This window comes from Psammomys obesus, unplaced genomic scaffold, assembly GCF_907164565.1.
Source record: "Psammomys obesus unplaced genomic scaffold, mPsaObe1.curated_primary_1811, whole genome shotgun sequence".
Lineage (NCBI taxonomy): Eukaryota > Metazoa > Chordata > Mammalia > Rodentia > Muridae > Psammomys > Psammomys obesus.
The window spans coordinates 16,726,588-16,786,047 of record NW_026585580.1 but is presented as its reverse complement, the minus strand read 5'-3'; the positions used below and the strand labels follow the sequence as shown (position 1 = coordinate 16,786,047).

Genomic DNA, 59,460 nt, shown 5'->3' with positions numbered 1-59,460 from the left:
GTGTGTGTGTGTGTCTGTGTGTCTGTGTGTGAGACAGAATCTCGCACTGGCCTGCCCTTTAAGCGAGGCTGGCCGGTTGGTGAGTCACGGAGCGCCCTGCCTCTGTGCCCCCACCTGGCTTCCTCAGCCAGCTCCTGTACGTGCACTCATGTACCCGTGGCTGCAGGCGGGCACTTTACGGAGGCATTTCCACAGCCCTGATTTCTCCTCCGATGCTTAGTCACTGTCGCTAGTCTTCCTCTGACATCCACAGGTCTCCTTCCAGCGTGGCTGGGTTTCACTTACAGACCATTAGAAGCAGGCACTGCCCATGATCCCGTCAGCAGTGGCTGTGGATATGGCTAGAAAAACCATTCACACCCAATAATCCCCAGAATACAGCCTTCCAGGGAACCCTCTCTGCGAAACAAATCCTTAAGCAGTCCAGGGTGCAAACTGCTCAAAAGGCAGCATGCTATACAAGTAATCATCTATGGGAGCCAGGGAAATGTGTCCTTCAGGTGGCAGAGTCTGTCTCTGCTTAGACTTCACTTTTTCATCCTGGAATAGTAAGTTTTCCAGTCCAGGTGTATCTAATAGTCTGTGCCATTCCTGGAGTGAGGTGGGGGCTGATCACCCTCCAAATGGCCAACATTCAGGGGGACACTGACAGAAACCAGGCTCCTTCACGGTCCCGTGTCTTCAGAAGACAGGAGCTGTGGGCTCAGAGCTCCGTCCCAGAGGGACTAGAGTACCAGGCTCTGTGGTCGGAGGGCAGAGTGGAGACGGCGGGAAGGCTGAACTCTAAGCACATCTTCACAGTCTGTCTGTTGGTTTCCCTTCTTGTCTGGAGTACTGTGGTGGATCTCAGGCACCGCGGCCCGGCTTCTGAGCTTCTTTCAGAACAAATATCACTTTTCTTCACGTTAGACTTGCCAGTCTCCTGCTCTGTGTCAGCTGAAAAGGAAAAACTAAAGATTGTGGGGTGTCGTCTACATTCTCAAGTTTACCAGAAGCCCTGGCTTCTATAAATCTAAGGAAAGATTTAATACCTTCATTTAGGTGGGGCTTCTCTTTAGAAAATAGAGTGCCTGGAAAAGACAGGCTGTGAAAGGACTCAGAGAGGAAGCAACGTGTGGAAGGATAAACAGTTATCCCCGCAAAGACAGCGCGCAAGGAGCCATCCTGGTGCAGCGTTTCTCCCTGAAAGAGGCATCTTCCCGGTGCGAGTGAACGTAGTCAGTGAGTCAGGAAGTAACGAACGTCGACCCTCAAGCCAAAGACCTGACTGCAAGAGGACGACGCTGGGTCTCCTTGGATGACGAAGAGCCACAGCCACTGTTCCAGGAGTGTTGAGAGAAAGGAGCCCCAGGCCCCTGGGAAGAAAGCGATAAAGAACGACTCTCTCCGGACAGTGGCCCTCTGGAAGATCCTTGCAGGCCCACCCGAGACTATTCTAGAATGTGCTGGAACCCACAGGAGCGCCAGCATCAGTGCTGGGCTGTGGTGTTCAGAGCGTGGCCTGCAGCATGAGAATTGTTACAGAGCAAAAGTAGCTGACGAAAACACGAAATACTTTCTTCAAGACCACGGTGGCTACAAGGACCACTGAACAGGGTCTTGCGCCTGAAAACAGAGACAAGGATGGAGGAGCAGTCAGTGAATGGAAATCACTGAGGGGGCATGAGACGTCAGGATGGTCCTGGATACGTCAGCCCCACACGATTGTCCTGAAGGTAGACCAGGTGACCAGATCTCTCCCGGGGAACGGGGAAGGCTGCTGAACCGTGGGGCGTGACAGAGGTCCAGAGGTGGTGAGGCCTTCCCAAGTTACCTGAGATCCCTCCACGTGCATGGCAGTCCTAGAAGAGGCGTCTGGGGTAAGTGTGCCCAGGCAGAGGTCTCGTCAGTTTGGCTGCTCCCGTTTAGTCAGCGAGGTGAGCAGCGACCTCCTGGGCCACAGTTGAACAAGATGGACAGCGCCACCAGCTCTGTGCTACAGTGACCGAGGTTTGCAGATGACAGAGACTTCCCAGGGTCACCTCACTGATGGCGCAGGCTGACCTTCCCAGCATCCTCTCTTCACCGATGGGATTAATTCTAAACTCAGTGAGTGTGCAGTTCTTGCACAGATCCCAGAATTTCACTTCTTCACGTGTTGCCTGGGAACCCAGAGCAGCAGCTTAATTCCATAGGACTAAGATAAGGGTTAAAGAAGCCAATTGCTGAAAAATGCTTTAAAAACTCCTAGAACAACGTCCAGCCAACCGTAGTCATTATTATTTCGCCCATCAGCGTCATGCTCTGAGCACCTGCCCTTAACTCTCCCCCACCCCGAAGATCCTGGAAGTTCATTATGATGGGGTTGACTTACGTTTAATTGGCGGAAACAATAGAGATGATATTAAAAACTTAATTGAACATCGTACTACAGCAGCACAAGCAGATGAGCGGCAGATAATCCAAGGTAATGCGCATTAGAGATTAATTAAAGCCGCTCTGCTTCTGCACGCCTGCTGAATTAGCTGTAATGGCTTAAACGAGCCAACACCGGAAAGCTACACGCCTCTAATTTTCATTGCACTCATTATTCCGAACTGCAGTCATCACCAACAAAAAGCACACGCACACACACACACACACACTCACACACCGAGTGCCATCTGCTGAGTCAACGCCCCGTGCACTGCTCACGTGTCAGCCTCGCCTCGTTCTCGGAACACTTCAGAACTGCCCCACACCGAGGACAATAGCCCAAGTCAGCATTCTGGATGGACACACCAGAATGGACACACCAGTCTAGGGTCCCGAGGCAACATGCCAGAGGTCCACGACGCCTGGGCATGTGGAAGGAAGAAGTCCGAGGCAGCACCAAACACAGAGGATCTTTTTAAAAGACAAGCTGTGCTTTTCACCTTCATTGTGTGTGAGAGAGAGGCAGAGACAGAGAGAGAACCGTATGGATGCTGATGGTTGTTGGATTGTTATATTTATTTTCCTGCGTGTGTGGGGGAGTGAGCATGCGCAGACAACTTGTGGGAGTTGGCTCCCTCCTTCCAGCATGTCGATCTCTGGGATCAAACTCATCAGGCTTGATAGCAACCGTCTTTACTAGCTGAGCCATCTCACTAGCCCAGTGACAGGTTTTGCGGTGTGTGTGTTTGGGGGGCCGGTATTGGCAGTTGGGGAGAGATTTGTTGTGAGCCTCGCATTTCTAACATTTCTCGTGTGTACATCGTTACAAATATTCACTTCTAGGGATTTGTTGATGAAATGAGACCAGTGGTGAGCTACCTGTGTCCACTCTCAAGTCATGCTCAAAGCTTTGTAAATCTTCCAAGTGCTCTGGGCTGAGGGAAACATGCCCCCCTATTCCCTGTCCCCGGCTGTAGGCAGGTCAGCTGGAGAGAGTACACAGCCACCTTGGAGTCCATGAACCTCTGCAATCCTCTCCTGACAGTCTAGTGCCCGTTCAGCCAGCGGGGGCAGCAGTTTTCCAGGCCCCTCCCCCAATCTATGTCTGTTTGACAAAGGGCAGAGGGGCCTTATGGAACAGTGTCCGCTCCAGGGTGTTTCTCTAAAACTTCAGATCCTTACTCCTCCCTGAAGGCGCTTGGCATGAGCCATCTCTCTTGCCTCATCTCTAGACTGTTCCTCCCACGGAACCTCCAACAGATCTCCAGGATTCCCCTGAGAAATTAGGACCCCCCCAGCAGGAGCAAAGTAAACACACTTTCTGTCAGGTCCGAGTAGGCGGCTTCTGCAAACAGGACTAGTGTAGCAGTGTCCTTTTATCTTTTCCTTTCAAACACTCTCCCTTTGCAGCTCATCCAGGTACTGCTAAAAGACAAGGCCACCGAAAGCGCGGTCAAACTCAGCCTTCCTGTGGGACAAGAGGCCCTCATAACCCTAAGCAACGGACAGAGATTTGTGATTCACATATCAGATGTGCCCCAAAGCTCGGAAAATACTTACTGCGGGAAAAGCAACGCGAATACGCAAGGTGGTTTGTTGGAATAAGGTCTGAGGAAACAGGCTTGAATTCTTAAAATATGTATTAAATCCTAAAACTTTTGTATTGATCTGAGATTTTATGTATATAATAGATGAAGCATTTTATGTTCGTACGTATTTTGAGTAATTGGTTTTAATCAAACTATAAACATTTTGAAAAATAATTCTTTTTGCCTCTTGCTTTTCTTTTGGATCTTTTTGGACAATTCTTCTTGGGGAGAGAATAGAAGACCAATTGAAGACATCTCATTAGGAGTAAGAAATGGTTAGGCTTCCAGGGAAAGATACAGTTTGAAGAATACAAACTTCAGTTTCTCTTCTCCTTGCTTCTGACCCCATCAAAGCAAAGCTTGTAGAAAACCCCATCATCCTTGAAGAGCAGGAGGAAGCTCACTGAGTTCCCTGTTACCCTCACTCCCTGGTGTGGCTAAATGCCCGATTCATTGTCCCAGTTTCAAGCATGGGGTAGAATTAGAAATTCAAAACTGTCCATGCCATAAGAGGTGCTGATGTTCCTCTAACGAAGCACAGTCGTGAACACTATTGAAACTTTGGGTACCATTGCTGTATAGATATGTTTTCTGCAGCTGATTATGAGGTTTAAAATGAATTTAGAATTCATGATTAACGTAATTTCTGGTGTAAATTAAATGGCTTGGGGAACGTTATTGGTCTCTTATTACGTGTGATGAACTAAATTTCATTTAGTTCCACATATGAAATGAATTAGATTTACCTACAAAGTGAATTTAATTCCCGATACGCATAGAAGTTTTAAAAAGAAGGAACTGGGTCACACTAGAATTTCCCATCGCCAGGGCTGGAGAGATGGCTCAGCAGTTAAGAGTGCTTGCAGCTTCTTCAGAGGGCCCCAGGTCTGTTCCCAGCACCCACGTCAGGTGGCAGCTCAAGTTCTGGGGGAGCCGATGCTTCCGTGTTCACTTTGCGCACAAGCCCGCGTTCGCGCAGTTTCCATCCTAATGGCTTTGAAGGTAATCATAGGTCTGACGCGTTGCAGTTACACCACCCCATTCTCACGCTCTCGAGGCTGAGACTCCTAGACACTAACTCAAACGCTGACACTCTCCGCCATCCCGAGGCTCGTCCTGTCTCCTTTGCTCACAAGTAAACAGATTGGTGGCCGAGTCATGGGGGAAAGCTGCAACAGGGCTGGTGGGCCAGCAGGTAAAGGCGCTTCAATCCCTGGGACCCGCATGGTGGGAGGAGACAAATGACTCCCGCAGGGGCTCCTCCGACCATCCCACACACACACAATTAACTAATCAAATGCACGATGAAAAGTGTAACGAATAATAATCAGAGAAACAGAGGCATCGGGGCTGTGGCCAGCGATGTAGCACTTGGTTGGAGTGTACGAGATCTTGGGCCCTGCCTCCAGTTTGGGAAATTAATTGATCAATTACTAGGATGAATCGCCCCAAGGTGCCCGGAAGGATTCCAAGAGAACGAAAGCTGGGTTTGAAGCACCGCGAGGGCGCGCATGCACCGCAGCGTGGACAGAAGGACCCCGCCCCAGGGAGTGGCGAGCTTTAGCCCCCAGCGCCCCTTTCTGCTGAGCCAAGCCAGGGCAGGAGGTAGGGAGTAATTACATTAAGCTACCTCTGCTGGCCGCTGTCACTGTGGAGAAGGATGGGTTGGTGATTCTTTCTCCCCACGGGACGCTTGTGGACTTGCTTGGTCACAAAGGGGAACAAGAAACCTCTCCACCATTGCTCAAGTTTGGAGTTTACCCAAGGCCAGGGGTGATTTACAGAGGCCCTGCAGCTCGTTTCCTGCTGTCATGCTCCGCCGCTCCGCCTTCGCTTGAGTCCCCGCGGTCCACGGCGGCGTGGGTGCGCTTGAGCCTCTGCTGTGGCTCGCGGACTTGCTGCGGCCCTGGCTGGGGTGAGTGGACCGCCCTCTGGGGAGCGTCTAGAAAGTTCTCCTTGCGGAGGGAGCTCGGGGGAAAGCCGAGGAGAAAAGGCACAAGCATGGCGCCTTTGTTTTATTCTTGTGCACTGGCCCAAGCGGGTCACGTTGCTGAGCTCAGAGCAGGGAGGAGCGGCACTAGCAGACTGGGCACCAGAGGGGGAGGGGGCAGCCTCTGGAGCTGCTACGGTCACTCCACCTCACACCTATAACGTCTAGACAACTTTTCACAATTGCCTGGTTAGGCCATTTGCTCCTGGAGGATAACAGACAAGACCCTGGCCTTCTCAGACACCGCGCTCAGCCGGGGCATTGCCAAACATTTCTGGTGCAGCGAAAGCACAGGCCCCTCAGGAGTGTGCGCCAGCAGCAGCGCCTTCTGGAACAACAACTAGAGGCGGGAAGAATGATCAGACCCTCACGGACAGGAACCTTCCCACGGTACCCACAGTTTGTCAGTGTGGAGCTTACACAAAGAAAAGCGTCTCACATCTCTCGCTGGGGAAATAATAGCTACACCCACAGACGTCTCGGAACATAAATTTTCCCTCCTGATGATAAGTTAGAAACCCACTAACATTCTGGCAGCAGGCAGATTTCCCGGAAAGGGATATTTGATTTAAATTTTATAGCAATATGTTCCAAATTTAAGTGTTTGTCATAGATTCATTCTTTTCCCAGGTATAAACAATCAGGCAAGCCTCCGGCCCCCTGAAGCTTATGTACCAGGCAGGGAAACTGACACTGACCCAATGAATAGATTAAAGCAGCCTATCTTACCCGGGAGCAAGTGTTACAGTTAGAATGGCACACAGGGTGCCAGCAATGGCAGGCGGCTTCCTTTTCGGGGTGTAATTTAAATCAGATGTGAGGAGGGTAAAAGGAAGGAAAGACTGGGCTCTAGAAGGACGGAAGGGTGTAAGGAAGTCGGCAGCCATGACTTTGAAGTGTGTAGGCATGAGGTTACTGTGTAAATCAAATGCTAACTTCTGAACCCCCGCATCTGGTTACAATCCTCGTTCTGAGCATCTCCTGTCCCAACGGTGTGTAAACTCTGTTCCCCAATTGGCCCCTGATATGCCAATAAAGCAGATTACAGCCAATCGCTAAGCAGGGGGAGAGAATAGGGCTGGACTTCCTGCCCTCCAGGGAGGAGGAGTTAGAGAGAGGAAGTAGGGGACTGAGCCAAGGGCAGAGGTCCAGGAGATGTGAGGAAGATTCAACTGAGCAGGAAAAGCCGTAAAGCGTAAGTATCTCTGGGGTTTTTGGGCAAAAAGAGCCAGACTGACCTAGAGGGTTCAGAATAGAATAATTACTGCTCAGTCGCTGTGCTCTGAAGCTTGCTGAACAAATACAATAGAGTCTCAATTATTTGGATTATAGCAGGGTTGAGAGAGAAACTGAGTCAGACACAATTTTATAAAAATTACCTTAACAAAAATGATTTCTGGATTGCAAATCAGTATTGATTTCTAAGGGAGAAGTTATGCAGTGGTAGAGCACTTGTCCTGTACGCGGAAGAGCCTGCATCTGGGGCTCAAGTAGGGGAATTCATCAAAGCAGCTGAAGGTGGGGCCGCTGCTTCCTTCAATCCAGGCAACCCTGAGTTTCAGTTTTGATGACCCCAGGAAAAACGGGCAACTGTCCAAAGGTCAGAACCAACGTGGGTGTAGAGTGTACAGCCTGCCCACCTCAGGTCCTCAGAGACAAGCAAAGCTACTGTACGCTGTCCTGAGAAGTCTTGACCAAAAGGCCTGCAACAGCGCAGGTTTTAAACAAAGTTTTGAGACATAACATATGCTCAACAAAATTCTTTGGCTAAACACGTATAATCAATGTACATGTGAAATAGGTTCGTTACCATCATGATATAATTTTAAGGCATTTTCATATCCCTCAAAAGAAACTCAAATGCACGGGCCATTATTTCTTCTTCCTGTTTCCAGCCTCCAGCCGCCACTGACAAATGCACAATAGTCACAGACAGGTGTGATCCACCGCGTGGATCTACCGCTCTCTGCGTATCCCTACATCACATGACGATCATTTCAGTAGCTTCTCATTTGAGCTGTGACGAGCAGCATGTCTATGAACAACCGTGGGACAGTCCTATCTTCATACACACTTAGCAGTGGAACTTACGGCCTCTTCGGTAACATCTGTGTCTAACTTTTAGAGCAACTGCTAAGCTGACTTCCTAGAGCTGTCGCCATTTGAAGAGCCGTCAGCATCCAGGAGGAATCAGTTCATCCGCAGGTTCCTCGAAGGCAAGCCCTGCTGTTTGACAGCAGCCTAGGAAAGGAAAGTTCTAGCTTGCCTCTACTGAGAAGGCTGAGCACCTTCTCCTGTACTTGGTGGCCATTTGCTTATCTCCTTGGGAAGATGGCTGCTTAAGTTCTTCTCCTATTTAGAACTGGGTTCTTTGGTGTTTTTTTTTTTTTAGAAGATTTATTTATTATTTATACAGCATTCTGCCTGCAGGTGTGCCTACAATAGAAGGCACTAGATCTCACTATAGATGGTTGGGAGCCACTGTGTGGTTGCTGGGAATTGAACTCAAGGACCTTTGGAAGAACAGCCAGTGCTCTTAACCTCTGAACTATCTCTCCAGCCATAGAATTGGGTTCTTTATTTCCTTGTTGTTGAGTTATAAATGACCTTTGCATATTATGGATGTAAGTCTGATATCAGATATGTAATATGCAATTATAACAGTGAATGTTTTAATATTCCTATGTAACAGAATTTCTATCTAATCGAAACTCATAGCAGAAACAATGTTCTCTAAAAAGCCTATAGCTACGAAGAGAAAAAAAGCAGAATGTTTAAAGATGAAATCATAGTACCAAGCAAACAAAATTCAACGGAGCAGTTCAGCATCAGGCGTGATCAAGAAGTGGGAATAGTAAGCAAACCTGAGGACAAGGGGAAAGAGTGGGGTGCTCCCTGCATACCATGGAGGCACCAACACACGCTCCGGGAGGACCCCAGAAAGAGAAGAAGAGGTGCATGCACAGCTTACTTAGATGATAGCTGTGGCCTCCCCAGATCTGTGGACGGAAATGAGCATCGTGCTTTAAGGTGCCCCCTGGACTCCGACCCTGTGAACCTGGAGAAGCCCTCTCCAGAATGCGTCACTGCTCAACTGTCAAAAGAAAAAAAAAATTGGAAGGACCAAAGGAATTGAATTAATTCAAAATGCCTCATCATATACTGGGGAAATTTGTGTAGAACAGCAGCATTCTCAGGAAGCACCACAGGCCAGAAGGGAGAGGGACTCTGTGCAGAATAATAAGGGAGAAAACCGAAAAGGGAGATACCATATCTGGGAAACCGCCTTACAAAAATGAAGGGGGAAGAAGATTTTCCCAGATGAACGAGGCCAAAAACCAAAAGTGTTGTCTTTTATAAGAGTTGTCGTGGTCGTGGTGTCACTTCACAGCCGTAGAATAGTGACTGGGGCACTAAGGTGAACAGAACACACAGACAACTACGAACTTTGTCACTATCACATCTGACCACAAGAAATGCTCCGGTGCCGTCTTTGAGAGACGGCTGCAGGAGATGAGACCAAAGTGCCGGCCTTGTCAGCCAGGTATGGGGGTGTCAGCAGGGATGGCCCCCGTGGGCTCGCTGGACGCTCAGCCGTCAGGGAGAGGCTTGGCTTGTCAGGGCTAGGAGGTGTGGTCCTGTTGGAGGAAGTGTGTCACTCGGCGTGGGCTTTGGGCTTTCAAAACATCAAGCCAGGCCCAGTCTTTGTCTCCCAACCTCTCTCTCTCCCAACCTCATTCTCCCATCCTCTCTCCTACCCCCCACCTCTCTTTCTCTCTCTCCCAACCTCTCTCTTTCCCATCCTGCCTCTTCCATCCTTTCTCTCCCATATTCCCTCTCCCTTCCTCCCCCCCCTTCCCTCTCTCTTCCTGTTGTCTTGGATCCAGAGGTAGAACTCCCAGCTACTCTGCAGCACCACGTCTGCCTATGTGATGCCATACTCCCTGCCGTAACAATAATAGAGTAAACCTCTGAAACTCTAAGCCAGCCCTAAGTAAATGTTTTCTTGTGTAAGAGTTGCCACGTTCATGGTGTCTCTTCACAGCAATAGAACAGCGACAGACACTAAGGTGAACACACAGACAACTGCAAATACTCCGAGACTGGTATAGTGCAAAAGCCACGCTCTTGGGGAAACGGCTCAGTTAAGAACACTTGCAGGAAACCTGGGTTTGTCCCAGCACCCACGGCAAGCACCTGCCAAGTTCCTGTAACTGTGTGGCCGAGGGATCTGACACCCTTGTCTGGCCTCTCCAGACCTGGGCACACGTGGTGCATGCGAACCTCCAAAGACAGAAGTAAGATAACAACAAAACTTTTCATAAAGAAGTTAAAAGACAACAAATCAGCACAACTGGAAGAGCATATTACCGTCCACACAATACAAAAGATAGAGTGTGCGACACTGATGACGTAAGGTCAGAGGACGCAAAAGTATGAGATGTGTGTGAGCAATCAAAGCAAAAAGTTATCATGAGTCTGAAGTGGGCTGACCTACAAAGAAAATGGAAAAATAATGACTGTCAGGACTGAGAGCAAAGAAACTCGGTGAAATACAAAAGGCAGCAAGAGATGGTAAGAGGGACAGAAGCTCCGAGACAGGAAGCAGCCAAATGGCGACCACAGGGCCTTCCCCACTGCTAACGCTTTAAATATTAATTGGCTTAATTACACTGCCCAGTGGAAGACACGGAGTGAGTGAAATACTGAAGGGGGAGGCCTGATGAGACTGTTCACACAGGCACGCTTAGACTTCAGAACGTGCACAGACCTGTAGAAAAATGGAGAAGGATACCCTCGGCAAATGGTGACCCAGGGGACACACTATGACCTGTTTGGGGACAAAATAGACCCTTTTGTTCCAGGCTGCTTTTGGCCCGTGTTCTATCACAGCAACAGAAAGCAAACTAGCACACCCCTCGAGTTGCTTTTGGTCAGAGCGTTTTATCACATTAACAGGAGGCAGACTAGGTCAGAATACATCTGAAATACATAAGGGACCCCTACAATTCAACAACAATAAAAATAAAGCCTGATTTTTTAAACGAGCAGAGAACCTAAACGACCTTTTCTACAGAGAAGACATATAGGTGGCCAGAGCACACATGAAAAGGAGCTAGCATCAGTAAGCACCAGAGAGGAATAAACAAAAATTGGCAGTGATGCATCAAGTCACACCTGCCGGGATGGCCATTACCTAAAAGTGGACAGGAACAAACCCAGAAAATAACCCGCGCTGGAGATAACAGGACCCAGAGGACCAAGCGTGCTGTGTGACTGTGTCTCCTAGGACGATGCTTTGCCCACGATGCCACAACTACCTGTCCATCTAAGCGGGACCCGGAGAAGCACGTCAACGAAGAAGCGCATCAGTTAACATGGATGTGTGAGCGTGGGCTGGGGATCCCACAGGGCCCCCCCATAGACAGAGCGCTGCGGTCAACTGAAGACTGCTGGACGAGAGAGAACATGTCCTCAGGGAGGAGCCCCTAACAGTTACACGAAAGCAACTGGTGAGCCCTGAGGTCACAGACACACAGCAACACTAAACGGTTGCACCTCTGTGTTTACATAAGTACCAAGAGTAAAGACAGTGAGGCCATGAACGGGGAGGGAGTGAGGGAAAGCCGGGGGAGGGAATAGAGGGAGGAAAGGAAGGAGGTAAATGATGTAAATATATGTTAATTAATTATTTAATGTAAAAGGGGAGGAAGAAATCAAACAGAGCTATGTTGAGAGATCCTGTGTCAAAGAAAAAAACTTCAAAACAAAATCACTATAAGACCCACTGGTCATCGGGCTAAAGCAAAGAAATTAACGAGTAACTATCATTGTAACTGCCTTTGCTTCTCTACTAATGACAATAATCTAAACAGATAAGAATGCAGAAATATAGGAACTCATCCTCTGATAGTGTAATTGCTGTGTAAGCTAGTTTGACATCATCTATCAAAGTTATTCACACTCCTGCTCAGAGCTTTACCAACTAGATAGGCCTCTAACAGGCCCACAGAGACAAACGCGCTGTGTCCAGCTTCCCATGACTAACCCAATTGGCCTGGACCTCACAGGCATGCGAGAAACCTGAGGGGAATTCTCTTTTTGAGTGACAGGCCGGGAGATCCCTGGAGGCCAATGACACAGTCTACTGCCACATACTGGATACCTGCCGGCTCCCAGCTGATGTTCTCCTCAAATCTGCATTGAGTCTGGGTCTATTTGGGGCAAGAAAATAAAGAGCCAGAGAACACAAAGGGGGTAATAAGAAAGATAACAGGGAAATGTCCACCAAGCAGGACTCCTGGAAGGTTCTATAGTTGAACTCACTCTTCAGTCACAGCTTAGGCAGAGCAGCGGCACAGCCTGCACAACTGGCGGATGGGGCCTGCGGTGAAAAGCCAAGTAGGAGCTGAGGCCACCTGTGCAGGTCCTCTTCCCAGACTAGTGCATTAGATCAATCCCTTTTCCCTTTCCCTCCGATAAGCACTCCCCCAACACTAGACATCCAAAACCTGGCAAGGGAGAGGTCACAGTCCCCAATTTGCAGATGAGACAAAGGCAGAAGTGTGAGCAGGATCTGGATTATTTTTAATCCGGAAGGCATATTTTGGGGAGGAGAAGTTGTTGGTTTTTATGTTTCATCTTGAGATGGTATCTCGTGTAGGCTAGGCTGCTTGCAAAGTTGCAAACTAGCTAAGGGTGACCTTGAACTTGTGACTCTCCCGCCTGCATCTCCCAAGTGCTGTGATAACAGGTGTGTGCTCTCATGTCTGCCTGCAGAGGCTGGTGTTGCAATGGCTAACCATCCATCCTCTTAAGAAGACAGAACGCATGTTCCTCAGAACGGGCGAGGGTGGGGGGAAAGGGAGTGAGAGGGTGTGGGAGAGCCAGGTTAGGGAGAGAGCGGCGGGAAACAAGATGTCTCCCCACATTGAAACATCAATGTTTCAAAGCAGACAGAGAGCAGGGTGGGAAAAGAAACAGAGCAGCCAGGGGCAGCCAGGGAAAGAAAAGAAGCCCCTCCCCCATGCAGAAGGGAGAGGCCGGCTGCTTCAATCTGGTAGGATGCTCTGGCAAGCAGGCATCCAGGCAGGATGGGGCGCGGGAGGTATCAGAGCGCGGCTGGGTACACTAGGGACATGACGGAGGAAAAACTCAAATCCTGCAGCAAGGTATATTTCATGGGACCAGTTAGCGCGGGACTCCTGCAGTGTAGGAATGCAAGCTATAGAAAATGTTTTCTGGTGGGACAAAGTCTGGGTGTCATTAAGACGAGGTAAGAAATCATAATTAATTTCAAGTCAATTTGCCATCTATTAAACCCCTTACCGGAACAAGGTGCTTTTGCAGTGCGCCCTTAGCCTGTGTTGCTGACGGCAGGCCACCAAGGACTGGCGGGGTCGCACAGCTGTCCAGCGGAGGAGTGCGGCGAGCCTGAGTTGTGACCGCCCACCCTCCGTCCTGCAGAGACTGTGCCAACGCTGTGGCACAGATTCTGCGTTCGGCGGCGGCGGCAGTGTGCGCAGCCGGGGGAGCCTGGTCCTGCAGACCTCACTCCTCACGGGGGAGTGGGGCGATAAGGGCACCGCCCGGCCCCCACGCGGGAGCTGCTCGCGAACCGCCACCCGGGAGAAGGGGCTCAGGCGCGCGCTCGGCCGCCGGGGGGCGCCCCTGGCTGGCTCCCCGCCCCAGGGCGCGCGGCCTGCGGGAAGATGCCGCTGTCCGGCGGGGAGCGGGGCACCCGCCTGTCGTGGCTGCTGTGCTGCAGCGCCCTGCTAGCCCCGGCCGCCGGCTACGTGATCGTGAGCTCCGTGTCCTGGGCGGTCACCAGCGAGGTGGACGAGGAGCTGGACAGCGCGTCCACCGAGGAGGCGCTGCCCGCGCTGCTGGAGGACTCGGGCAGCATCTGGCAGCAGAGCTTCCCGGCCTCGGCGCACAAGGAGGACACGCACCTGCGGCCTCGGGGCTCCGGCCGCGCCAGGCCCGCCCCGGCCCCGCGCGGCATGTTCTCCTACCGGCGGGAGGGCGGCCCGGCCGCGCCATCCCCCGGCCCCGGGGCGCGCGCCGCCACCGCCCGCTCCCTGGCGCACGCCAGCTCCTGGGGCTGCCTGGCCACCGCGTCCACCCACGAAAAGGTAGGCCGGGGGCGGGGGCGGCGCGCGCCTCGCCCTGGCCGGGCAGTTCCCGGGCTCTCCCGGGGCACAGGACTCGGGTTTCACACGCGCGAAGACTGTGGGTGCCTTGTCAATAACGGAGTGTGCGCGAGTCGGTTCACCCGGCCAAGCGCTTGCGAGCGGGGAGGGAGGCGAACGGTCTTGTGGTCAGAGGCCGGATCCCTGTCTTAAGATGGCCAAAGAGATGCTCAGATAACTGGCGACAAACCGGAGACCCGCAAAGCGCGCAGGTCGCCTTTGACCTAGCAGACCAGCCGCGTCCAGCCCCTGCGGTCTCCAGCAGTGTCCTGCAGGCCGCCTCCGGCACCGCCTCCCACACCGAGTGGGCGTGGGAGAGAAGCACCGTCCGTGCACTGGCAGGAATTTACGCTTAAAAAGAAAATGGGACTCGGGCTTTCAGAAAGCCGACTTAGGCAAAGGGAACCTGCCTGAGGGAGCTGTCTAAGCTGCAGGTCCCCTCTTTCGGGCCACAGGGCTGCATTCGCGTGTTAACTGCTTCCTCCCAGCATGGCGTGTAGTGGTCCTGAGGCTTCGTGTTCCAGAAGAATAGCCTCTAGAAAGCTTCTAGTCCTGACAGACAGACGTGATCTGAGATCCCGTTTATTTTGTGCACGGAAGGGCTAGCGGCTTTAGGTCATCTGTCGGCACGGTGTGAGAGTCTGGTTCTCGCGTCAGCGCTGGTCTCACTAACCCAGCGTGGCCAAAGCACCCTGCTTTCCCATCTATAAAACTAAGCAATTCACTAGGCAGAGCCTAAGCCAGGTCTGTGTTCCCAGCGCTCAAATCATTTTTACGCTTCTGACATATACCTTAATCAAACACGAGGCTTAAATATGACGTTAATCTTGACTTAAAACAAATCATTTCAGACAATTAAAAATCTACTGCCTGAAGCTAGGGAAATGGCTCAGTAGCAGAATGCTTGAGGATCTGAGTTATTCAACCTTCAGAACCCATGTTTAAAAAACCACCAACAACACAATGGTGCCAAGTGTGGTGGCACTAATTTGTAATCACAGTGACGAGAAGGTTGAGCCAGGCGGCTCTTTGGGGCTTGCTGGCAAGCTAGCCTAGCCTGCTTGGGGGTTCCAGGCCAGCGAGAGACCCTGCCTAAAAGTCATAACAGTAATGGACCCTGAGGAATGACCCCAGGAAGCCAGGACAATGATCTCTGGGCTCCACAGATACACACTGTGCGCGCGGGCACCACATGCTCAGGGACACCAGTCAGGCTTGGTGGCCCACTCCTGTAGCCCCAGCAGTAACCCAGCTAAGGCAAGAGAGTTGTGAATTCAAAGCCAGGTCTGGCTGTGTATGCAGGTCCTGCCTCACCAACACAAACAAGCAAACAAGAGAAAGCATCCGCTGTCCTCGGATTGGAGACGCCCTGACCTTCGGGGGCTCTTCTGTTAGCGTCCCTCGGCCTTCCCCTGCCAACGTTGATTAGTAAAATCAGAAAACGTTTCCGTGTGAGGCTGGGCGTTTCACGACCGCCTGAAAATAGAATCTGCGGGTGATGTAATATGACCATTTGGAGAACTTGTTAATCTTTTATATTTCTAAATGACTAGCGCCCTTCCTTTCAGAGTCTTGCCCACTGTGTCCGGGGCGCAGAAAGCAATGGCGGCCTCACCGACAGGACAGTTCTTTGGAAGGGACAAGGCAGGTGTGGTGGAGTTGGGGAAAGCCAAGACTTCAGTGCTTTTGCTTAAAATCACATAAAGACGTCACGGGATGAACACAGGGAGAGATGGGCATGCCATGCTTCTCTGACTCCCATTTACGCTAGCAGGTGCCTCACATGTCATCTTCCCATAATGCGTTCACTGTGTCACTGAAAAGTTACTGATCACAGTGTAACATACAGCTAATAATAAAATGTTGCTCCAACTGAAACAATATAAAATACTCTTGTCCTCCAAAGAGGACCAGGCAGCTTATTAAAATGAGCTAAACTCTATCCCTAAAGTTTAGAAAGAACGAAGAGTAAGACAGAGGCCTCAGGTATTTGAGAGGAGCCTGTGGGGGCCAGCACTGTCTTCTTCCTCACGCCCTTGCGGTCCTTCCCAGCATTATCCAGGATATTCCTTTATCCTCCAGACAGGATGCTCTTACCTGCATCCCCCCACAGAAGTTCGGAAGCCATCACTGGGTGACCTGCTTAGACTGGGACCACGTAGCTCAGTGTGCTTCCTGTCCAATCCACGGTGGCACAGGGTGGGCCAAGCCCTCATGCTGAACACTGTTTGCCCCAGCACCTGTTCCCCAGAGTTCTGTTACTGAAAACCCTTTCGCTGTTCATTTGCTAGATCCCAGGACTGCCGTTTGGGAGCTGCCTGGCCATCAGCGACGGCCCCTTACAAAACAGCACAGGGACGCCTTTCTTCTACGTGACAGCCAAGGACCCTGCAGTGGCTGACTTGGTGAAGAACCCCATAGCCTCGCTGCTGCTGCCGGAGCCTGAAGGAGAGTTCTGCAGGTAGAAGGGGAGGGTTTTGCGCTCACGTGCTTGGGCAGAGGTAGAAGGTGGATTGTGTGGCCGCTGTCACAGACCCTCAGGTGTAAACTGACTCGCTTACTCTTAGACTTCTCCTGCAGACCAAGCAGTATGATTTGGAGCAAGCTACCTCACATTTGTTCATCTGTAAAATGGGGGGAGGAGCTTTACATGAACTATGACCTCCGCCGGGACCACATGGCCGGTGAACCTGTGGTGAATGGAAGCGTCTGTCAGTGTGTGTGTGTGTGTGTGTGTGTGTGTGTGTGTGTGCGCGCGCGCGCGCGCGCGCCTACAGAACACCCCCGCTCAGCCTCACATGCCCCAGCTTCTCTCCCAGTGCTGGCACACCTTAGGTGCACAGAGCCTTCTAACAGAAAGCCTGTCTTACCATAAAAGCTTGGCAGTGTGCTTTGTTGAATACTGTACTCACAAGGAGAACAGGCTTTCCTGGACCCACAGCCTGGGAAAAGAGCAGAATCCGTAGTGCGTAGTTTGCTGGATGTATATCACTTTGAAAGCAGCGTGAAGATGAAAATTCATAAGCTGAGCAGTCACAGGTTGGCATTCATAATCATTTCTACCCTACAGGAGGTTTGTGAACCTTAGAAACAGGTGCAGGGTACCTTCTGTGGGGCAGTTTTTTCTTGAGATGGGGTCTCATGTAGCCCAGGCTGGCCCTGAACCTGGTGCAAGCCAAGAATGCACCACGCCTGGTTAATGCAGCACTGGAGATTGAACCCAGGGCCGTATGTGTACTAAATTATCACTCTGCCAGCCTGGGGTGCCTCGCTGGACATCACAGTGGGCATGTGGAGCACTGGCACTAAAAAGGGCAGAGTCGTTGGGAGGTGAAAGGCGAGCCAGTAGTCTGTCTCCCTGGCACATGCAGGCTGAAGCTTATTGTTTTCTCAATTCATTTCTAGCCCCTCTCTCCCCAGGGGGTGCGGGTCGTACACGCCAGCACCCTTTAATAACACTGTCTCAAAAATTCTCCAAAAGAAAAGCCTTCAAAGACACTTAAGCAAAAACCAGAGAATCCATTTAGATACCATCATCTAAATCCAAAATGCAAAGCCCTAAGTCATTTGCTGCCAGGGAGACACTGCACGGAGCTCCCGTGGAGGGCCTTTTCCACCCCGGGAGGTTGGCAATTGTTTCCCGGTGGCCGAGAGGGAAGGGCAGGGTAAGCCCTGGCACTGTGTGTGTGTGCGTGCAAACGTGACGGTGACTGAGAGCAGGAGTGGCTTTGTTTCTCCTTTGAAGCTCTGCTCTCCATGCACAGTGTAGAAATTAACCAGCATCCTGTTGTTCTTGTGAAAACTAATTAGAGAAATAGTGGGGTATCAGACGAAGCCTGGGAAAGGCCTGGCCATCCCCTCTCCCTCCATTTACCCTCAGCACTGACTGCTCAGACTATGGGCCCTCCGCTGTTCCCCACCAGGCTGTGGCCAGGAGCCAGGGAAACAGCACTCCTGTGACATGGATGGTCTCCGTGTTCTTAGTCGGCAAGCTCACTGCTACTCGAGGTTTGTTCTCGGGAGAATTCCCTGAACACGCTGGCCTCCCTAAGCCCAGTGTCCTAAGAGCAGTCAGGCTGGAAGGCGTTGATCCCAGAACCCAGAACGCACCTGCTGGAAGACACACAGATCCAGTTAAGGAGCAGTTCTGCACAGGGTTAGTCCACCGGCAAGCCTCAACCAGCCCTGCACAAGAACTGAAAACTGGACTGCTGAGGATGCAATCTCCATAGAGGCAGGAGGAGGGCTGGGCCTTAGAGTGGCTTTCTGCAGACACCTGCTCTTACCTGCACACGTTAGGTTGTGTGCGTGTGTGCGTGTGTGTGCGTGCGTGCGTGCGTGCGAGCACCACCTCCCTCTCCCATCACATGCCATGCTGAGTAAGAAATGAGACAGCATCTGGCCCAATGTGCTGCTTCCAGGGTCAAGGGCACATCTGTGTCCCTATGTGCAGAAAGCCACACCCACTGACCCTGTGTCCACAATCTTCTCATGGAACTGGTTCCCAGAACTGCCGCTCCCTAGTGCTGCTTTAACTTCTGAAGCGTTGAAACATGGGATAGGTGACGTCGGCCTCAGCAAGGGTCACACTTCCGAGCTGGTGTCACGAAGTGAGACTGTACCTCCTGTTGAATGACATAAGCCCGGAGGTGAGGGTCACATTCGGCACTGCGTTTGACGTTACTCCTGAAACCTGGAACGTTAGTGTTACTGAGAACAGGGCTCAGTAAGCACAGCCTGCATCACAACAGTCAGACAAGTGCCAGAGCTCCCAGATAAGCAAGCTGAGCAGGGAGCCCCTGACCCACCTGGCCACAGAGCGGCATCCCAGACAAGCAGCTGAGTAGAGATTAAAGACCCATGAGCCAGCTCCTGCCTGTTCCCAGGGCCTGGAGAATCACTGCTGAGACCAGGGCTCACTGTCAAGAGCTTCACAGCAATTCTGGGGCCTAGGGAGGGGGCTCAGAAACCTCTAGTTCTTTTTTTTTTTTTTTTTTTTTTTTTTCTGTGTGTGTGGTTGTTGTTTTCATTTGGTTTGGGGTTTTTTGTTGTTGTTTTCCTTGTGGTTTTTTGAGACAGGGTTTCTGTGTGCAGCCTTGGCTGTCCTGGACTCACTCTGTAGACCAGGCTGGCCTGGAACTCACAGCGATCAGCCTGCCTCCCCCTCCCTGAGTGCTGGGATTACAGGCGTGCGCCACTGTGCCCAGCTCCTCCTGTTGTTTTGATGGTCATGATATGAAGTCACCAGTTGCTCAGAGAGACAGCCCCGCCCTGCACGGCGAGGAAGCCCCGTGGGCTGAACCCTGCAGTCGTGCTGTTATGGCCCCATTGGTTGCACTTAAGACCACACAGGACCTCAGCTGCACATCCCCCGGCCCACTCAGGCCTGCAGGAGCCGTTAGAAGAGGGACGACGGGCCAAGTTCAGAATGGAAGGGAAAGGCTGGCTTTGTAGCCATCTCCCGGGCCCCTTGGTGTGCGTCTCTTCAGCTGCTGGCCTACCTACGTCTTTATGGGGGTGCACCCTGATTCCTATAGGCTCAGGGCTGGCACAGTCTGCTGAGCTCTGTCTCCACTGACAGGACACAGCAGGAGAGGAAGGTCATCAGCCAACAGCGCTGAGCACAAGGGGGACGGAAGTTTGGGACCACCCCGAGAGCAGGCTGGACACTCTGCACTTGCAGAACTCTGCTTGGTGAGAGTTCTGCACAGATGAGGCACGTGAGTGTTAAGCAGGGACAAACAGAAAAGTTAGCCAGCTTCGTGTTGCAGTCACACCACACCTGCAGCTTGAGGCTTTACGAAGAGAAGGAGTTTGTTCGCCTCACTGGTCTAGAGGCTCAGTTTGGTGTTGCCATGTCCTCGGCTCTGAGGGCCACCTGGCTACATCACACCAGGGCAACTGGGATTGTGGCAGGGGCATGTGCAGAGGAAAGACCACATAGTAAGGCAGGGAGCAAGAACGAATAGGCATGCTCTTTGGAGAGAGAGAGAGAGAGAGAGAGAGAGAGAGAGAGAGAGAAAGAAAGAAAGAAAGAAAGAAAGAAAGAAAGAAAGAAAGAAGGAGGAGGGATGGAGGGAGAGAGGGAAGGAGGGAGAGAGGAAGGAAAGAAGGAAGGAAGGAAGGAAGGAAGGAAGGAAGGAAGGAAGGAAGGAAGGAAGGAAAAGCAGTCCCAGTGCAACTAGACTGGTAGCACTGGCTCTTTTTCAGGATGGTGTCCCAGACCTGGTGACCTTTCTCTGGGTCCATAGTCAAAGATTCTGCCCCCTCAGCACTGCTTTACTGGGACCAAGCACATGAACCTTTGGGGACCTGTTCAAACCACACCCAACCTGGAGCAAACCTGTGGATCTCTTCAGACTACATTCACTTCAGCCGAACATAGCTGGCCTCCAGCCGGCCACAACTGGCCTCCCTGCTTACCCATCACCGCCTTGAACTAGTGCCCACTCAGGTGCTGGCACCCCTCTGCCAAACTCTTTCATGAAGGAAATTAGCAGAACCCTCCCAGGCCCTGCATGGCCAGGCATTCGCCTCTCGGAACAGAATGCTCTGCCTGCTGCTTTGCTTGCCAGCTCTCTTAATATTTTATTTATATCCAGTTTTATCAAATTAAGAGCCTGACCCGAAGGCGCGCCGTGATCAAAGCTAGCAGAAGTGCTTTGGCAGGTAGCTATGAAACACTTTCCACTTGGTAGCCACCCAGCCTGCCACTCAAGAGGCATCTTGTTCTATTAGCTGGCTGTATGAAAAGGTTCGCTCGGGGCCGGAGAGATGGCTCACAGTCAGTGGCGCCTGCTCCTCTTGCACAAGACCCAAGTTTGGTTCCCGGTACCCACGCTGGGTGTTCGCAGCCATCCATAACTGCAGCCTTGGGGTTCCAACGCCCTCCTCCGGCCGCCATGGTCACCCCTGCACATACAAATAAAAATCCAAGTGTAAATGGGTGACGGAGACTGAGGCTCCAGGTTCCAGAGGCTCAGGAAACGAAACCATGAAGAAAACGCCGCTCGTGTGATCACCCTAACGAAAGGAGGAAGAACACACACGCTCCTGCCTGTGAGGCAAATGTTTAGGGGCCCAGAAGGATTCTTGTTAGTGTGTGTGTGTGTGTGTGTGTGTGTGTGTGTGTGTGTGTGCAGGTGCACACGCCTAACCACGTAAGGCCAGAAGAGGGTGACAGAGGGTGAAGAGGGTGATCTCTCAGAGCTAGAGTTAGGGCACCTGTGGGACAGCTCCATTCCCTGGGTGCTGCCGACACTCTTAGCTGCCGAGATATCTCTCCATGCCGGGAAGGAGTTCTAAATGAGAGTGTGAGATGAACCTGCATGTGTCTCCCCCTCTAGTCAGACATTTTCCTTTTTTTTTTTTTCTTGCTTTCTATGGTTTAATGTTTTAGTAATGTCACTACGGTTAGTTGGGTGAAACTGTCCTGGACAGGGCATGTTGCTTTGAGAGTTTCACCCCGCCCTGAAGCGGGACATTCAGGTTTGAGAAATGACTCGGAGGTTAAGAGTGCAGGCGGCTCCGGCACGGGACCCACGATCGGCTTTCACACCCACGATCGGCTTCCACATCCACGATTGGCTTTCCACACCCACGATTGGCTTTCCACACCCACATGGCAGCTCACAGGTGTGTCAACTCCAATTTGGGGGATTCAGGTGACCTCTGCTGGCCTCCTTGGGCACTGCATGTGGCGCACACACACACACACACACACACACACACACACACCTGCAGGCAAAATTACCCATACACATAAAAATACATAAACATATTTAAGTGGACGTTCGGTGCTAGAAAAGTGCTAGATGGATCATTTTGATGCATCCTTGTGGCTAAAGAAAAGTTGCCGCTGGGACAGAGTTGAAGATGCTGCCTCGTCAGACTTCCTTTGGCGTGTAGCAGCATGTGGGGCTGAATCGGAGGGCCTTCGAGCCCGTGGTTGAATAGACATTGAGGTGCGAATTCTGGGTGAGAGCAGCCACCTCGGATGCTGTGTGTCATAGAGCAGCGCTGCATTTCGGCGAGGTTTTCACGAATAGATTTAATCAGCTGCAGAAAAAAATGTGTCTGTGCTGAACACACCTGGGCATTTTCTGGCTGTCACCCCTGAACGCTGAACTACGCACTACCGCAGTTCTCCGCATTGGATTTCTGCCGATGAGGTATTATAAGGAACCCGAGACGGTTTAAGGTAGGTGGGAGTGCAGGATGATACACAGATAGTGTTTCTACCAAAATGCTTCCAGGGGCCAGTAGATGGCGTAGGAGAGGCAGAGGCCTGCAGCTCAGGCCTGTAGCCTAAGGCTGATCCCTGGGCGCCATGTGGCACCGGGGGAGAACTCAGTCCCCTAAGTTGTCTTCTTATGTGCATACACGTGACACACCACGTGAATCGAGTATAATATAACACTTGTACTTTATAGAGGGCCTCAGGCACCTGCAGATTTTGGCATCCACGGAGCACCCCAAACGTAATCCCCCAGGGGTACCGAGGGATAACTGTGTGTGTCCTACAAAGGTTATACATTATGAAGTACAAGGTCCCAAAGCTTGGGAGAAGGATGCCTTTCAGTCACAAAGACAGAAGAGCCTTAGTAATGACAGTCTCCCTCCCTTAGTCCAAGGACCTCAGGGAGTGAGAGCCTTACAGTCTGCATGTGCTCCAGGGCGGGCCTGAGACTCTGGAAGATGGAGACATTCATGAATCTAAAATCCATTCCTGAGGCTGCCTGTGAGTGACTGTACCTCGGCCCACGTGATCGCTTGGATCCAGGAGAGTCTGGGGAAAAGAGGAAATGCTGTATGAGCTCGCATACGTGTGGAATCTAAGGAAGGTGAACTCACAGAAGCAAACGATAGACTGTGCAGAGAGAAATGGGACGCCCAACAGCACAGGCACTCTCTGCCCTGGACAGCCTGGGGCCAGCGTGCACACGCTAAGAGGACCCTCAGCCCTAAGATGGCCTGGGGCCAGCGTGCACACGCTAAGTTAATCATGGTAATGGTGATGTGTGCACACAGTGAGCCAGGGCACCGCGTGCCTTCAGCGTGTTCAGTCTGTATTCGACAGTTAAATACTCTAAATGACGAAGATGCAGCCTGAGAAACAGCACGAGGAGGGCTTCCTGCCTGCCAGCCACCACAACCTTTATTAATAACCATTCGTTTATTTCAACGGCTTTATTTAATTAGTCTGTTTACATTTGGGTGCTGCAGTTTCTTCGTTGAATTAATTAAATGCATTAGGGCTGGGACTCTGTTTCCCAGCCCAAGTTAAGATGGTCAAGTGGAAAAGACTGCATCTTACAGAGACTGGCAACCATCAATCCTCCCTTCATTTCCTTTTCCAGTCAGCACAAACACGCACATATCTGAATGGACGGGTGCCCAACCCCCGAGGGCCTTCACACTCAGACACTAGACTTGATGGTGACTGACAACGAAGGGATCTCAGAAGCAAGGATCTACTGCAGCACCCCCTTCTGCAGTGAGCAGACTCGAACTGTCGGTGAGCAGGGCAGCGAGCCTCTGGACTGGGAAGGGCCCGTCACGATAGTCAGTTTTCACCTTGATGATGGCATATCCACAGAACCAAAGGAGTTAATAAATGCTTCTCCTGAAGTCAAAGCATACTGAAGGGAGATGTGGACAAACACCAGGAGAGCTCGGCATTTGATAGAAAGGGTGTCACAGGCTGCCAGGGCTCGGAGCCCCTCAGTCCTGACCGATGGAAGCCTCAGCCCGGCCGGTTACCAAGCGCAGCTCTGAGGCTAACAGCTCGGGAAGGCCCGCTGTTCACTCAGGAGCTCCCGGATGAGCTTCATCGGGTGAGCGAGCCAGCGGCAGCACGGTTGCCCGAAGCTGTAATGGCCCTTCGTCTGGAGGGCCACTCCACCGGGGACGTGACACCCATCTGGAGCAGAGCCCTGATCAGACTCGGAGCTGAATCTGGCTTCCCTTGCCCAGTCCTCGGCCATGCCTCTTGAACGCAATCTCTAAGTCTGTAAAAAAGCGACCCTCTGTGCAGGTCTCTGTCCCCTCCTCCCCTCCTTCGTACCTTCCCATGTGGCTGGAGCTAAGGTCACCCCAGGGGCTTTCAGAAGGGGGCACAGGGACTCTGGGAAGAGAACGCTTGAGGAGAGGGTGTCCGGGCTTCTCCATCTTCTGCTCACTTCTGCGGTGTCAGTCCACCAGTTGCACTTCCTCTGTCAGCACGCTGCCCTTCCTCTCTGTCTCCTGGCGACTCCTGCCCACCCTGTTCACAAATTCTGGTGGAGGGCCCCATCTGAAACGGGAGTGACTCAAATAGGACGCAAGGTCCTAACACCCATAAAAGCACCAAGCACCGCTAAGGTGGATGAAAATGTTTCATCAAAGGGCCCCAAACCCCTACAATCATTCTATTCCTGTCTCTATGGAATTGCCTCTTCTGGACATTACATTAACTAATTTATTTATTCTGGATGTCATATAAATGGAAGTATATAATATGTGATAATGACTGATTTAAAAAAAACCCTATTTTTATGTTTTTCAAGGGTCATGATTTTATAGATTTTATCAATAATCCTTTCAAAGTGGCCAAATAGCTTTCCATTGTTTGACTGTGTCATGCCTTTCTGTTTCTGACCATCTCTGGGTGGACATTTGATGGACATTGGTCCCCATGCCACAGGTATCATAAATGATGTTGCCCAGTTTCTGGACAGACATACTTCAGGTCTCTTTGGCATGTGCCTCAGAGTAGAACTGCTAGATGTAAGCCGGTTCCATGGTCAGGAGAGCCTGCCAGCCTTTCTCCCTGCGAGGCCAGGCCACTCCTCGTTCCCACCAGCCATGCTGGAGGGTTCTGGGCCCCCCGTACCTTCGCCCTCATTGGTCACTGTCGCTTTGTGATTCGGTCTGCCCTGCTGCGGGGCTGACACGGCACAGTGCAGTTCCTGAGTGCAGGCCCTGAGTGCAGCTCCCCAGGGCTGTGGAGTTAGGTGTTTTGTTGGGTTGTTTGTCCATTTGCACTCTTTCTGGGAGAACACTCAGATCCTTTACTCATTCTAAAAACTGGGTTATTGATTATTTTACTGTTTAATTCTAGGGTTTCTGGATAGATTCTAGATACGGCCCCTCTCAGACGTACGAAAAGTAAGCATATTTTTCTCCTGTGCTTGTATCCAGTTTTCTTCAGTCATTGGAAGAAACACAAAATATGGAATATTAACATTCTGTTTGTACATATTCTTGGTCAATGCCAATGTCCTTTCTTGCACATACTAGGTTCCCTGCTACTACACCATATCCCCAGCAATAAAAATAAAATCTTTGTTCTCTTTTCATAGAGAGAGAGAGAGAGCGTGTGTGTGTGTGTGTGTGTGTGTGTGTGTGTGTGTGTGTGTGCACGCATGTGTGCATGCCTGTGTAGATCAGAGGCCTGCTGCACTGGCATTCAGTTATCTTCACATGCGTCTCAGAAGTAGCTGACACTGTGGATTAGCACCACCACACATGGGGCTTCCCGGGGCCTTTCCCATCAAATTAGGAAACAGCCATTATTCCTAAGATAATGCAGGAGAATAAATTACCTAGAGTGTAGACATGGTGATAAAATGTCTGGGCAAGAAAACAGACTCTGCATGACAATGTGCAAGACCCTAGGCTCAAAACCCAACAACACACAAGAGACAGATGGGGGGGGGGAGAAGGAGAGAGAGAAGAGAGAGAGAGGGAAAGAGAAGAGAGAGGGAGAGAAAAGAAGAAGACAGAGAGTGAAAAGAAGGAGAGAGAGAGTACCCACACCCACAGCCTTCTACAAAAACCAGATTTTAATTAATCAGATTCAAAATATTTTGTGAGGGAAAATTCTAACTCCAATAATATAAAAGCAGGTTGGAATAATGAAACTGAATTAAACCTTAATTGGTTTTATAATGTATTCAATTAAACGCCTATTAAATATATTGCATACAAAGCAACATTAGATATTATAATTGAAACAAGATATTTCTCCTTCAAACGATAGTTGTTGAGCACTTACTGTATGCTTGACACGCGTGAACAAGGCTTAAAGACACTGACTGTTCCCTGAGTGCTTGTTACTGGTGAGTTGACTCAAGATGGCAAGTTCCGACACGTGCCCATGTGTGGAGCCTCCTAGTGTTGCAGGATATTTGCACATTCTCTGAACCCCAATACTGTGCTGTTTCCTGGGAAAACCTATCTCTACTTGTGGTGCGGCTCAGCCCTAGCACACACCTTCAATGCAAGAGCTTTCTGCTTGAGGTGGCCAGGACTTGGCAGCCAGACCTGCCTGCCCCCTCGCAGGGTTGCCAGAATGGGCAAGAACCGGAGGGTGCCTCAGGAGTGCTACAGGGCGGGATCCAGCCAGGGTCTGCACAGTCGGCAGCCAGGCCGGGAGGGAGGCTCTGATCAGTGACTGGGGGTGAAGCATCAGTGTGGGCCTGAAGGTGAGCACAGAGAGGCCCCAGCTCCAGTCCCACTGCCCAGCTAGGACCAGCCATAGAATCAGGATGGAGCCAGCCTCCCCGCAACAGTGTCTTCTGGAACCTTCTTGCTGGGCCACAGCATAAGCTGAGCTGAGACCAGCTGTTCCTTGTCGCACACAGAAAGGCCCATTTCTGCTTCACACAGTCTCTGAGGAGGCCTGAAGGCCCAGCCAGGGAACCTCGATTCACAGTTGTGTTTGAGAATGGCTGCAGTAGACATAAAGGGCTTCTGATTTGTGCTTGATTGACCTGATTGGCCCGGGTGCTAAATCTGCCGATGTCTGCCTTGCTTTAAGTACCTCCATTTGTCTGGTTCTCATTTTCCTTTGCCCTAGACTAGGTGTAACGGTACTGTGGGGCCCCTGAGGGAATGAGCTGTCCCAGTGTGCGGCCCCTTGCTCCATGCTAACAAATGGTAATGGTTGTCGTCGTCAGCTGTTCCCTCCCTGTGGGACTGAAGGTGGCAGAAGGAGGGAGAAATGAGTGCACAGAGCTCTGCTTGCTCTGCATAACTTCTAAGTATCACATGACATAGAGGTGTCCTAAGCGACGGCCGTAAACACCAATGTGGTCCTTACAGGATGCACATGGCAGAGCTGCTGTGGTGAGTTTTAACAAATGAGGAAACTGAGGCACCACAAGGGAGATGAACTTGCACAGAGATCCACTTGTGACAGGACTGGCGCCGTCCGAGGTGCTGGCCTCTCCAGCCCACCTGGCAGGCCTGCCTGCAGCCTCCCTGAGGCCTGTCTTGGTTTCTTTTCCAGTTGCTAAGTTTGTAAAGCGCCCGACAAAAGCAACTTGAGAGAGAAGGGTTTGTTTGTGTCATTCCAGGCTGCACTCCACCCCCACTGGGAGGTCACAGGAACTTGGAGGAGCAATGAACAAGCACATTCGAGCCAGCGCTCAGCTTCACTGCCTCCTCCCGGGGCCTGGCTCCTGAATCGGCCCACATCCAGGATGGGAATTCCTGCCTCAGTTAACACGATTAAGAAAATCCCTCCCAGCCTCGCTCATCTTCCCGTTAATTCTGGGGTTATCAAGCCAGCAATCAACTCTAGCCATCACAAAGGCTGCAACCTGGAAATGGGGGTGAACAACCCACCTGTGTTTCCAAACCAACCGGCTCGGGTGCTGCCGATGTTTTGTCCGATGATTTAGGCTGTTTGAGTATCATGTCCACCTTGTGGCTTGCACTGAAGTCGAGGTAATTCGAGAGGCTTATCATAAATACACCCAGAGAGACACGCCGGCAGATTGTCCCAACGTTGCTTGGAGATGGTTGGTCCTCTCTCATTCTGCATCTCTCCCCACTCCGTCCAAAGATACCCACACACACACACACATGCCGGTGACTTCTGAACTCCTCCTCCCAGCCAGTACCTCTTATCTGAGCTCTAGCCCGGGATCCAACTGCTTCCTGGACACCCCAAGGACCTTGACCTCCGCCTCCTGGTAGAGCCCCTGAGCCCTCTTCCACCTGTGTATTCTGAGATGTCTGTGTGATGCCCTGAGCTGCTTCTCCCTCCTGCAGCAGCAGCGGTTTAACCCTACTTGCCTGTGAACTGCTCACCGCCTCTCCACACTGCCTCTCTGCTCCAAGACCCACCGTCACCTTCATCCTTTATACCTGCTCTCAACTGGCCTCCCTGCATCCCCTGCGGCACCCTTTAAACTGCTTCTCCATCCTAACGTCAGAGGACGGCTTCAATATGCCCATCCCATCATTCTACCATCCTGCTTGGACTTGCTCAGTCCTCTCTCACTCAGGATAAAGCTTAAAACTCTTGGGCTAAGGAGATGAGTCGGCAGTGCTGCTCTTCCAGAGGCTGTGAGTTCGGTTCCCAGCAGCCACATTAGGTGTCTGAGAGCTCAGACGCCTCTGGCCTCTGAGGGCACATGCCCACAGCCAAACACACACATGCACACATTTAAAAGAACAAATCTCTTAAGCAGGTGACACTCTTTTACAAGCCAGTCAGGTCCTCGGGGTCCACGTGTGTGTCTGACGTCAGTCTCCTGTGCCTCTCCTTGGTGTCTGTGACAGTGCCTGACCCTTTCAGCTGCTCTAACAAAAGACCGTCGACACGGCAGCTTACCCAGCACAGCAGCTGCTCGCCGTGGCCCTTAAAAATAGGTGTTTGCCGTGGAGCGAAGTAGCTTGTAACAGGTGTTTATTTCTCAAAGCTCTGGAGCCTAAGAAGCCGGGGTCAAGGCGTGTTTAGTGGCGTGCCAGTTCAACAGGTGGCGATGTCTCTGAGTCCATGAGTTACAGAGTGAGTGGAGGCTCTGTCATGGCACTTCTGTCTGCATGCCCCTCCTGTCCCCACCTCATCTAACGTGAATTCATTTCCCAGGATCCAGCGGTCCTCGGCCTCCAGGACACAAGCAGGGCCTGTCATCACAAGGGGGCCACCATCACCTGTGAGCCCAGCTCAGCCGCCTTTGCTGCTGGGCGTCAGGAGGGCCGGAGCATGTCCTTCTGCCTCTCCTGAGCCGCCACAAGGAGCACAGGGCTTCTAGCCTAAAGCGGGATACTCGATCGTTGGTGGGAGGTGTGGAATATTGAGGCGGGTTCCAGAGAACGGTGCCTTTTCTGTTGTTACCAACACAAAGTTCAGGGCTTGAAGCAGCAGGCTGATTCTAGTTCAGAGTGCAGAAGCCTAGTGAGCCTTAGAAGGCTGCGATCAAGGAGTGGGTTCGCTCCCTCCTGATGGCTCCAAGAGAATTCGCGTCCCTGGTTCTCTCAGCGTGGAGAGCACAGTCTTTAGCTCAGAGCCCCACACATTCATCACTGCAGCCTTCACTTCTGTCCCCCAGATCCTACTGCCCACCTTAAGCTCTGCCCCCTTCTGTGAGGACAGGGGCATCGTTCCCTCTCAAGATGTCTGACCTCATTGCTCCTGTGGAATAAGATGCAGCACACACATCCTGGGGGTCGGGATGGGAACATCTGGAGAACTGTGAATTTAACCTATCACAGGTGCGTGTGCAAATGAGAGATGTGATAATTCATTCTGATGACTGCAGTGCCTCCCTCTGATATTTTGGGGGTGTCACGATTGTGCCTACTTATAGTCTAAGTGTTTAAAATACAGAAGTTGGGCTGGGGAAATGGGTCGGCACATGCCACTTAAGCAAGTGGACCCGTTTGGATGCCATGGGCAGGTCACGGCGGTTACCGGTATTTCCAGCTGCAGAAGGGGGAAATGGGCAGCTGGCGAGTGACACCAGCCCTGTTGGGCGAGCTCTGAGTTGGGTTGACAGACCCTGCCTCAAACAGAATAAAGATGGAGAGGGGTCAATTAAGCTCCTGACTCAAGCCCAGAGCACCCAGGTACATGTGCCCACACGTGCGTGTGACACATTGCACGGACAAAAGCGCGCACCCAGGTCTCCCCCACACAATTGAATGGGCAGAGGAAAACGAAGGAATGAAAACGTGATGCACCTCAAGGTCGATCCAAGGGTGCTGGAACGAGAGAAGCATGGCAGTCCAACGGCAGACGGCTACAGAGGGAAGCACGTGACTCGCCTCCACAGGAGAGTGGCTTTCCCCTCCCTCCGGCCGGAAGTGGCTCCCGTCCAGCTTCTCCTGTTGGGTCCTGTGTGTGGCTGCCAGTAGCTGCTGGGTCACAAGACTTGACAAGAAGTGAGAGAAGTTTCTAGCCCCAGACGAACAAGGAAACGTGAGGAAGCACAGTTTCCTCTGAGTGTGTGTGCCGAGCTTCTGAGCCGCCCTGTTTCATGCTGAGAAACTCAGAGAATTCGCAGATAGGAACTGTGAACTGAGCTGTGGAAACACAGCAACAGCCTGAAGAGAAACGGATGAAATGTTCACAGCTGACGAAGCCAGAGGCTGGGAGGGGTCTGTGGTCCACAGAGACTTAAACAGTGACTCCATGGCAGGCTGTTGGGCAATTTACCACCCACAGCGGAGGACGTCACCTCAGAAGGCCAGCCCCTCCTCCCATAGCTTCCTAGGGAGAGGTGGCTCAGTGGTTAAGAGTGCTGTCTGCTCTTCCAAAGGACCTAGGTTCAATTCCCAGTACCCACGTGGCAGTTCACAACTGTCTGTAGTACCAATTCCAAGGGATCTGACACCTCCACACTAAATGCACATAAAATAAAAATTAAATTAAAAAACCATTACTTTCTGGAGCTCCAGTGTTTTATAAATCAGCCTTTGCAAAGAGAAGATCTCATTTTAAAAAAGGTTTTATTAGTCTATGCTAATTATACACAATAATGGATTTCATTATTACCTTCATGCATGTACAGAGTGTATTTTGATCACATTCTTCTCCGTGCACTACCCTCTCCTACCCCTCCCACCTGTGCCTAGTACCTTACCTTCCCAGCAGGATCCCCTTCTGCATAAAAGAGCCTGGGGGAAGGGGCATTTACAGGAGCACAGACAACTTACCAGTGGTCACGCCACAGAAGAAAATATCTCTGTCTCTGGTGTGACTCTGCCTGGGGAAGTGTGAGCAAGTGTCTGCTCAGCCCTGATAGGAAACTGACAACAGAGCGAAGCACAGATAAGTCCAAGTTGGAGAAGACCAAGAGAGCACATAGCTGGAATAGCAGGGTTATAAGGAGAAAGAACAGCTGCAGGGAGGGGAGCCATGAGCTGGAGACGGTTAGGGCAGGAGAGGAGGTTAGGAGAGGAGGTGAGAAGAGCAAGGGTGTTACCATGAACTCTGAAGTGTGTAACAGATAGTTGTGGTGCTGATGGAGCCGGAGCCTGGAGGCCAGCATGCGCTTTGGTATGCTAATAATGAGCACCACAGACAGCCATTTATTCTTTCTGCCAGTGAGAAGGGAAAGGGTTGCTTGGGTGGAGGGGAACCAGGTTCACAAGTTCCTAGAAATGCTGGCTTTTGTCTGACCACCAGAACTGGGAGAAATGGACTTTCCTTGGCACCTGACGCTAACTAGGACAGGATGAAGCCTTATGTGGGCATGCCCTAAAATAACAGTACGTTAAAGTAAAACAATATACTCTCTAGCTTTGTCCCTAAGAGCTCGGGGCAGAAGGGATGTGGGTGTGATAGACAACCTGAATTGTGTGCCCTTGGCTAGGACGTCAGAGTCAGTTCTGGGCTTTGTGACTGAGCAGGGCACCACACATTAACCAAGGGCAGCCAGCCTGGTGAAGACAGTCTGAAGAACCACATCTGGGCTTTCTGCAGAGGTCTGCAGGGCCAGACCAGCAAAGACCAAGTAGGTCTGCTCCTAGGTTATCCCCAAGGGTGGAAAGCAAAGCACAGAGCTAACAGTTTCCTGGTAGCTCGTATTTACCTTCAGCATCATGTGTGTCCATTCTACATCCCCTCCGGAACATTCTCAGGCTCACTCCCGGGGCTGTCGCAGGCATGCTACCAAGTGCAACACATCCACACCCTCCGTTCCTTGCGGCTTCCTGGGGTTCTACCAATCTATCTAGAACCATCCCCGGAAGAGTGACCCTGTAAGGTGCTCACACTCATGGACCTGCCAATCTCCTGCCCACGTGATCATCTCTCTGTCACCTAACTCCCCTTTCTCTTTGCCCAGGTTAGACCTTGTGATCTGTCTTTGTTGTCACCCTGAAAAGCCTGGGACAGCTCCCACCCCTATTCCTTCTGAAGTAGGGGTCTGCTCTCCACCCTGTTTCCACTTCCTCTGCTCCTGCATTCAGATAGCATGGCACAGCTGAGGCAGACTGGACAGACAGACTGGATAGACGGTGCCTGCATCACCTCTCGGGGCAAAAACAGGACCCCCAGGCATCTTCTCAGCACTGCTAGGAAATGGCATTCTCCTTCCCTAAAAGCTCCCTTTCTTGCCGTCACTTTAACACCTTCTCCCATTTTTAGACCAAATTTAACCATGCTCTCCCAGTGGTAGATGGCACTCACACTTCTGTGACAAAGTATGAAGCCACACAAGACAGTGCATTCCTTTTCCCTGCTGTCTTCAGATTTATCTGTGACTGCACATGTAGTTCTCAAGAGGCAGAAGGATCCCGCCAAAGGGAAATCCTGCAGTGCCTAGAAAGAGTTTGCTTTTGTAACTTGGGTAAAAGATAGGGGATGCTACCAACGTATTAACTGGTAGATTCTATAAGAACTGCCCAGTATTCTACAAACCGCAGGACAACCCTAAACACCCCCCCCATACAGAGTCACACACACACAAATGCACACTCACCTACACCCACACATATACACCCACACACCCACAAACAACAGCCCAAAATGTCAATAGTGTTGAGGTTAAAACAAACAAATAAACAACAACAACAAACCCTACCTTTTCTTTACACCATTCTTTGCTCTGCCTGACTGATAGGTCGAGCAAAAGCCTGCCTGTCTGCTTCAGTGGGTCATGGGCATTTTGCTGGGACACTTCAGTGTAGAACACAGGCCATCGATGGTCTGTACCCATGCAAACAGAGCCCTTCCCTACCTTTGTGACACCAAAACCAGATCATGGCTTCTCAGCTGCCTCGTGTGGAGAACCCTCTGAGGTTGAAAACCCCTGGGTAGTGACAGCGATTTCACCAGTGACAGGACTGTGCTGCCCAGTCTGTGGAAATCTCTGTCTACGGGCTCTGGCAGTTGGTAGCCAGAGAGTCAGTTTTTCTCAGTGTTATGACCCGTGGTAGGTTGCCCATGAGCCAAGGGATGTGGGGAGGTGGAGTCCAGAGAGACTCGTAGGAGGCAGTGGAGGGATTTAGGATCTACATACACTGTATTCACATCTGAAAATACCAAGAAAGAGCATTTTCAAAAAGAACCAAGTGATGTTAAATACGTATTTTAATTTCTCTAATATGTTTGTATGTACTGATAGAACTTTCCAAACCCTCAAAGATCATGACATATTCCTTCCTATAGCATTTTTCCTTCATTTTTGTTTTTTGTTAACACAAACGCACAGAAGCGAAACAGACCTTTAGGTATACTAACCTCAGGACCTAACATTTGGGAAGGCTTGGCCTGTACTGATCAGGACAGCCCCGTCTCTGCGAAGTGGGGGTGAGAATACATTAGGATCCTGAGTCAGGGGAGAGAGGAGCAGATGATGAGCATGTCTGAGGTGAAAGGGGCAATCCTCCCCCTGCCCTGTTCATGACAGCAGCTGCTCCTGGGCTGCAGTGGCCCACTGGTGTCCAGTCGTAGCCAGTGTCCGCCCTCCCCCCTGGTACTGCAACCGCTGGCCATTTCAGAGGCAGCAATCGCCAGCAACCACAGAGACAACTGTAGCCAAAGTCCTGCGTGTGATACATAAGTGCTGGCCTGTTGCTGCCAGCGAGCTGCCACAGTTCAGCGGGTTAGACAGCCAGAACTTTTCTTTTTTAATATCATAGTGCTGGGATCAGGTCTTGTTGGACTAAAATCTAGGTGTTTGGGGGCGTCGTCCCTTTCTTGTGACTCTAGGCCACTCTCGTAACTTTCCTAGCTTTTGCGGCTTGTGTCTTCCATGTCTTATGCCCTCTGCCATACTTGAAGCCAGGAATGGTGGCTAAGTCTTTCTCACCTCCTCTCTCTTCGACACTTCCTCTTACCTCTTTCCCCTACCTGGAAACTGTAACCAACCATGGTGACTTATTTTGTTAATCTCAGCACTCAGGTAGCTGAGGCCAGAGGATTGGAACTTCAAGGCCAGCCTGGGTTAGGTAGTGAGACTCTGTATTAATAAACCAATATGAGAGAGAGAACAAAGAGCCTGTGATTATCTTGGGCCTGGTCAGACAGCCCGGGATAATCTCCCCATTGGAAGTCAACCTCAGTTCTCTCTTGCCACCTCAGGGATAGTATTCACATGGTCCAGAGCTGAGACTGTCTACACCTCGGAGGGTTCACTAGCCAGCCTCTCGCAGAGAAGGAAAGTGATACCAAGATAAGCTAGGGCTTCCTGCTATTCGAATGGAATGTTCAAAACTGTTCAAACTTACATTAAATGCATAATTTCTTTTTTATTCTGAATAAGCACCACCAGCAGAGAAACAATCCCTTTTTAAATAGAACGTTTTATTATTCAGTGATGACTTACTTAAGAGGGCTAATTCCGTTGCTCCATTCGAGAGATTCTGTTGAAGAAATTGGCTTTAATTGTGAACAAACCTGATGACATTCTTGCCCAGACAAATTCTAATTACTTGCAATGCACACAAAGTTGTTTGTTGTTTGTTGATTGTATTGATTTTCTCATGTGTGTCCGGGGTTGGTTTGTTTCAACAAAGTGCTGAGTAGATCTCGTCTTTCTTGTGATTGCATTCTGTAATGCCTCTTTATCGTGCCCCACAAGAAAATATTCCCAGCTCAGCAACTAGACTGCTGCGGTGTTGAAACGCCAGGGACGGTAACACTTTTGGGTGGAACACAATGTTCTCTTGCGCAGCAATTTGTCTGGATACGTGGGCATGGCCGTGGGTGCCCTCTCTTGTTAGCACTCAACAGCATGACAAGGAAAAGCTCCAGGCAGGTACAGACAAGTTCCTTAGTCTCAGATGAACACGAATGTGGCTTGAGCATCATTCTCAAGACTTCAGCATAATGCAGTGAATGAGAAAGAGCAGGGCTGAGTCACGCCTGACAGTTGTCTTGTGGCGCCATGAGCTGTCAGGAACATCAGAGATCTTCTTGGTTGGGTATGTCAGAGTTGCTCCAGCTCTCCAGGCTCGAGGACTTACTAGAAAGGACTCGAAGGCTCACAGACCACTGCACCAAATAAATACAGATTGGGATTCGCAAAGGCACAAGGTGTGTGCCGTGAAGTCCAAGAGAAAGCAGCTGTAAGCTCCTCCTGCCGAGGAGCTGCATGGGGCAAATTCAGTTTCGTAAGCATTGATGCCTAGAAATGTTGAAAAGTGTGGCCAGCCAAGCCTCTGGACCTGGGTAATCTTGGTGTCAGCATAACCTGGTCCTGTGCACACCATGGTGGCTGCATCTTAGACTTCAAATCTCCCAAGGGACCAAATGATGTGGCCAAGGCCCTCAGACGCGCAGAACCAGTCAGGGCAGTCAGGGACCAGAGCGGCCACCCAGGGGCGGCGAAGGGCCAGTCCTCCTGAAGATGGGCGGTTCTTAGGTTACGCTGGGTTCGAACAAACCAAGCCCTCCACGTTACTGCTCTGCTGACAGCACTTCTGCTGGTCTTGGTACATTGCTACATCAGATGGATATAATAACCCACGAGAAGTAGTTACACCTGGCTAACCAGCCGACTGACTAGGTTAGGAGGTTGGAACCAGTCCTCCTGTCCCACAAAATCCAGCCGTGGTCTGATGTGAGTGGAGTTGGCAGAGGCCTGCATCTCTGTTGTCATTTTCCTGGTGATGAGACCCAGGACACCATGATTGAGCCTATTAACGACTGTAAAAATATAAAACCTATTTTTCCATGTGCCCTGGGGTTCCTGGAAGAAGCTTTGTAACACAGCCGGTCTCCACTAAATCTGGATTTCAATAAACCTATGCTGTCAGTATTTTGCGTAGACTGATACCTGCTCACACTGTTGTCACTTATTTCCCCGTAATTCGGTCTCTACCACCACAACAACCTGCGGCTAGCGTAAGTGATGCAAGGAGGCCTCTAAAACTTAGATTTTGGGGCTGGAGATTGGGCTCAGCAGTTGGGAGCACTGACAGGCCGCTCTCCCAGAAGACCTGGTTTCTGATTCCTGGCCTGGGACAGTCCGTGTTCACAGTCACATGGGCTACCGTTCACCCTCCAGTGACAACCCTGGTTGTATCTGGGCTAGCATGGTGCCATTTTGGTTGTTTCTGTTTCTAAAATTACTGTCCCTGTATGGGCGGGAGTAGAACTCAAAGCTGGCACCTTTTACCTGTCTCTGTTCCCCATTGACTCCTGCTGCTGTGAGTATGGGCAGGTCATCGGCCTCTTGTCTGCTCGGCCAAGTGCAGTTAGGGTGCTAGGGATGCCATCCGCTGCTTGTCCACCATTGCATAAGCCTCAGTCCTGGCTTACTGCAGTTGGTGAGACTTGCTAATGGCCAAAAGGTTAAGTATGCGATGTGAGCTTCCTGCCAAGCCACTGGCGTTCTTCTTTGCATGTTTAAATAGTTAAACCCAGTTAGAAGTGACTTGTGTGCAGTATGAGTCATACTTCATATGTGTGCATGAGCGCAGAGCCAGGAGATGACAACGTTGGCAGGCGGTTCCTTGGGGGCCATCTGCCAGAGTGAATACAAACGTAAAATCAGCTAGACCGTCAAGAGAATAGAAATTACACATCAAAATAGTTCACACAGACGTCCAAAATAAGTCGTTAGCAAGCTGCACCCACAATTCTTAGCTGCCCATCTGGCTTTGCAGAGCTGTGAGCGAAAAAAGGAAGTCTATTCACATAGCTAGCCACATGTTGGTATGACATCATAAACATTGGTATTGTGTGTCTTTATTTGCTTGATTTAGTTGTCACACCCTCAAAGGATGGATTTTTTTTTTTTTTTTGAGACAGGGTCTCCCTGAGTAGCCCTGGATAGTTTGGATCTGCCTGAGTAGAACAGGTTGGCCTTGAACTCACAGAGATCAGCTTGTACCTGTATTCCAGGTACTTGCAGTAAAGGAGTGCACACCACCGAAGCCTGAAGATTAGGTTTTTAAAGATTTAGTTGGGAGCCAGATGTGGTGGCAGATAGCTTTAACCCCAGCTTTGTTATGAGAAAAGTTTATATGGTGTGTGTGTGTGTGTGTGTGTGTGTGTGTGTGTGTGTGTGTGTGTTATGCACATGTGTGTGTGTGGTTGTAATAAGTATCCTTGCGTGCTCACTCGGAGAGCAGAGGAGAACAAGGGTTGTCTTCCTCTGTTGCTCCCCCCCCCCCCGCCTTCTTTTGGGAGACATGACGATACATGTAAATGTACAGATATATGGAGACCAGGCTGAAACTATGAGCAAAAGAAAATCTAAGGGGCAGTAGACATGGAAGCATGCTCTGTGTTTAACCTCAGTCAAGGAGATGCAACTAAAACGCTACTGAAACTTTCAGTTGGAGAAACGTTACTCTGTGACTAGATAGCCACAAGGTCCTTTTGTTTTCCTCAAAGATTCATTCATTATGTATGCAGTGTTCTGTCTGCATGTACACCTGTACACCAGAAGAGGGCACCAGATCTCACTATAGATGGTTGTGAGCCACCATGTGGTTGCTGGGAACTGAACTCAGGACCTCTGGAAGAGCAGCCAGTGCTCTTAACCTCCGAGCCACACAAGGCCCTTCTTGCTCAGAATATAAATTGCAAAAAAACATTCCTCAAAGCCAAAGAGGTCATGCCAACCACTGGCAGTTCTCAGATGTAAGCCAGGGTGTCACACACGGCAGAGACCATGGCCGAATCAGTTACGACCGAGCTAGAATGGAAATGGGGCAACTAGAGTAGAATGAAAGAAGGCGTTCAATAAACATTTTTACCGTAGACTGCCACAGGCAAAGCAAGGGTAACAGGGTGGATCTGCCCGCCGTCAAGAGGAGTGCATCCTCAGCGTAAATCGAGTGGGACACGTCAAGTCTCAGGGCTATCATCTGACAGATGCGCACTGGCTGAGCACACAGAGAGCAAGGTGCTGCTGGTGCCAGCGAGGGACAGCGCACAAAACATGTCTGGATGTGAAACACCAGGAGTAAAGGGAACTCCGAAAGCAGAGAGAGAACGGCATTGACGTTAACGTGTGGAGGGCTTCATTGCTCGTGCCATCTGTTAAAAGAAAAAATAGGAAAATAGGAAGAGGAGGAGGAGAGAAGGAAGAAAGAAGGGAGGGAGGGAGGGAGGGAGGACGGAGGGAAGGAGGGAGGGAGGGGGAGGGAGGGAGGAGGGAGGGAGGAAGGAAGGAAGGAGGGAAGGAGGGAAGGAAGGAAAGGGCAAAGATTATGAACCTTTACAGTCTGACAAGATTGGACAGAATAGACAGAGGGAGAGCAGTGAAGAGGAAGACAGACACACACGCAATGGGGAAGAGATGAACGTCACTTCCCTGAGCCTTAGAGGTTTGCTCTGGACAGCCACACAGACACTGTCTGGAACTGAATCTTCCCAGAGAAACACTTTTCTGGACTCTAACAATGCCTTTCGAGGCCTGAGAAATGCCAGAGCGACGAGTTTTCCCTTCTAACCTGGACATTCCAGTGAAGTGACAAAATTCAGTACCACCCTAATAGGACCAGCTTCCAAGCCCTGAACTTGAGAGTGGCTCAAGCTCTGCTGCGGCTCTGTTTTATACACAAATAGAACCGGGTTTGCTTTCTTTAACCCCTTCATTCCTTGCTTTTGGGTATGTCAGGCTGATTTTTTTCCTCCCTAAACAGGGTTTCTCTGTGTAGCCCTGGCTGTCCTGGAACTCACTCTGTAGACCAGGCTGGCCTCGAACTCAGAGACCCGCCTGCCTCTGCCTCTGCCTCTGCCTCCTGATGGTGGGATTAAAGGCGTCGCCACCTCTTCCTCAGCCGCCACCTGGCTTCAGGCTGGTCTTTTCCACACCTCCACAAGGCTCACGGCTGACCCCTACAACAACAAACGCTGTAAGGGTAGGGCAGCGTCAGGGTAGGACAGCGTCCCATGTGTTTATTCAGCTTTACTCGACCCAGCAGCCTTATGTGACTCAAAGGCCCAAGTTAAACTCTCCACATTTGTGCACAGACAGCAGTTCAGGAATTTTCTGGTTGTGGGTTCCCTGAGACACACCATGGGCTGTCAGCCAATAGTGAGAGGGAGCGCTGCCCTGTGACCTTAGGTCCCCTCCTCATCTCTTCATACTGCCATCATCTCCTGGTATCGCCGAGCTGGGGACCAAGTCCTTAGCACCACAGTGACAGTGACAAATCGCCGTTCCCATAGCACGAGCCCCCAGCCTAGAGGACGTCAGCCATCCTCTAGCTACCCTGGTGGCACCCAGTGTAAACAAGAACCCCACACTGCCCGTGACAAAACATCTGAGAGAGGTTACAGACAATGTAACAATCGAGGGTTCACAGTCAACGCTGTGACTGCTGTGTTTGAGGAAGTGGTGTCCCGGGCTCTCGGGCCAGCGCCGCCTTCACACATGAACAGTGTTCTTCCTGTACAGGAAAAACCTCGTTGACCCGGAGGACCCCCGCTGTGCCCGGTTAACGCTCACTGGCCGAATGATCACCGTGCCGCCAGGGGAGGTGGAGTTTGCCAAGCAGGCCATGTTTTCAAGGTATGAGGGCGCTTTAAAATGGATCGCCCTGAGGCCAGGTGTGGCTGCTCAGGCCTAGAGCCCCAGCATTTATAAGGCTGAGACAGAAAGATTCAGAGTTGTGAAGCCAGCCTGGGCTACATAGTGAATCCAAGGGCAGCCTGGGCTACATAGTGAGACCTTATCATACAAAATCAAATGGTTTTTCCCCAAAGTCGACATGAATAAATGGATGTCGGAGATCGTGGAGGGATGCCAGTTGCTGCTCTGCTCTTCTGGCTTGCTCGGTTTGCCCTCTTACACTCACACCTTAGGGCCGAGCTGCCTAGGGGCGGCCCTGTCCACCCTGGACTGGACCCTTCCACATCATTGGTCAAGAATTGTCCGTAGGCCAGTCTGATGAGGCGTTTTCTCCATTGAGGTTTCCCTGTCCCCGATGACCCTGGCTTGTGTCAAGCTGACAGAGGCCAAGCAGCACACATGCTTTGCGACGAGAGCACCTGGGCTTTCCTAGCCCTGTCTGGGCCGAGGACATGCTCAGGGATCTCTACGGAGACCGAGATGGCATTTGTTTGGCTACAGAGCTTCTTCTAGTTTGCTGTTGGTCCTTGGCTTGTGTTTATAACGTCTTTAGAGGTGGAGGAGATTTTTATCTTTATAAAATTTGACAAAACAGATCAACTGTAGCCTCAGCCTCCAAAGATATTCCAGTGTGTTTAGAAGGCAGGTGTATCGCTGTCTGTCCCTGCTGCCTGGCTTTCAGCTTCCCGAGGGACTGGAAATCTCCTCTGGAGGAATCCCATTTCCCGGGCTCGCCATCTTGTTGCTGTTTGTACAGAAACCCACATGGTCCGTGGTCCTTCTTGGTGTCTCCCACTAGCGATCACACACATGTGCCAAGCACTAGCTAGAACTGAATGGGGAGGAGCCAGTCATAGGTGCCTCTGAGCTCATCAGCAATGCAGATGGGCTTCACACCTCAGAGCCTGGCCCCAGAACTCAGCTCTCAGCCGCTCTGCGGAGAGACGGAGAGACGACGGTGTCCTGCCTTCCTAAGGCAAGCCCCAGCCCTACCCCCTAGCTCATCAGCTTCTCCCTCTGGCCGGGTTGAGCAACTCTCAGCTCAAAGTAGGCCTAGATGGGGAGGGGAGGTCTCCTGGGACTGGCTGAGGTGCGCCCACTGAGGACTGATTCGGGGTCACCCGAGACTGGCTGAGGTGTGCCCACGGAGGACTGAAGGTTCACTGTGCTCCTGCCTTGCTCCCACAGGCATCCCGGCATGAGGAAGTGGCCCCGCCAGTATGAATGGTTCTTCATGAAGATGTGGGTAGAGCACATCTGGCTTCAGAAATGGTACGGAGGCGTGTCCGACATCCCGCTCGAGGAATACTTCCAAGCCGCCCCCAGAAAGGCCTGATGGTCACATGGAAGTCCCAGGTTCGCACGAAAATGAAGCGAAGAAGCCACCAGTCTCTGCCTGACTGACGTCTGTGAAGGGCGCCTCATGCCCCGTCCTCCTACAGCAGAACGACAGAGGGTGAACAGGGAACCCTGGGCTAGCCTTCAGGTTCATCGGGGCGGTCCCTTTGCAGAGACACCGTCCACACAGGCGCTTCACGTAGAAAGTTTTTGTTTACACTCTGCTCAGTCCAGACACACCCATTTGGAAGTCATGGTTGTCAAAATGGAAGCGGTGGTTGCTACTCTGTTCTTTAAAAAAAAAAAAAAATGATGCCTGTATGTACCATGCTGTCGCCTTGTATCATGAGAATGTTGTGTTGCTTATGTCCACAAGCAGTGCCTTGGATGGAAGCCCGCTGCACGAAAAGAGCTGGCAGCGCATCACACGGCACTGCTGTGGGCTCAGGGCAGGGTGGACGGCTTCTTGTCTGGAGGTTATTCGGTATGTCACTGAATGGCAGACATGTTTCTAGGATGTCCTGGTCACCTGGGCAGCCCCCTCCGTCCCCGTAGTGTGGCAGGCACGAGCATGCAGCTCTGTACACAGCCCCTTCTGTGCGCGCAGACTACAGCAGCACGTTAGCAAGAACGGAGCCGCTTTGGCATTGGGCCTTCCAGATTCCCGCCGTTAACATTTCTGGTAGAAAGCACCCCCCTCTACCCCTCAGGAGATGGGGTGTTCAAAATAAGAAGCACCTCCTTCCACATGACCCAGCGCACCGTGCAAGAGTGCAATGGGGAGAGCAAGGGTGACGTGCGAGAGACGGGGTTCTCATGGCCGGCCTGGGGCCCAACCCTCGACACAAGTCACCTCACCTGAGCCCTCCTCGGTGGCTTGCATGTCCTAGTGTCCCTGTCCTGACGGAAGCCTGGGGCTCAAGGAGGGCTCAGAGTCCCGACACGCTGCAGGTGACAAGTGGTGTGCTCCCTCCGAGGTGTCCAGTTTTAAAAATGAAAGACTTACTGAAATGCACAGGTGGGCCTCAAGCGAGGACTGTGATTGAAGGAGAAGTGACCCGTTTGCCTGGAGGTCATCTGTCACTGCTGGGAGTGCCAGGGCAGGGAGCATTGGCAAACCGTTGACAACAGTTGCTGGCATTTGGAAGATGCTGGACTGAAACCACATAGCTGAGGCTTGAGTGGACCAAAGCACCCACCACCAAGGCCAACTTTTCTGTCTTTCCACGATGGGCAGAAGCTCTCTTCAGTGGACCAGGTACGTTGCGTAACATGAAAACACATCACATGTGGAAAACACACACATTCTAAAGTAGTTTTGCTTAACGGAGTAAGACACCAGCAGGATTTGTGTTGTCCGAACATATCTAAGTGCTTTGTACCAACTGTCTCGTTAGCTGCACAGGTTATTTCACTTGACACAGCCAATTCACCAGAGTTCCCGACAATCATTATCTCTAATACACAGTTGTAGACCAGCTCTGCTAGAGGTAGTTCCCGTTTCTAGAGGTTAAAATCATTGCTACGCCCAATTCTGACGAAGGTGGGGGCTGGAAGAACAAGCCACCATTAAAGGTGCTCTGGAAGCCCACCTCAGACACGTCACTGCCTCCCGGCACATCTTGCTGATTCTTTGGCTGTGGTTATTATTTAGCTCCTTAAGCATCCCTGATGATTCAGAGGCTTTAAAGAGCAGGTTCCAATTAGAAGCACTAAAGACGCCTATCAGCTAGTTAGCAAAATTACAAGAAATGAAATCTGAAAAGGCTGGACAGCAAGAACAATATAGAAAGCTAATGGGCTTCAGTCAGATGGACCCTGTTCAGGCAGACGTGTTTTAGCAAATCACCAAGAATTTACATCGAAGTATAATTTGTAGGACTGAATTGGAAGTTTTAGACATAGCAATAAGACACAAAAAAAGAAATGAAATGTGTACAAATTGGAAGGAAAATCCTCAAAGTATCCTATTTACAATAACATGACTACACAGAAAATTACAAATTATCTACTTTTTAAAAGTCAGCAATGACATTTAACAAATGTCACGGGGCATGTAAACCCTAGGTTAATGACAGACCTTCCAGAAAAACTAAGTCAGAAGAGCTCATGTTTGTAAACACCAATGTGGAACTATAATGCTACAGAGAGAACTAGAAACCCTTTGGAACAAGAGCTCAGCAGGATGTTTTTGATGAATTAGACCTCATTAAAATGTAAACGTTTGCCTATGCAAAGGACTCTGTTAGGAGGATGAAAAGACACATGATGGTGACAGAATGTCTGCAGACAAGTCTGGCAAAGTTCCAGCTTCGGGAATGTATACAAATGACAGCCAGGTAGGAAGGAGGCAGATAGTCACGTACTGTGGCTGGGAGCTTAAAACAGAACAGCCACTGGAAAGCCACTTGGCTGTTTCCTAAAACACTATCCAACTGCCTACCAACCAGAAACCAGACACTGGTCCCAGAGGAATGAACACTCATGTTCGCATGTGATGGGGCCAGCAGACGGTTCGTCCAGCTTGGTGGTGAAGGCACTACCAAGCAGCTGTGACGACCTGAGTTCCATTCCCAAAACCCACCTAAAGTGGTGGGAAGAGGGAACTGACTTCCCAGAGCTCTGTGCTCCTTAGGCACACTGCGGCATAACGTGCACACACACACAATTAAAAACATGCAAACTGTCCTCAGCATTAGAAAGCTGGAATCCGCTGGGCATGTTGGAGGCATCTTTAATTCAAAATCTCAGGAGGCAGAAGCAGGAAGATCTCTGAAATCAAGGCCAGCCTGGTCTACTTAACAAGTTTCAGACAGCCAGGGCTACGTAGAGAGACGCTGTCTCAAAACACACACACCCTCTCTCTCAGAACCAACTAGGGGCTGGTAGGACAACTTGTGGTATACCTATGCCATAGAATACTACGCAGCGATGTAAAAGAGCTATATTGACCCCCAGCAGCAGCTCGAGTGAAAATTACGCTAGATGATTAAAGCAAGCCATAAGAGTGTTCACATTACATACGTCCACTCGTGGAGTCTTCTGAATGTGAAGTTTAAGTGTGAAGACTGGATTGTGGGTTTTCAGGAAGGAGGCTGCAGAATGAGACCAGTGAGCATAACTGTAAGAGGATAATGATGGATTCTTAAGGTGGCAGCAGCACCAGTATCTTGACCTAAATCAATATTGAATTGGAAACGGGGTAAAACGAACACAGGCTCTCCTGCTACTCCTAAAACTGCACCTACAACTGTCTCAGCATCTGCGTGGCCGCACAGGGAAGGCTTTAGTGGAAAGGCTCACGTAGCTAAGTCATTTATGCTCTCTTGCTTTTGAGTCCCCAACAAAATGAAGAATTGCGCTATCTATCAAAAGCCCTTTCTTTTGTCAGTAACCAATTCACACATCTGCAGGAACCATGCAACGCTTGTTTTAAATGCTTTCTAAGTGTGTTCAATTTAATGCTGAACACAAATGACTAAGAACCTGGCAGGGCCTGAGGGACAGCTCAGGAGAGCACCCCCTTAGCTCACGTGAAGCACTGGGCATGACCCCAGACTGGGGAAAAGAAACCTGATGGGCGTGTGGGTGCGCTGTACAGATTTTCCATGGGATGTTGAGAAGAGATGGAGGTCCTTGAGTATTCAAGTTTTGACATTCACATGTTGAGTATAACTAACTGGGTCTGTAAATAAGGTCTTCTTACTGTGTTCCTGGTAATTGTCCTCTGAATATCAGGGGAGTCTTTGCTCTCTGCTAATGAGATGTGTAAAGTACACCCAGACCCCATGTATTTGTCACGGTCTCCCATGACCACAGAGCTGGCAGCCGTGAGTGCCCTGGTGTGCACCTGCCTTGGTGTATCTTGACTCCTAGCGACTGCTGTTTTAGGATTGAAGTGTGTTCCTGAAATTGTTCCCAGAAGCCCGTGTTTCGTTTTCAGTGGCACAGCTGTGGCAGTGATGTATTTGTTGATGGTAAACTTCTCCAGGATAACTTACTGGTTCTCGTTTGGTTGTGGCAGTACAGGAGTCTTAATTGTGGTTTGTCTGTCCCATGCGATACATGTGGAGGACAAAGTCCGTCCTCACGCCAGGTGTGCCTGTTTTGTCCGTTCCTAGTCCAGCTTCTGTGCTTGACTGCACATTCCTAACTGTAGTGGCATGGGTCTACGGCGCCGTTTTTTTTTTGTGTGTGTGTGTGCTGTTACGAATCAGCATTATTAGGTTCCTAAGAAAGCGGAGGCTACTACAACTCGCCTCATGAAAAGCATCCAACAGAAAGAGCGTGGCTTCTGAGGTTCAGCAGAGACTGGCCTTGCTGTCCTGCCCAGGCGGATCTCGGACCCTCGGGCTGCAGCGATCCTTCAGAGCGGCTGGAACTCACAAGGCTCGCCGTCCATCATGGCCGCCACATCTCCAGGAGGCTCTGGGGTGTATGGAATTTGTTTGATGACTTAGAAATGCTGTCGTCGACTCCAGCCCATCTGCGGTAGGAACAGGATGGGCCCCGATGCTCCGAGGGCAGTTGACTGCGGAGGAGGGAGAACCGCTCTTCTTGGGCGCATGGCTCCCGCTTGCACCCACAGCCGAGCATACACAGGCAGCATTAACCGGGGTTAGTGGGATTTTGTTTTAATTAAACAAGGAGACGAGAAGAGGGCATGAAATGGAGGTAGACGTGAGGGTGGGAACCCCAGGGGGGACGAAGGGAAACTGGGATGGGGGGATGGCGATATTTCTTTGTAAATGCACACTAAATTGTCAAAGAATAAAAATATATAAATAAAAAGAAAAACAGTTGTAGCCACACTTTTGGCTTTCCAGTCTTGAAGTAGCCACAGATTTTGTTGCTTTAATTGTGTGTGTGTGTGTGTGTGTGTGTGTGTGTGTGTGTGTGTGTGTATGCACACACTATCTGTAGACACGAGTATGTGTACCCACATGCAACATACAGCTGTGCATGCCTGCCTGTGCTTGTGTAGGACCGGGGTCTAGCTCGGCTGTCCGCAAGTGCTCTCCACCTAAAGTCTTTAAATGTGTGTGTGTGTTTATGTGTGTGTATGCGCGCACAGAGGGGTCAAAGGAGAACATCACATGCTCATTCTATCTTCACCCTGTTCCTCTGAGTCGTGGTCTCGGTGAAGCGCAGCTAGACTGGCACCCAGTGATGTTTGGTCCTCTACAGAAACGGGGTTGCAGGTGTGACTCCGAGCAGAGCCGTGCCAGGATTTTTACATGAGTGCTGGGGACTTGAGCTCAAGTCATTATGTTTACAGCACAAGTGCTTTTACAGGCTGAGCCATGACCCCAGCCCCCTCCATGACCCACCCTCCTCCATGACCCCAGCCCCCTCTACTTTTGTCTTCAAAGACAAGGTCTCTTGTGGGATTTGGCTGCACCGGTCGCCCACTGAGCTCCAGGAGGCTGCCTGTCTCTGTTTCCCAGTGCCGGGATTCCGGGCAGTGTGCCACCGTGGCCCGCTGTTAACAGGAGCCTGGAGATCTGAATCCACGCCCTCATGTTTGTGTGCGAAGCTCTACACAGACGGAGACATCTCTCAGTCCCTGTAGTTACTGCTTTTTGTTTTGTTTCCTTTGGATTTTTTCAAGACAGGTTTCTTCTGTGTAGCCCTGGCTGTCCTGGAATTTACTCTGTAGACCAGGCTGGCCTCAGACTCACAGAGATCAGCTTGTCTCTGCCTCACGGAGTGCTGGAACTAAAGGTGTGTGGCACCGCTGCCACCAGCACCTGGCATGTTTACAGTTCTTAATACAACTGTCACCCCTACAGGCCAGGGCTAGGACAAGGTCCTGTTTCATGTGTGCCGTGCCAGCATGCTGAAACCAGGGCACTGACGAATCCGGCTTCTGATTCAGGCTTCGGGCTGTGGCAGTTTTACAGGAAATGTCTCCCCAGGCTCTGGGGGGCTCCAGCTGTTGGTGCAGTTTACCAAGGCACTGAAACTTAGGGGGAGGGGCTGCATTAGTCCCAGTCACTCGAGGGGCCTGTGACGGTCACCCCTGCCTGGCCCCTGCTTCTTGCTCGGCTGGAATGAGAACAGCCTGGACTCCACACCCGGAGCAGACGGCTCCGCTGTGACTTCATCACCATGAGCGGAAACTGTGAGCTACCACTGATCTTTCCTCCAGTGAGGTGTTCTCACCAGATGCTGTGGTCACAGCCACACAAAAGGAACTAATGCAGAAGAGGGATCGGAGGGACCAGTTTCAACTGGTGGGACACTACGTTTCCTTCGGTGAGGAAATAATGTGGCACGTGGCCTTCAGTGCGCCTGTTACCGGTGTGGTCCGGACTGCACAGGCCGGAAGCGCTGTCTAGATCCTCTCGCCTGTTTGTGCTTCCCCTAGGTGCTGTCCTCCGCCAAAACCTCCTCCTCTCAGCTCCCTGGACCCGCTACCCTGGTCTGTAAAGCAGTGTCTCCCCCCCGGCCTAGAAGGTGAAGGTGGGCCTGGAGATGGAGTTGACTTGGCTCATGGCTTCCCCTCCTTCCAAGCGTGAGGGCTGAGTTCGGACCTCAGTCTCTTCCCACGTAGCGTAGAACTGGATCGCTCCCAAGCCCGCTTGGCTCCTCGTGAGGGTTAAAGAACTGGCTGTGCCGTGGCGTCCCTCCCTTTCACATCCCACAGACGCCATTTGTCTACTGTCGGATGGACAAGTGCAGGAAGTACTTGGGAAGGGATGATTTCGCCTCTAGCTTTGACGGCCCTTTACCTGCTCCATCTCTTACAGTGGCTTCTTACTCTCCCGGCGGCGGCGGCGGCCGCTTCGAAATAAACCTCCGGGGTTCCAAGCCTGGAGCTCTGCTAGGACGTCAGCGGCAAAGACTCGCTGCGCCTCCTGGTGGCTGACATGGGAACTTCACTCTCAGTGACTGGTCCTCGGTGGAGACACTCCAAGCTGTCCCTTTAAATACATCCAGATGGAGGTTGTTCTGCTCGTGGGGGACACTTCCATGGCGACACTTCCTTTTCTTTCCTTTCTTTCTTTTTTTCTTTTTCTTTTTCTTTTTTTTCTTTTTTTTTTTTTGGAGAAAGCTTCTCCCTGCCTAGCCTGGGCCTTCCTGGAATTCCATAGCCACTGCCCTCAACTTGTTGAAATGATAATTTTAAAACCATTTTTAGCAGTTCCTGTAACTGATTTCCTACTCTGAGCTGTGGCTTTGCAAACGTCACTTTATTTGGTTTTCATATCTGCTCTGTGAGGAGGGAGATGCTTTCATGTCCACACGGGGTCCTGAGGTTCAGCGACGTCACAGTCCGTGTCTCCAGGCTGAGCAAATATTAAATTTCACGTTGACACAACCCCTTTCCCTTGTGACCATGCTTTGGGGAGTCCAGAAAGGATGGAGGTGGGCCATGCTCTCCTCTCTTTGGGTTGCCCTTCTCTGACTTCATCTTCAGTGTCCTCGGCACAGCTACTGAAGACCCTACCTGGCTGTCCCCGGCTCAGAGCAAGGTTGCAGTGACAGCTACTTCTAGAAGAGGATGAGGACCACAAACAGAGGAGGCTTTCCGAGCAGGCTTACCAGGCCGGCGTTAAATTGACGGAGTGATGGTAAGGGTTGACCAAAGCTGTGGGAGCATAAGGACCAGCCCCTGCAGAAGCAGGCTGCCTTTTCTCAGCACAGTGAAGAGCAGAGTCGTCTCCTGGGGTGTGGAGACTGCTAAGCGTGAGGGCCTTGGAGTTTTAGGGCAGAAAAGAGAGGTCTGTTCCCCACAGTCTCCAGGTTGTAAATGCCCACGGAGGTAAGAACTCTTAGTTTTTACCAAGAGTTCACTGGGTCCCAGCTTCCTGCAGAAGATGCTGTCTTTCTGTCAGCTTACAGAGTTTCTCAGCCCACTGGCTTTGAGGTCATTAGGCCTTTAGCCCACAGACACAGCGGTTATGGGTGCTTGTGCTGGCTTGCACTGGCTCCCAAAGGTGTGGCCCCAGACACGACTACTTCCGGCAGTTTGCGTTGGCTTTTCCCGGCAGCCATTGCCACCCACGTCAGAGAGAGCAGAGACTCTGGTGAGTCAGGCAAAGGAGACTATGCAGCTGACCAGCAACAGCTCCTACTCAGAAGCTGAGATGGAGCTCTTCATTTTTCTGAGAAACCAGGAGAGAGGGCTTAATGGCCAGATTTCCCAGACCGGTTTCGGTTGTGGTGAAATTTAACTGCCTTCTGCCTTCTGTCACAGGCCTCACACACACTCGAAGGATCTGGCAGGAAACTGATTTTATCCTGTTGTCCTGTCTCCTGGCCCAGCCTTCCAAGAGGGATAACACTGTGCCCAAAGTCACTCGTTGCCTTCTTTCTGTTTCCTTCAGCCACATGCTCACTGTGTCTATATAAAATATCCTCCAGAGTGCGGAGGGAAAGGAGGCTGGGGATGATATGTGAGAAGGGCAGAGGAGGGAGGACAGAGGGCTTGTGGGGGCATTGCTGAGACAAGATGGAGACCTACTATAGGCTCCTGGGAAGATATGGGGGTGACTCTAGCTGAACTCCTAGTAGCAGGGGTCATGGAGACCGAAGAGGACACCCTCTAACCAGACAAGACTCCTGGAAGAGGAGGGGAACACCAACCCACCCACAAAAACTTCAACCCCAAATCTACCCTGCCTACAAGATGTGCAGGGATAAAGACAGAGACTGAGGGAAGGTCCAGCCAATGCCTGGCCCAACCTGAGACCCACCCCATGGGAGACAGCCAACCCCTGACACTATTAAGGACACTCTTCTATGCTTGCAAACAGGAGCCTAGCATAGCTGTCCTCTGAGAGGCTCCACCCAGCAGTGGATCAAAACAGATGCTGAGATCCACAGCCAAACATTGGGTAAAGCGCAGGGAGCCTTGTGGAAAAGGAAGGGGGAGGATAGAAGGACCCAGTGAGGACAGGAGCTCCACAAGAACACCAACAGAGCCAACTAACCTGGGCCCAGGGGGGCTTGCAGAGACCAAAGCACCAACCAAGGACCATGCATGGCCTGGACCTAGGCCACGTACACATATGTACCCAATGGGCAGTCTTCATGTCTGTTCCCTAGTAAGGGGAGCAGGGGCTATCTCCGACAAGGACTTTGTTGCCCACTTTTCAATCACTTCCCCTGGTAGAGCTGCCTTGCCCAGCCACAAGGGAAGAGGATACAGTCAGTCCTGATGGGACTTGATGTGCTGGGGTGGGTGGGTAGATGGGTGGGGCTCCCCTTATCTGAGGGGTAGGGGAGGAGGGATAGGGGGACGAAGAAGGGAGTGGGAGGAGAGGAGGGAGGGGCTACTATTGGGATATAAAGTGAATAAATTAAATTTCTTAAAAGCATCCTCCAGTACTTGGTTCACTGAAAAACTTGCTGTAGTTTATAGAATTATGAGTTGTCAGATTCTGGAACACAAAGAAGCAACCCAGATCTCTAAACTAAAAGCAATATTGTCTTCTGACCGCTTTTAAGGCCAAATTCTAGGTCTTTTATTTTAAAAATTATTTTTAATGTATTTGTATGTGTGCATGCAAGTGTGGGTTTGTACATGTAAGTGCGGTGCCCACAGAGGCCATAATTGGGCATAATCCAGGCCCCTGGAGCTGGAACTGCAGGCTATCACAAACAGCTCCAAAAGGGTGCTGGGAACAGAATTCTATCCACTGCAGAACGCTGTGAGCTCTTGACCTCTGCACCGTCTCTCCAGACCCTCTAGATTTTTATCTGTCTTACGCTAAGGTCATTTTTCATAAGGACTGGGAAAGGATCATGTAATTACCTTGAATGTTTTGTAGTTTTTGTTAGGCCTGGGACATATTAATCAATTTTATTGCATGTCCTTTGGTGTCCTGTATTCTACAAGGTACCTGGTGGTTATCACTTGTAGAGAATATCTCTCTCCAGACACTTTTATTAAAAAAAAGTCATAATCAATTCAGAGTAAGAAAAGTCTGCCCTGCCGAGAATGAGGTCAGCATGTACGCAGCAGACAGCGAAAGCTGTGGGAGTGACTGAAATGATAAACCAAGGTCACTGCGCAGCTGTGCAAAGTCATATGAAGGCCCCTTGGAGCCGGTTCGGATTTCTGGATTCAGAGGGAACTTCCTCCTCAAATCTGAGCATGTCAGGAACTTTTTGAACCAACTCGGTAAGAACGAAATGCCTCACCTTTGCCTGGAGTGTCTGAGTCTTTGATCCGCATGTTTTCCCACAGAGGTGCAGCGTCCAGAGGAGCTCCAACCAAATGCTGACAGCCACTGTGCTTCCTGCGTCCCACGTGACAGCCCTGCGTCCAGCTTGTAGGTTAAACACAGGCCTGTTTATCTTAAGGCAGCGGTCCTCAGCCTGTGGGTCGTGACCCCTTTGGCAAACCTCTATCTCCAAAAGTATGTACATCACAGTTCATGAAAGTTACAAGATTACTGTTATGAAGTAGGAACAAAATAATTTTATGGTTGGGGGTCACCACAACACAAGGATTTAAAGAGTGGCAGCATTAGGAAGGCTGAGAACCACTGCCATAAAGGTTTAATTTTTACCTACCCGGCACTTTTCCCCAAAGAACATCCTAACCTATTTCTGGTAGTGTGCCCAGTGGTCCATCTCATCCACACTCTTCTGGCTTCCTTAGGCTTCAAGCAGACTGAAGGGCTGGGTGTGGTGGTGCCTTTAATCCCAGCAATCGGGAAGCAGACACAGGTGAATCTCTCTGAGTTTGAGAGCAGCCTGGGCTACAGAGTGAGGCTTTGTCTCAAGAAAGAAAAGAAGGAGGAGGAGGCTAGAAGAGGTTGTTTACCTAAATTCAAAAATAGACAAATGGACAAAGTATTGTCCAGCAGAGAATGCAGCCAAGTTACTCATAACCCAGGCTGGGTGGTGTTTTTCCCCTCAGGAGGCCTTGATGTCTAATCACCAGTGGAGCTGCCGTTCCTGGCCCTCGTGCCCAGCTGTGAGACATTCTTCAGTGATGTGATATACTGATTTAATTGGAACCATCAAAAGTCTGGAATCAAAAGTCTGGGGATTCCCTACCATGACGAATTCTCTGCTTCCTCACTAGACCTGATTTCATTGCTTTACTTATCCACCACTCTGGAACAGGTAACCCACACCCCTAATTTCTCTGCAGCAACACACAAGTGCGACACGGCAGTGCACAACCGTAGTCCTGGCTCTTGGAAGACAGAGGCAGGAGAATGGCCTGCATGAGCTACGAAGTGAAAGACTGTCTCAAGTGACCAAGAACAAACAAAAACCCACCGCTACCTCACAGAACCTCAGAGGCTGGGAACGTTACTTATGCAGTTTTTCCTGAAACTGAACAGTCAAATCTAGATCTCGCTCGCTTTGGACTCCTGCTCCAGAAGATCCAAAACCCTCTTGTGGCTTCCTCAGGCACTGCACGCATGTGCACACCCCCCCAACACACAGATACAGAGAGAGGTAGATATAGATATAATAATTATATAGATTAGAGCCAGATGTAATGGCATATGCCTACAGTTTCAGCTCCTTGGGAAACTGAGGCTGGGAAATCACTTGAGCCCAGGAATCTGAGATCGGTCTGGACAGCATGGTGTGATCTAGCTCTTAAAAAGCAATGAATAGGAACTGTGAGCGTAGCTCAATGGGTGAGAAAGCACTTAACTCACACAAGGCCCTGGGCATGATCCCAACACCAAGAATAAAAAGTAGAACTGCAGGATACAAAACCATCGATAGCTTTTCTATGCCCAACAGCAAACTCTTTGAAAAGAAACCAAGGAAAGGAACTGTTAACAATAGCTACAAAACTAAACTAAACTAAAATAAAATAAAATATCCTATTTAACTAAAGCAGTTAAAGACACATGCACTGGAAACTATCAGACACTGGCAAAAGAAACTGAGAAAAATGCAACAAATGGAAAAGCACCCTATGTTTATGGAAGGAATGACTAAATATTATTTAAATGTTCATCTACCCATGGGAAGAATAAATATTGTTTTAATGTCCATCTACCCAAAGCAATCTACAGAGTCGATGACATTCCTATTAAAGTATCAAAAGTAGAGATGTTTTAAGTGGTGTGAAATTACTGTGGAGACACCTACAGTAGACTCCACTCACTGTCGCTGTGGCCAAAGGAAAACTGTCACCAAGGAAAACTGTATTTGTATTGGCATGTGACAGAAATGCGGAAGACCTCAGAGTCAAAATAAAACTACTTGTGCCAAGCGTAGCAACAACAAGGAAGGCAAACAAAGTGAGGAGGGTGTGAAGGAAGGGTTTGTACTCGTGTGTTACCTGAGAGGAACCGCCTCGGAAGGCTGAGCCAGCCCTGCAGCTTGCACAAACCACAACCTTCTGTGAGGGCGTGTGTGTGCACCAACCTTAGACCGGCACCACAGCACTCTCACTAATCATTGTTGTGGGCAAAGATGACTGATTCAAAACATCAGGTAGAATCCTTTTAAAACCTGCCTTTGCCTCAGCCCCTTGGCTAACAGTGAGTGGCCCAGGACCAACCCCACCCCTTCACCCCCCACTCCTGCAGCCTGCTGTTCCTCTCAGGCAGGAGGTGTAATCAGTCTCTCTGATCACAGTATCACACACACACACACACACACACACACACACCTAAGCGTGTTTGTGTCAAGTGTCCTCTAAGTCCACTTGTCTAGAGAAGAGATCCCATGTCCATCTATCCATCCACTCATCCATCACTCATCCATCCATCCATCCATCACTCATCCATCACTCATCCGTCCATCCATCATTCATCCATCCATCCATCACTCATCCCTGCCATCTTTAACTCTGTGATGGGCAGAGGACAACACAGCCCCAGAGTAAAAACATTGTGCCCTTGGGAACAGCTCGAAGGTGAACTGGTTCCAAGAGATGCTCAACTGTTTTTTTATCTTGTGCTGTAAGAATAACTACAGTGAGACAGAGAAGCTCAGATGTGGAGAACAGCCTCAGTGTGATTGCCAGCCTCCTCAGTATGTCTGAATGTTGTGAGCACGGGATGTGATGTTATCTCTGTTGATACTTGTTTAGTGTTTTAGAAGTTCTACCTGAGGGGATAGTTGGTGCTGCGAAGGACTTTCAGTTGGGAACTCCGGCTGGCTGCCTAAAGGGGGATTTCCACAATTTCTGACAGTTGTTTTGAGCACTCAGATGTGGTGGTGTGCTATCTCTCTCCCTACCTAACCTGCTCACTAGCCTTTTACTATTCATTCTTGTGCTTTGCCTTGCTATCTACTCAATAAGCTCATGGGCTCAAAACTAAGAAGAGGGCCAGGGCCACTGTAGACGATGCCCCAGACCATACTGGGCATCTGGTTCCAAGAAGAGGCGGCTGTGAACCCAGGAACACAGGTGCTTTCTCAGGTCCAAAGAAGACCTAGAGAAGAAGTCTGAAGCTCCTAGGGAACCACACAGCTGTGCTGGCGCCTCAGTTTTGACCCATCCGGAATCTGTTTACAACTCTGACACTGCTCCCCACCCCCACATCTTAAGACAATAAATGTGCAAGCTTGGGGTGTTTTGTCCTCCGAGAGGAAACTGGCACCGTAAACACATTTGCTCACATGACAGATAAGTAAAGGCTGAAGTCAGGGTTATGACGTTGATTTTACACGGCCCCTCGCAGCCCCTTTGTGGGAGCTGCTGCGGCCAGACTCACGGCTCTTCTTGCCCTCTCCTCTCCTTCATGGCACCACTAGCGGCTTGGCTCCCTCAAGTGTTCACAGCCTGCTGGGCCTCACCACAGGCCCAGGAGCCACATGATCACAGACTGAAACCCTGAGCCCAAAGGGACTTTTCCTTCTCTCAGGTCAGCAAGTGTTTTGCCACAGCAGTGGAAACCCTCTAGCGCAGATCCCAATTTAAAACAAACCTCAGCTTGTATGCATGAGCTGCATCTCACTCAATTCAATTGAGTGAGGTGACTAGAAGATTTTTTTAAGATAATACATATAATTGAATAATAAATATAATTGACTAATACATATGTGTTCTTTATGCCAAAGACCTCAGTAGTATAAATGGAGCAAAATGAGTTGAAGTACACAGAAAGAAAGGTGCCCCCTACCAACAGATAACTTTTCTCGCCACAAAGTTACTATTAAGGAAATAAGACTTTGGACTTTAGGAAAAGGATTACAATATTTGAAGCTTAAAATTGAGACTAAAGATAAGCTATGATTATATTCTGCCAATACACATCCAATTGGACATCCCAACAAACTTGAAATGGTTGTCTTCATAACTGGAAGCATCACAGAATGCTCATCAGGAGGGCAGGGGACGCAGTGATGGAGTGCATGCCTGGCGTGCAAGAGGCCCTGGCTCCAACCCGCAGCTCTGCAAAACAAGCACACACAAACTGTTAGGACAGAAAATACATTTTAAACTGCGTGCTGGCTATTCATTACTTCCAGGAGGAGGGCGTGTTCATGCCGCCATGCTTGTGAGGTCAAAAGACGACTTTCTGGAGGTGGCTGTGTCCTTCCACGCTGTGGGTCCCGGACCACACTTCACCAGTGAAGCCATGGTGCCAGCCCCCCCGAAATCCTCAATAGCATCTGGAGAAGACGGGTATTTGGTGGCCAGGCATGCTCTCCCTCAGTTTGAAAGGAAGCGGTGTGATCCATACAGAGACCAGCATTACGAACGATCCATTGTGAGCAGGATCCAGACCTGTTTGTACTCGCATCACAGAATCGCTTGGAAACTATCAGCCAATTGCTGCCTGCTAAGGAATTCATGAAAAGTTAAAACTGGTCACTTTTTTTTTAAGTTCTCAGAAGAAAGCATCTTGAGACGCCTGTGTGTTTTTTACAGTTGGGTGTTTTCATTCTTTTGATGTAGTTAATAGCTAGTGGGAGTCGCTCCTGGCTCGTTTTAAAATTCATGAACTTCACTGAACATGAAAACTGCCTAAGATCTGAGAGCTCTTTTAACTGGCTCCCAGCATAAAGATAAGCTGGAACGGGCCGTGAGCACTCCTGTAGATGTCCTTGATGAGGTGAAATCATGGCCACGTGTCCAGACAAAATGTAGCTCACCCCGCAGGGAGCAAGGGATAGTTTATTCTGGAGCCAAATACAGATGGCCGTACCCTGGTTCCCCAGGTTACCCCAGGTACCGTGTGCTAACATGCAAAAGGTTTCATGAAGTTTTTATAGTTACAGAACAAGGGGTCACGAGTAAAGTGCTTCTCAGACACGCTTGTGAAAACAGCCGGTCACAGCGCAGTGGGGGAGCTTAACCAGAAGTCTTGGATGTGGTCTGGTGCTTGGTAATCTTAGCGCTGGAGTCGATGGAAGCCAGCAATCTGCTCAGACCTTTCCAAAGCATTTCCCTGAGTGTCGGGGATTAGGGAAGACAGAGGTGGGCAGTGAATCAACACGAACGGAGCCGAAGGCAGCCTAAAATAATTTAGGTCAGGATCTACAGCATTCCAACCCTCCACAACCCAAAGTTCTGATCAGCGTCCTTGTAGAGTCTTAATGTAGCTGCGGCTCTTTTTCTAGGAACTTTAGTTCATCCTCATTGTAAAACAAAGATACTTGGTTTTGTTTTGAATTGAAGCAAAATTGCCGCAACAGAAAATTAACCGTGTTAAAATTAAAACCAAGTCAGTAGCATTTCATGTATTCATCTGTATCGTACAGGCAAAACAAATTGAAATTTCATCTTCACAGATGTTTAAGTACAGTTAGTCACCAAATATTAATAATACATGGACTTATAAAGACTGTAATTGTTTCAGTTAAAAGAGGCCAAATATCAAAAAGCTATCTGTCCCAACTCCTTGTCTTTTCTGATGCCAACAGAGACTTCCAAATCCTGTCAGTGGAAGGCAGCTAAGATCAAAGGCTCTCAGTGCGGCCTCAGAGGAAGGGCCGCTCTCCGCACATTTTAATAAACCAGGAATGCACAGAGACCTGCTGGGCTTTCCAGCAGACAGTTGTCGTCAAAACGCCCAGGCTGAGTACGATCGGCAGCGACGACATCAGCCACACTGATGACAGCCTGCCTCGTGTTTTTCAAGGCTGTGTAATTTACCCTGGTTAAGTTTTTAGTCAATTAGTGACATCAAAAAAGGCTGGTGGTCTGTCGTAGCTCATTTGAGTTTAGGTTCCTCTGTTAAAGAGGTAACTATCTCCTTTCTTGTTGAGCGTCTGGCTCCAGCGCCTCGTTTGTTTGTTTGTTTGTTTGTTGTTTTGAGACAGGGTTTTTCTGTGTAGCCCTGGCTGTCCTGGAACTTGCGCTGTAGACCAGGCTGGCCTCGATCCACCTGCCTCTGCCTCCCGAGCGCTGGGACTAAAGGCACGCATCACCACCATCTGGGAACCACTGCCTCCTACTAGCAAAAGAGGACATTGGCAGGCCAGAGAGACAGACTTCCTGAGACTCACACGGAAGCTGATTCTCAAGCTCGGCCTTACTCTGTCACGTAGAAAAGAGCTACCATGGGTTAGAGAGACAGCTGGCTGCCCATGGGGCAGTCCAGGCCTTTGGCGACTCCACATCCTCACCCTTTAATAACTCAAGGCTCATGCTTCTCCCCCTAAAATGCAATTATGCTTTTGGCAAGTGGCCAAACCTTCATTCTGTGAAATCTTTTTCCTTGGCAGTCTATTTTGCTTGGTCCTTGTAATCTTTTACTGTGTTCTACTAGGAGATAGCCAAACTTCCTTTGCGTGGCAGAAGCCCTTTTCTCCTAGGTCATCAGGCACAGTCACCCCGTCTTTTAGTTCAAAGACCTGAAGACCCTGACTGTCAAATGACAGTAATAAAGCTGTCCACCAGGCAAATGGCAAGCCGGTCCTTCCGGAAATAGCACCACACCGAGGGCTACGCGCTGGCTTCTGGCTTTGCTTTTCTAAGCCACGCTAGTCGCAGTAGCTAATAAATAAGCCTTGTGAGAGGAGGTGCTGTGGACTGGAATCTCACATACACCCTAATCCATGGTGCAAAGGCAGAGGTGCTGAAAATGTGGGCCACGCCACAGCACTGGGTGTTCCACTCACTCTCACTACGGCCCTCGTCTGCTGAAGTCGCTCTCTGGGGAATGTTACAGGACTGAAGTAACTCCACAGATGTCACCTGTCCAGGAGCCACACCCACATGTTTGGCCCCAGGACTCCGTGGTGTCATCCCTCTGCCAAATAGTCAGATAGACCCCTGACTACCCAGCCAACCTGTCACTACTGCCCACAGTCTCCCTGGCTACTCTTCAGCCAGGAATTGCGCCCAGGGTGTCCCTTCCTGCGGTCTTCCGGCATGCTCTGCATCTGTGTGATACCAGTGTGTAACACGCAGGCCTTCCCCAAGCTGGGCCATGGAGAACTCCCACTGGACCTAAAGTGCACAGGCGAACACCTCACAGCTCAAGACTCAGCAGTGCTACCTAAATCCCAAGAGGATAAATCAAAGTCAGTAATCACTCAAGTCCCCCTGCAGTGTTTAATCCTACATGAAAGAAGATACAGAAAATGTGGCAGATTCAGAAACTGTATCTTTACATCAGCTGGACAGAAAAAGGACTGATCCAGGAATCTCATTAGAACACCTCCAGGCTGCTTGGGAAATGACAGGAGCGCAGGTGAGCACGGAGAAATGCAGAAGACTCACAGAGACTGGGAGAATTCTGGGCTCCATGTACCTCACGTCCCTCTGTGTGTGCTCAGCACGTGCTGCTGAGTGCCTTCATCTGTTCTGGTATCAACTTACCCACCTGACGCCAGGTATGGTGTAAATATAATAATAGACAAATCTCCATGGCTTCGTGGGGAACCTGTCACAGAGAGGGTCTGTTGTTTGCTCTCTGTGTGACCCTGACTAAACCACTCAGGGCTTCAGGGCTTCAGGGCTTCAGGGCTTTAGATTCCTCACTTGTGAAGATGGATCAACACAGCGCTTACTTCATCAGGATGTTATAAAGCTAAGCATACACACACACACACACACACACACACACACCCATGCACATGCATGCGCACACACACGCACATGGTGCTTAGAATAGGGCCTGCTGCATACTAAACACAAGAAAAATATCTATAATCCTTCCTTCCTTCCTTCCTTCCTTCCTTCCTTCCTTCCTTCCTTCCTTCCTTCCTTCTCTTTCTCCTTTCTTTCCTTCCTCCCTCCCTCCCTCCCTCGCTTCCCCTCTCTCTTTCTTTCTTTCTTTCTTTCTTTCTTTCTTTCTTTCTTTCTTTCT

General features: G+C 50.4%; 2 protein-coding genes across 3 annotated transcripts in view; both read left to right on the top strand.

Moving 5' to 3' along the window:
- Rfx8 (regulatory factor X8) overlaps positions 1 to 4,082 on the top strand; it is a 48,873-nt gene extending 44,791 nt beyond the window's left edge. Inside the window, exon 10 of the mRNA XM_055608047.1 lies at positions 3,805 to 4,082. Within this exon, the coding sequence (XP_055464022.1) occupies positions 3,805 to 3,999 (195 nt within the window). The 3' untranslated portion in view covers positions 4,000 to 4,082. The remainder of the gene's footprint in view (positions 1 to 3,804) is intronic.
- A 9,405-nt stretch (positions 4,083 to 13,487) lies between these two features.
- Creg2 (cellular repressor of E1A stimulated genes 2) lies at positions 13,488 to 46,061 on the top strand. Of its 2 annotated transcripts, XR_008720140.1 has the most exons (5): positions 13,488 to 14,108; positions 16,457 to 16,626; positions 39,746 to 39,859; positions 41,108 to 42,515; positions 43,496 to 46,061. XR_008720140.1 is itself a non-coding variant. In XM_055607395.1 (4 exons), the coding sequence occupies exons 1-4, from the start codon at positions 13,686 to 13,688 to the stop codon at positions 41,253 to 41,255; spliced, it is 855 nt and encodes a 284-aa protein (XP_055463370.1). In that variant the 5' UTR covers positions 13,488 to 13,685; the 3' UTR covers positions 41,256 to 46,061. The 2 variants fall into 2 exon arrangements, 1 of the variants encoding a protein (XP_055463370.1); XM_055607395.1 differs by having other exon boundaries at positions 41,108 to 46,061.
- The last annotated feature ends 13,399 nt before the right edge of the window (positions 46,062 to 59,460 follow it).

Coding starts and splice junctions, on each gene's coding strand:
- Creg2 (XM_055607395.1), top strand. CDS start 13,686: ATGCCGCTGTCCGGCGGGGAGCGGGGCACCCGCCTGTCGTGGCTGCTG. Junction 14,109..16,456: donor CCGCGTCCACCCACGAAAAG/GTAGGCCGGGGG, acceptor TTCATTTGCTAG/ATCCCAGGACTGCCGTTTGG. Junction 16,627..39,745: donor CCTGAAGGAGAGTTCTGCAG/GTAGAAGGGGAG, acceptor CTTCCTGTACAG/GAAAAACCTCGTTGACCCGG.